This window comes from Cucumis sativus, chromosome 5 (genome assembly GCF_000004075.3).
Source record: "Cucumis sativus cultivar 9930 chromosome 5, Cucumber_9930_V3, whole genome shotgun sequence".
Classification (NCBI taxonomy): domain Eukaryota; kingdom Viridiplantae; phylum Streptophyta; class Magnoliopsida; order Cucurbitales; family Cucurbitaceae; genus Cucumis; species Cucumis sativus.
In genome coordinates, this window is record NC_026659.2 from 4232763 (window position 1) to 4293661 (window position 60899).

At 32.1% G+C, this 60899-nt stretch overlaps 6 protein-coding genes across 8 annotated transcripts; 2 read left to right on the forward strand and 4 right to left on the reverse strand.

Annotated features, from left to right (window-relative positions):
• Positions 1–2307: 2307 nt before the first annotated feature.
• Positions 2308–8472, reverse strand: LOC101222409 (zinc finger CCCH domain-containing protein 11). Its single transcript, XM_004143556.3, has 8 exons — positions 8082–8472; positions 7852–7936; positions 7595–7735; positions 7421–7509; positions 6414–6602; positions 6100–6230; positions 5914–6016; positions 2308–2732 (listed from the first exon to the last, which is right to left on the reverse strand). The coding sequence occupies exons 1-8, from the start codon at positions 8250–8252 to the stop codon at positions 2553–2555; spliced, it is 1089 nt and encodes a 362-aa protein (XP_004143604.1). The 5' UTR covers positions 8253–8472; the 3' UTR covers positions 2308–2552.
• A 2616-nt stretch (positions 8473–11088) lies between these two features.
• On the forward strand, positions 11089–12203 carry LOC101222172 (50S ribosomal protein L10, chloroplastic). The gene has a single exon (XM_004143555.3). It carries the CDS (start codon positions 11231–11233, stop codon positions 11936–11938), a length of 708 nt encoding a protein of 235 aa, XP_004143603.1. The 5' UTR covers positions 11089–11230; the 3' UTR covers positions 11939–12203.
• Positions 12204–16083: 3880 nt separating this feature from the next.
• On the forward strand, positions 16084–18962 carry LOC101221935 (probable adenylate kinase 6, chloroplastic). Of its 2 annotated transcripts, XM_011656618.2 has the most exons (4): positions 16084–16553; positions 17292–17432; positions 17826–18098; positions 18530–18962. In XM_011656618.2, exons 1-4 carry the CDS (start codon positions 16227–16229, stop codon positions 18671–18673), a joined length of 885 nt encoding a protein of 294 aa, XP_011654920.1. In that variant the 5' UTR covers positions 16084–16226; the 3' UTR covers positions 18674–18962. The 2 variants fall into 2 exon arrangements, with proteins under 2 accessions (XP_011654920.1, XP_031742253.1); XM_031886393.1 differs by lacking the exon at positions 17292–17432 and having other exon boundaries at positions 16094–16553.
• Positions 18963–21116: 2154 nt separating this feature from the next.
• On the reverse strand, positions 21117–25520 carry LOC101203884 (elongator complex protein 6). The gene is made up of 5 exons (XM_011656620.2): positions 25186–25520; positions 24458–24530; positions 22305–22510; positions 22013–22156; positions 21117–21455 (listed from the first exon to the last, which is right to left on the reverse strand). The coding sequence occupies exons 1-5, from the start codon at positions 25411–25413 to the stop codon at positions 21333–21335; spliced, it is 774 nt and encodes a 257-aa protein (XP_011654922.1). The 5' UTR covers positions 25414–25520; the 3' UTR covers positions 21117–21332.
• A 1168-nt stretch (positions 25521–26688) lies between these two features.
• LOC101221705 (probable serine/threonine-protein kinase PBL7) lies at positions 26689–31261 on the reverse strand. 2 transcript variants are annotated; one of them, XM_011656621.2, is made up of 5 exons: positions 31048–31261; positions 29980–30185; positions 28862–29051; positions 28353–28744; positions 26689–27530 (listed from the first exon to the last, which is right to left on the reverse strand). In XM_011656621.2, the coding sequence occupies exons 1-5, from the start codon at positions 31148–31150 to the stop codon at positions 27264–27266; spliced, it is 1158 nt and encodes a 385-aa protein (XP_011654923.1). In that variant the 5' UTR covers positions 31151–31261; the 3' UTR covers positions 26689–27263. The 2 variants fall into 2 exon arrangements, with proteins under 2 accessions (XP_011654923.1, XP_031741965.1); XM_031886105.1 differs by lacking the exon at positions 31048–31261 and adding an exon at positions 30318–30406.
• Positions 31262–38929: 7668 nt separating this feature from the next.
• On the reverse strand, positions 38930–53739 carry LOC101221465 (TBC1 domain family member 8B). Its single transcript, XM_004143552.3, has 18 exons — positions 53429–53739; positions 52642–52711; positions 51879–52502; positions 51608–51790; positions 51421–51534; positions 50916–50974; positions 50539–50605; positions 50359–50410; positions 50153–50245; positions 49868–49951; positions 49350–49759; positions 48582–48643; positions 47540–47609; positions 47068–47148; positions 46883–46984; positions 44090–44232; positions 43405–43522; positions 38930–39351 (listed from the first exon to the last, which is right to left on the reverse strand). The coding sequence occupies exons 1-18, from the start codon at positions 53479–53481 to the stop codon at positions 39226–39228; spliced, it is 2511 nt and encodes an 836-aa protein (XP_004143600.1). The 5' UTR covers positions 53482–53739; the 3' UTR covers positions 38930–39225.
• Positions 53740–60899: the final 7160 nt, after the last annotated feature.

Below are 60899 nucleotides of genomic sequence, written 5' to 3' on the forward strand. Positions count from 1 at the left end.
ACTTATAGATATATTTGACATTATTATATAGAAGGTTGTTAGAATGTTGTTCAGTAACAAAACAACAAATTTTTAGTTAGAATTTACCAAATACATGTATATGTAAAATTTGCCATATATGAATTATCGTATAATCAGAGGTACCAATAGATATTCCAACATGCGGCGATTAAAAAAAACCGTATATTTGAAAAGTAAGAAATAATATTATTCTTTATTGTAGCCACACTTTTTATCTTTCTTCTTAATTTTAACAACACTTTTACTTTTAACCTGGTGAACACGAGAAGCTAAGTCCATATTCGTAAATCATTATTTCTTAAAATTAAGTTACATTTTCTTCCCATTTGTTAAAATGTTTGGTGTATTTCTTGTATGGTATGGTTGAATTCTTAACAAAATTCCAAAACACAAAAGTAAAAGTTTAAAAGTTGTTTTCTAGTTTTCAAATTTTGACAACGGGTAAAAGTATATAACAAACATTATCTATGTAGTAAAAAATCTAGATTTCTAAAAAATTGATTGTTAGAAGATAGTATGAATTATGAATGTGTTTAAGTATTCATTAACACCTTTTAAGATATTCAAATAAGATTTATGTATAGTAAGAGACTTAAATTACAAGTCATTACTATGGTATCCTTGTACATAAACACTGTCATTGTTCCATATCACATAAATCATGAAATTTTGATTATAGAAATCAATAAACATGACTAAACAAAGTGAATTTAGTATGACCAAAACAGCTGGATCGTCCTAAACCTCAGCAAAAAAAAAAAGAGATCAAGTGCGACCTTTTCTATTCAACCAGCAAAACATATTAAGGCCTATTCGGCACAAGGAAAGAGCCCAACCCACCTGAGCTATGGATAATCCAACAAAGAGAAATTAGTATCACATACGTACAAACCATTTCTCACCATTTCTTATTCATTCTTTTAAGTCCTGTTTAGATGTTGCTTTTCATTTTTGTATTACAAAAAGAAAAAGTATTCTTACGTCACTATTATTACCAGTCTCCATTACATCATCATTAAACTCCCTTTTACAACTTTATAATTGCCCTTCAGATCCCTTTGTTTTCCCTTCTATCTTCTTCAATAATCTTCAACAATTCATCATTCCTTTTTTGCTTTTCTCTAGTTCTTATCCTCTTCTCCAAACAACCATTGTTGAAGCTTTCATTTCCACCATTGAAGTCACGATAATCATGGACAGTGTTCCAATTGTTCGAAGAAGAGGAGCTATCAAGGCCAAAATATTGAAAGAGGTTGTCAAGAAAGTTAAAAAGGGAGTTTTGTTCGTTTGTATCTATAAATTTACTCGTAACAAAATCTCTCATTTTCCTTCTCCTTCCCATTCGTAATCTTGCTTGATTTTTTTTTTCCTTTTTTTTTTCACATGTGAGTAGAGATTCGAACCCTCTTTTTTTTTTTATTTCTAGAGAGTTTCTTTTTTTACTTCAAAGTTCAAAGGATAACATTGTATCAATTGGGTTATACTCAATTTTTTTTTGTCTTGAGTAAAAGATTGATTAGTGACAGTGAATATAAGAAATATGAATCTTCCATTGTTTTTATTCTCCAGTTTGATTTAACTTTTAAAGTTATCTTATCTATTTGTGTCCTTTGATGGGACCTCCTTAATTTGTCTAGATTCATTAAGTGGGTTGATTATTACAATTACTTTCCTTTATTTTATTTTCTTAGAGTTCTACTAATGATACTTTACCAAAAAGGTATGGTCATGCGTGAAAAAGAAATAAAACATCCTAATTATTACTAAATTATAATAAATTAAATAATGAGATTGAAAAATTAGTAAGCTTAAGTTATGGCTAGTAGTATATTAAAAAAATTATGACTAAATTCAATAATTATTAAAAAGTAAATTTAATGGTACTTTTGCTATGTAATGAAAAATGGTAAATGTAGATTCATAAAACCATAACATATTTGGAGTTGTAACACTTCAAGCTGATAATTCAATTAATTTAATGCAAAAATCATCATAATATAACAACTGATGGGAATTCAAGAATTTTATTTTAATTGATTTTTAATAAAAGGTAATAAATTAGTTATCAATCTAAAGTTTAAACTGATAAAATGGTCGTATAAATTAATTTCTTCTTAAAAGTAAAACAAAGAAACTAAATTAATGTTTGATATATTACCCACTTGTATACGTTCGATACACCAAACCGTAGAAAAGATCATAAATTCTAATCCCCAAAAAAGCTGGTAAAATAAATTATCGTCGTGCTATGTTCTCGTTTGTTTAAAACAAAAGGAAAAAAAAAAGGAAAGAAAAATTAAGCAACATAAAAGGATTGAGTGCAACACTTCAATTTAGTGAAAGTTCCAAAAACAGATTAAGAGAGAGTGAAGAGAGAAAGCTCATGGGAGACAAAATTTGATATGAACCAAGAGTCACTCCAATTCCAAATAAGAGAACATAAAACTCCAATACATTATGTTCTTCAATTTCTTTTTCTCTTTTACCAAATATCAAACACATACTCTGCAACAGTGAACACTGTCTAATTCTCAAGAGGCCTCGATACCTGGCTCCCGAATCTGAATTGAAGTTCTAGACAAAGTTGCCTCAAGTTCGTTTAGCTCGTCAAGATCCAGTTCGTCATCATCGTCTTCATCCAAAAGATCGTCTTCAGAATCATCAACAGCATTTGTTGAGGTACTCGGTCCACCAGTTGAATTATCCTTGGCCTGAAATTGAATATGGTCATCAAAAGAATGTAAGTATCTTTTGAATCTTTCATGATTTGGACTGCTTAAAATAACAAATCAAATTGACATGGATTTTAAACTTAGGGTCAATTAAGTGCTTTAATTGGAACCAAAATCTTAATTAACAAAAAGAAAACACTTTAAGAAACCATTTATAGAAGAAATTATTTGAGAAGGTAATGTGTCCAGTAACTTGGCGTGCAAATGTTGATTATTAAAGGATCCAGATCCAAAAATTTTTTTTTTGATAAGAGACAAGTATATTCATATAACAAAACAGAACAGCCTAAGGGCGAGGGATGAGAGGGCCCTCCCCGGAAGAAGCTAAGGAACTAAGACATAATGGCCTTCCAATTGTTGAAAATCATAGAAAGGCTATAATTACAAAAGTGTTTGGTGTAATTCGTACTCCACCAAGAGGCTGTGTGTTGAACCACAGTCCAAAAAGAATCAAAAGAATTAAATCTATCGTCAAAGATTCCATTATGTGTAGCTATATTGTGTAGCTATATTGTGTAGCGGCCTCATTTAATAATTTTCTCAAGCTGGCTAATGATTTTAGACGATTGTATTTCTCATCATAGATCTTTTAATATTTTTAATGGTTTTCTCCTCCCTCACTTAATTTTCCTATTTGATCGACTTCTCCAGGCTATATTCTCGTTGATTAATTACCAAATTTGGCAGTCACAAACCCAAAGCATTATTTTCCTTTGGAGATTTAAAACTTCAAACAGCTTCCGCTTTCGTGTTGAGTCTGGCCTTTCTCACACTAAGAGTCGTTTGGCCCAACAACTTCTTAATTAAGCTGGTTTAAACAGCTTAACTTCAATACTAAATACTATTGAAGTTCGGACATTTATTAAAGATCAAAATCTTACAACTATACTGTACCCTGAAACACAAACTTCATAACTCCATTCTGTAGGCCAATAAGACCCCAGTAGCAAGGAGGATATATGAGAGCATCCTGGTCATGATTTGGCTCAATGAATAGGAAGGAATGAGATTATCAGTCTCTTCAGTTCAGAAAGACTTTCCTCTTTTCTTGGTTTCTTGGTTTAAGGTCATTTACACAAAAATCTCTCTAGCCTCGAACCAGGGGCATGCCTTTAGAAACCTTGAGTGCATGCTTTGTTTCCCAATGATTTACTTCACAAATAATTTTACCAGTGGTTAAGATGTAAATAGACATCCAGATCCTTAACTTATCCCAAATAGCATATTTATGATCTCAAGAAGGAAAGTTTATAAAGCTCTCCTTTAATTGATATATTTGAAGCTTCCGACTGAATGCTATATCAACAGAGTTCCTTTCTCAAGATCCTGAAGCATTGAACAAAGCCAACAGGTTTTTCCTCTACTATAAGAGAGTTGAACTTCCTCAATTGTAATAGCACCTATCGGCTGAATGAGGAAGATCGCAGCTGTCTAGCACCAAAATAATCGCAGAAGATCCAAGTTTTGCAAGGGTATCCGCACAACTGTTTTCTCATGAGAGAAATCTTAATATCTCTAAATTTGTGATATCACATCTTTGGAAGAATGAAAGAGAATCTGTCAAGATCCAAGAAGACATTGTTGAAAGAAGCTCCACCATTCATGCTGGTCTTCAAGCTTGTAAGGTTTTAAGGTGTACAATCAAACACATCTTCATGATTTAGTCAAATAAGGTTTTAGTGAGATTTCCTTACAATAGGATTACAACAGATTAGAACCTCCCAAGTATAAGGATATTAGCATTTGGACTGGAAGCCTAGAGATCATTGGGCCAATGGAAAAACTAAGGAGCTCAGCTTAATGAGAATGGCTATCAAAAAAATATCTCTGAAGAAAAGTCCCGTCGACAGAAAGATGGAGGTTGGCCAGCCTCACATAAAAAGTTTGTTTGTCAGAAAAGCTAAGCTGATGATAGCATTTGGAAGTTAAACAAACCAAGAAGTTTCACTAATAAACAATTGACAAGCAGTGAGACCCTATTTCAAGATCATTCTCCAATAAATTTTGGAAGTCCAAAGTACAGAAAGTGAAAAGCTATTTGTATATGGTCTATGGTCCATCTCTAGAAGAGCAGCCCTTGTTTTCAATAATTTGCCAAGCTGGTGAGTCCTTTGCAACCAAGATAATGAAAACCAAAACCATCTCCGCCTCTTATGCTACTTACCATCTTTCCTGAGAGAATATGGATGTTCTTCAAATTGAGCAACTTCAAAACTGTGAATTCACAAGAATTTTAATGATAAAGTTTATTCAACCACAAAGCTAAAGGCCTTCAAATCAATGGGCTTACGCTATCTGATTGAGGCAGTCTATGCTATGGAGAAATGAGATTTACACAATCTGTATGTGTTGGGTTAGGATTTTAATATGTTTTAAGCTTTAAAAGTCATGGAACCTCATAAAGGAAATCTTCTAATTGCTATATGTAATATTACACCAACTAGAGAGCCTTTTAGTCTCCTCACTTCGTCTCTTTGTGGCTAGAACTACTTGTCCTCCTTTTCTTATTCCTTTTTGGTGGACATTTTTTCTTGAACCACCCAAAAAAAAAATTGCAAACATGCAAATATCACTCGAGAAACATAAAAAAATATACACGAGATATTTCATAACGAATTCTAATTAACAATATATATTTCATTGAGAAAAAGACAAAGAAAGGAGCAACCAATTTAACTCTTCCTCAAAAAGAAAATAATATTGAGGTTCATCAAAATTCTGTAAGTTACTTCAGACTGATTGGAGCACATGGAATAACTCAATTTGTCCTCATGATTAGAATTTTTCATTGCTAAGGTACCAAAAGGTCTGAACAATAAAGAAATTATTTATTTCTTCAGATACCTCTACAACGGAATGTTTCATTAGCATATGGTAAACACTAACATTCACCACCCATCCTTATATTCAAACAAAGGGATAGACACATACAAGTAATACCCAGAAACTTCAATGTTCGACTGAAAAATTCTTCAGCCAGACTGTTAAAGTAAATTTGATTTGCAAGTTAACAACATAAACTAAAGACTTGGTACACAGTAACCATTCACAACATAAACTAAGGCACTATTCACATGGCATAACTCATGAATAGAATAGAAAATGACTCTGAAGAAATAAACAATTTGTAATCTTCTATAAAATTCACAAATTGGGTTACCTTTGATTCGTCAGCTTCAGGTTCTTCTTCTCGCTGATATTTTTCGTATGCCTCAGCATCGTCCACAAACAAGCTTGCATTTGCAAGAAACAACTCCCGACCACTGGAAAAAGAAAAGAAAAAAAACTTATATTACTATTAGTAACTGTATGCAAGTAATATCAACTATATGAATAATCTATAAACCTCATGCGATCATTCTTAGCTCTCTCTGCTTGTTGTGCAGCCAAACCAGCATTTCTTTCATCCATCTTTTTCTTCTTCCATTGAAAGAAAAGCTCCGGAGTTATGGGAGTAGTGGTCTTGACTTTTGCACGCTGGGATAAGCAAATAAACAGAGTAAGAAGATGTAGCGTGGAATTGAGACAACTCTCCCTCACTCTTCCACCCAAACAAAAAAAAAGGCTGCAAATTTCTTTTTAAGGCTTTCTTTATTTATTTGTATTAAAGCGTCAAAAGGAGAATCCAAGCCATCAGCAATTAGATTGAATCACCCTCACCTCATTCTCAATTTCTTCCTCTATGGCAATCTTTTGGCTCTCCTCTTCCAACAGTTCCTTCATTTGTGACTTTAAAACATATCCTGGAGGAAGAGCATGTCTATAGTGGCATTCTTTACCACCATTAGGACACACCCAGAACCAGCCATACTGCTTCTTTTCTACTGCTTCCAGAAAATACTTGCAGACCTGTACATTATTCATTTTAAACAGATCGTTATAATAGGATAATGAACATTATCTCAACATGGGATCTACTATTGCAAGCAAGACACAGATGTCCAAAAGACCATGTGAATTTTAGAAAGTTGCATGTCAATCCAATATAAACGACATAAATCAATTGCTGGGGATTAGAACATAATACATGCTTTGAAAACATAAGTTCACAAAAAATATTTCTAAAATTAAGTATTACCAATATGAGCCTTTTCTATTCACCAGCAAGCTTCACTTCTACAGTAACAAGCACATCAAGGTCAGTTCTTTCCAAACCAATCCCTTAGACCTTCAAATTATAAGTTGATCAAAAATCCCACGGCGTGCATACATTCAACAAGTACACGCCCAATTCTAAAAAAAACCCTAACTTTTAATTCGTGGAGTTTAGATATCATAACCTTCATGCCCAACAATTTAACCACAAGGAAATGCATCAAGTTCCAGTTAATAAATAAAACATGGCTGAAGCCAACGCCTTGGATATGCAAAGTGTAAGCCTGAATCTCAAATGAGAAAGCATTAAACATAAACCAAACACAAAAGTGAACAACGATGTTCTTTTTTCTACAAGACAATGATTTCGTATTATTCCTCAAGGCAATTCAAGGCGAAAAACTTTAGTGGGTTCATTTCTAGAAAAGGTGTAAGACTGATACTCCTTAGGATCCAACAAAGAGATGATAAAAAAAAAGGAATTGAATACTCGAGTTAATATGTCAGAACTAACAAGATTAGGCATTACAAATTAACGTAAAAAGACAATGAAAGAGACATTAGAAACATACAATTTCAGTCGGCTTGTTGAGGTTATACTCGTTCTTTTTTGACTCGACGACCTTCTCCAACGTCTCTTGATCCCAATCCTCCATCGTTTCTAAGGAAAAGTTTCAAGCTTAATAATAAGAAGCTGTGAAATTAAAGCATATGGCTTGTAGGAAACAAAATTGTTAATCACTCACCTTCATCACGCTTATCACTGTAAATATCAATCTTTTCACCCTTCCTCTGGACATTCAAATCATGTGAAAACTTGCATTTAAACCCTTTCGTACACTGTCCCACTTTAAAAAACTCACAAACTATCGACTTGGGATCAACACCTAACCAAACAACCAAAATCCAAAATCAAATATCACATCAGTAAAATGCAAAAGCTTCGAAACAAACAACAAATCTCAACCAAAACTAAAGACGATATATAATAAAGCGCACGTACCAACGGGTACTTTGGGCTGACTAACAGCAATCTTAAACAAGTCATTCAACTCCTTCTCTTTAGCTTTTTCTTCCTCCTTCTTTTTCTGCTCAATACCAAAATAAATCAATCAGCTTCTTCTCGTTCCAAATAGTAGGAAAAAAAAATTGAAATTGAACATTTATTCATAACGGTCCCCTCGATTGACCAGAATATTAAACTTGGACGAGAAATGGAGAAGAAACTCGGACCTTGGCAGCTACTTTAGTCGAGTCGACTTTTGGCTGGACGGATTGCTTGAGATTTTGAACATATTTCTGTACGTTTTTGCTCTTATTCTTGTTCTTGAGACCGAAAGTCTTGTCTTCAACAACCTTCTGCTTCTTCGCTAATTCGGATTTCGATTGCTGCTTCGGCGGCATGCTTATTTCGCATTCAAAGTCAATTGATAGCCAGAAATAAAACGAAAATCGAAGATAAAAACAGAAAATTCGCTTAAATTATGGACGATGTTAGATGATTAGGGTTTGTACGAACAAATTTATCAGAGCCTGTTCTTCTCTAACCTGAAGAACGGAGGATGGATGGGGAAGGCAGATTTCGCTTTGTTATGTTTAAATGACCATCGCGTCCTTCCCTCTTTGTTGGTTTTTTAGCTTTAAATTGGGCCGATCGAATGATGGCAACGATTATTGGGCTTTAAAAGCTGGCGATCTTGTCTTCATCTTAGTGACTTTTTGCAGATTTATGGGCCTCATATTGGGGCGCTTTGAAAGAAAAAAAAATCACATATATCACTAATTATTCGTTAATATTACATATTATTTATTACATTTGTAATATGAAAAAATATATATATGTGATGAACTTTTTTTTCTAAAAGATTCTGTGATTTGAAGCAATTTTTCCAATTAATTTGGGTTGGGATTTTCTTTTATTTTGGACAACTTGTCGTATTATAACTCAAAACGAGAGTTTTATCGATAGTTAACTCTTCAAAAACAAAAATTAATATCTTATTTTTTAGGTGGAACAAATAGATTGAAAATTTGATTACACATTTCTTGATCTCAATATATAAAATATAACGTTAATTGAGCTAATTTTTTTTTTCTGACAAAGTAACATCTCAACTAGTAATTATTTGGGTTTTGATCTTTTACTTTTTTGTAGTATAGTATGCTTATAGATAATACTTTATTTTTTTCACTATTTACTAGTTTTGAACTTTTTGTAAAAACCTTAAATATAGTTGTTTGAAATTTGACTATAGTTTAAATGTTTGGAAAAGTGAAAATGTAGATAACTAATAATAAACTTAAAGGAACTAAAATTGAAATTGTTATTATTGAGACTTCCTTTTTTTTTCTTTTTCTAATGTCAATTTCACTTTTTAGGAAAAGTAGATAACAAAACCAAATAATCTCATGGATGAAAATAGCATTTATAAGTTTATTTTTCTAGATGAAAATGACTATTATCAGTTATGAGTTGGAATCTTTTTTTTTTTCCGCATCAATGAGATAACCATCTTGCACGTGTTTTGATAATCCACTTAACCATGTAACAATTTGATACTAAATAAACTTGTAAGATGTCTAGAGAATCCATCGTGAATTAAACTTGTTTTCTTTAAGTTCTTTAGTTATATACATATATGATTTTTATTATTCACTATGTCAACTTATAATAGATAACGTGATTTTAAATGTTGATATTACATTTTCATTAGACTAAATTGTAGATAAACATAAATACAACTCAACATACATAAAAGTTGTACTATCAACCTCTGTTAGAGAAACGATTCACATCAATGAGAAAAAAAACAAATAAATAATATTCCTATCAACATTTGAGGTTCTATCTCATTCATCGAATAAAAAAAAATAGTTTGATTCAATCCATTGTATCATTTATTATTGTGTGTCAAGTTGTTTGCCATTAGTTCAATTAAATAATAAACCAATAGTATTAACTACGTCAATGTGAGCAAAACTAAGGGATAGTTAACTAATACTACTTTCTTGATAGTCGAAGATTAAGATCATCATATTCTTAGTTATCGTATTACTCTCGTCAAAGTTGATAGTTTAACTTCTACATATTTAGTACCTTATTAACCATAATACTGAAAAAATCTTGAAGTCAATTGGTAATGGATGAAAATATGAAAATCAAATAACTAAATCTACACTTCACCACTCTTAATTTTAAGTTTGTAAAGTTCTAAACATTATATCATTATTCCAATTTTCAGGTTTGTTTCATACCGACCCATAAACTTTAAAAATATTATGGTTATCAAGCTTTCAATCTTGACTAAATCATACCAGTAAAAGATGAGCATTTTTTCAAGTAGATATCATGTAAAAAAACAACAAAAGTACTACCAAAATGTTTTCTTTCCCTCACAGTTGTTGATATGATAAAATAAAATTTTTGAAGTTGATATCAAGACATAGACGTAAAAGTTCAAATGTTGAAATGAAATAGTTAAATTTGTTTGAAGACACAGCAAACTTGAAAAATTTACGAGGTTAGTTTAAACCCTTTTAAAGATTCATATATACTTTTTTGAATAAAATGTATAAATTGACACACTTAAATTAGAAATTGATTTTAAAGAATTAGAAACACTCATTTCATTCTTACAATTATTTGTATTTAAATTTAATTTAGATGATACGAAAATTGTATTTTAAAAATATAATATTAAGGTCTCGTTTGATAACCATTTAGTTTTTTGAAAATTTAGCTTATGAACACTATTTTTACCCAAAATACTTTATTCTATTATCTATTTGTATAGATAGAAATGAAAATGAACTATTCATAAATATATATGTAATTAAATAAGAACTATTTACAAATATAAATAAATAAATATATATATAATTAAATAAAAATTTGATAAATTTTAGGGTGTCTTGTAAATAGTTTCAATATTGACACTGTTTTAAAATATTTGAAAAAAGTAAAGTCTGTTTTTTTTTAATTTGTTTAAAGAAATAGTTCTAAAAATTTGTCTTTTATCTTTTAAATTTGTTTAAAAAAAGATGGAAGTCTGATCGAAAATGAGAAGAAAATTAAGTTAATTTTAAAAGAAAAGAAAAAGGGAAATAATTACTAAATTAATGTTAGGGTTTCAAAATCACTCTAAGGTGCATTTGTGATGATAAATTAATAGTTTTCATTTAAATTATGGAGTAAAGAAATGAGAGTAGAAGGAGATTTAAGAAAATTGGATCAATTTTATTGAATTCTCATTTCTATCCTTCCCGGCCATCGTCTTCACTCTTCAAACCCAAAGCAGTGATAAGATAAGCCCCAGACTGACCTCTGTCCTCTCTTCTTCTTCTTCTTCTTCTTCTTCCCCAAACCTCTCTGAATTTCCGCCATGGAAGCTTCTCTTATAACCTTTACATCCTTCACACCTCCTTCTTCCTCTTCTACTCAAATTCTAACCCTAAACCGACCCACAAACCCATTGTCCTTCTCTCTTCCCCGCCATTCCACCAATCAAACCCGCCATTATCGTGGTCTCAAGGTTTCCGCCGCCATTTCCCGCACTAAGAAAGAAGAAACCGTCGAAACAGTCAAACAACAGCTCGAAGACTGCTATCTATTGGCTGGAATCAAGTACAAAGGGTTCACCGTCAAGCAATTTCAAGAACTACGTCGATCTCTTCCCGAAACCTCAAAACTCATTGTCGCTAAAAACACGCTCGTTCTTAAAGCGATTGAAGGGACATCTTGGGAAGCTCTAAAGCCCTGTATGAAGGGCATGAATGTTTGGTTATTTGTTCATTCTGAGGAAATTCCGGCCGCGATTAAGCCTTACAGGGATTTCCAGAAGGAGAAGAAGCTCGAGGATAATGATTTCACTGGAGCGGTTTTCGAAGGGAAATATTATGGACCGGATGAATTCAAGGCGTTAGAGACAATGCCGTCGAGAGCGGAGGTTTATGCTAAAATGTTGGGTCTGTTGCAGGCTCCTGCATCAAGCTTGGTCGGAACGATACAGGCTCCGGCGAGGGAATTGTTGATGGTTTTGAAAGCATACGTGCAGAAATTGGAGGAGCAAGGCGGAGGCGGCGGGCAGTAATGTACATAGAAGAAGAGCTTCCATTGTTACTTGTAAGTTAATATGAAAACCCCCTTCTGAATTAGCTGCCCACAGCAAGTTGTATGATTGATTTATCTTTTTTTTTTTTTGGCCTCTTTGTGTTATCAATATAAAGTTGTTATGAGGAGAAATAGAAACTCTATAAGGAATGAGCATTGTAGAATCGGTGTAAAGTTGAAATTCATTGTAAGCTTTTGATTTTTCACAAGCCTAATGATTAATTTATAAGCTTTTTACTTGTGTCTGCTATAGGTTTTGAACATAGGGAAAATATTGATGTTGGGGTACCGTTGGATAACTGTTTGGTTTTTGAAAGTTGTGTTTGTTTTGTTTGAAGTTCTTTGTATTAGTTTTAATCTCTACTAAGAAAATAACCATTTGAAATCATAGTCAATCTCTACAGAAAAAAATAAGTTTATAAAAGCTTTTATATAGATACAGATGAAGAAGTAAAATTTTATTGATCAGAATCATGAGATGAAACTGGAAAAGGAGAAATCCTATCCTGTGGATAACAAAAAACTTCTCTAATTGGTGAAGGTAAGAAAGGCTTGATAGTCTTGTTTCTTATCTGTGAAAACACTATAGTTTGGCTCAAGCTATGTGGACCGAAGCAAAGCCCCCATGGAAAATTTAGCCTGACAGTCTTCTCCTTTTATAATGGATAACAATCGAGCAAGAGAAAGAATGTCCCTAAGGTGCAAAGGGAGGGCAATCTGCCAACCAAATTCACCAAGTATGAAATCCCAGAAAAACTTAGCTTGCTTGCTCCAGAAAATACAAATGTAAAAAGGGAAACTTTTAAAAGTAGCAAAATAAACCAAAATATTTGAGACTATAAAAAATCTAAGATTTTGCTATATGTTGTAAATATCTTCAACATTTTGTCATTTATAATAATTTTCCAATGTAAAAACTATGTTTTCTTTCAAAACTTTGGATTTTGAAAATAATTCTAAAAAGTAGATAATGAAACCATGAATGAAAAACCAAATGGTATCAAACAAAGCTAAGTTGTTTTGTTATATTTAAACAGCTCTTAATGTTGCATTGTGAAACTGTGTTCCAACTTGCTGTTGGACTTACCTGATTATGGTGCTTGGCTGCTAGCTTCTAGTGTTTGTCTATTTAATAGCTGTGCATTTCACTTGGCATAAAGTTGGCTTTGCTTTTTAGAGTAATGCTTTGGAGGTGAAACACTCTTTTTGTTTTTTTATAAGCATTTTGCAGTGTTATTGGAAATTCCAAATTCACTTTCTACTGTGTTACCAAACATCATGAGAATTTTGAGTTTTTCTAAGTAGCTAAAAATACACTATTCATTATTCCAAATATTCAAAACTAGGACTGATCATCAATCAGTCGGAGTTGGTTTTTCGACCGAACTGACTATGGTCGGTAGTAAATTATAAAACCGACATTGACTGTTGATGAGTAAATGTGAGTCAGTTTAACACTTTAAAATATTTTTTGGAATTTCTCAATTTGGAACTTTTTCAAACCGTCACCGAACGACATCAATTTGGTTGGTTGGCTCAGTTTTTCAATCTATCATGCTCGCTCCTATCAAAACGCATCTAAAAGCTGAGTTAAAACCTTTAACAAAGGTTTCAAAGAATTGCTGCAATAGCTTGAAAAGAGGCACTAAAATGCTGGTTAGAAAACAAAGTAAACTGTAGCTTCTCTGAGTCTATGAAGTGACTTAGCCACACATTCCCCAAATGGAAGTTGTTGACTTTGGTTCAATTTGTGTGATGAGTGACCATATTAGAGAAGCTTGATCAGCCACGCATGTGGGAAACAAGTTCTTTTAAAATTTCAGGACTCAACCTTAAAGCTGTCCTAACTTTCAACTATTTGTTCGCTTATTTTATTTGATTGATATTATGTAAGTTTGTTCGATAATGTTCTTCCATGTCGTACATTTTGTCACACATAAGTGAAGCCTTTATAGAATTTCTAGCATATATTTGTTGCTGTTGTACGCAGGGTTGATTTTAGCTTCGATCACTTTGACTAGCCTTTGCACTTCTGTGAAAATTTTGATAGGCCTACCTGGTTATTTTCTTTCCTATTGGTTTAGAATGGGCAATGTGACTTAAAACAATAGAATTTATGGTTTAGAATTCAAGGTTCAGTTGTTGTTCGAGCAGAGGGAAAAAAATCAGATGGTGTTTCCTAGACCCTGCTTATTTTATTTCCATCGTTCTCTCAAAACACTATCTATTGATATAAACCGAAAACCAATAGTTGGGCGTTGGTTCGATCCCAAGATTGATGCCAACTGAACGATGTATACCCCTAGTTTTTGAGTTAGTAGACTTCAAAGATGTTTGGCTGTTTTTGAGATGGTAGACTTCAAAGATGTTTGGCTCAGGGTAGACTTGTGTAGTTTAGACTCTAGAGTTAAAAAGAAACAAAGTTCTATAGTTGTAATTGTCCCACACGTACAAGTTACTGATGTGTTAATTAGTTGGGATTGTTTAAATTGATTCTTTGACTTCAAAGAATCGAGTAGATGTATTAAAAGTGGTATTTGTTAATTAGTTGGAATATGTTTAAATTGATTCTTTGACTTCAAAGAATTGAGTAGATTATTAAAAGTGGTAGGTAGACATACTTTTTTTTTTTTTTTTTAATGAATCTCAATAAATTTGAAATGCCATTTTTTAAAACCATATTCGAGGTTAAAAAACTTATGCAATTAAATTAAGCTCATGTTAACTTGAAGTGTCACTTTCATTGCTTAGTTATCGAAGCAGGTAAATTTTAGAATATGCTTAGTTATGGAAGCAGGTAAACTTTAGAATAATGTTCCTAGAGTGAATAAGATTAACAAAGAGAACATTTAACTTAATAACAAATGGAAACTTACCTTAATTTAAATTTTATAATAATAGGTTCAAGGGGAGTGAGATTATAGTTTGTTTTTAAAACGTTAAACTTTTAATAATTATTTGATTATTTTTATTTTAGTTTCTACTATTGTTTTCTTACTCGTGGTTTTTCTTATAGAAATTGTAAAAGATCATTACTGATATATAACAACAAATTCTTATTTTAGCATTTTAAAAAATGTCTCTTTTTTGTATCTATCAGTAATAAATTATGAAATTTTATAAATATTTTAGGTCATTTTGTTATGTTCATGAAACTCTTTAAAAAAACAGTCTTATTTCGTTTTTGGGTTTTTTTAAAATAAAAAAATATATAAACTATTTACATCTCATCACGCAAAAAACCACTACAAAATTTCATTCATTATGTTTGCCAATTTCCTTTTTCTTTTTACCTTTTATTGGCTAATAATCCATTTAAAAGAAAAATACAATATGATAATGTAATAAAATTTAAAAGTTTCCTAATTGATAACACATACTTTTATACCAATCAACTCTATTTTGTTAGTTTCCTAAGTTCAGTTATGGTGAAAAAAAAAAGAAGAAGAATTTGGTGTGGTTTTTTTATAATTTTATCTCAATTTCAAAAACTTTTTTTTTCCGAATAAGAATCAAACAAATTCTTACGTATCCATAAAAAAATAATTTCTTTAGAAGTTTACAAAAACGGATACTTAGTGCTACGCAGTACTCAAGTATTCCTTTCCATTACAAATAAAATAAAAACATTTAAACAATATTTAAAAAAATTTAAAATTTTATCACTTGGACATTAAATAGTATAAAAAAAAAAAGTAAAAAATGCTTTAGTAATCAAATAATATAGGTATGTTTTGTAGTAAATATCAACACATCATCTTACCTCTCATTCAATTATTTACTCTCTAACTTAACATGTGAGGTGGGACTGTGACTCTGACTGTGGGAGTAATGTAAGTATTTTATCTTTCTATAATATTTTTATATATTTTTTTTAAAAAAAACACTTTTACATTAATAACAAAACAAACAAAATTTGAGTTATAAAAGCACTTCTTTCCAAGCAAGCAAGCAAGCAAGCATTCCCTTGTGAGAGAAAGTAATGTTATTTAGGTAAATTTTGAATTTGATTAAAATGGTCTAAGTAATTTAGGTTCGAAGGACCACAAGAAAAAATAAAGTAGAATTGAGGGACCAAAATTAAAAAGGTAATTACACATTTGCATCGTGTGAAAATGGAGAGTGTAAGATTTTTGTTAATTGAAAAAGAAAGCCACCGTTCGGAAGAAGAAGGCTTTTCAAACCGAACTTGGTTTCCAAGCGCAAGGCCAAAGCACTCTTTTTTTCTCTTTTCTTTGTAAAAACTCCCAAATCTGCACCGTCCACTCATGGCGGTGCTCAACCGCTTTGCCGGAGCGAGGGCGCCGGCGAATTTCTATTCTTCCATGTTTAACTATTATGCTCTGTGGAAGGCCTTTTCTTCTTCTTCTTTGAGTTCTGAAGTTGACCTTAAATCGACTCTGCTCAGCCGCAGTTCATCTTCGCGGCCTGATCTTCCGATGGATAGGAATGTGCAGTGGGTTTTTCTGGGTTGTCCTGGTGTTGGGAAAGGGACTTATGCATCTCGACTTTCCAGTTTGCTTGGTGTTCCTCATATCGCCACCGGTGATCTCGTCCGTGAGGAGCTTTCCTCCTCTGGTCCTCTTGCTTCTCAGGTTTTTTTTTTTTTTTTTTTTTTTTTTTTTGAGAATTTTGTGAAGTGTTCTGTTCAATTTGATCTGAGTTTTGGCTGTTTTAAAGTGGATGTGTGCGTTTAGTTTCGTAATTTGAAAATCACTGAGAGATCGAATTGACTGTGATTTTATGAGATGAAACCCGTTTTTCATTAGAGAATTTTTCTTTGAAATAGTGATTCGTTTATTGAGTTGACAATTGTGATCATGAACGATGTTGTATCGAGCATTTCATTTGGTTATCTTGCTTTTGGAAACCAAAGGAATTCACGAGGGTTGCGAAGAATTGGGATTCTTCTTTCTCTTGGGTACTTTCTGATTCACTATCTGATTCAGAGTGGACCAAACCAAACGAACTTTTCAAGCGATCACGTACAGGAATTACACTGAAGTGATCTTTTGATATTTCTTGTAAATTCATGACGCACTTCTATGCATGTAAGAATCTTTTCGCCTACGTTGGCTTCTGTTTGTACATGCGTGAATCTGGATTTGGAGTATCATTTCTGTATGATTAGTTCAATGCTATATAACTCCTATGTTTTGGAAAATCCACATCTTAACTAATTAGAATGATTAAACGAAGTTCTTTAGAAGTGAATTTCTTCAGAAAGACTATGATAAGTTTGAAGGAGAAAATGTATTACCTTCGCTATGTAGCAATATGTTCTTGGTTGCCTTTTCCTTGAACCCTTTTATTCATACCTCAAAGTTTCGCAGCTTGCAGAGATTGTTAGTCAAGGAAAATTGGTTTCAGATGAAATTATATTTGATTTATTATCCAAACGTCTTCGAGCTAGTGAAGCTAAGGGTGAATCTGGCTTTATTCTTGATGGTTTCCCTCGGACTATTAGACAAGCGGTGAGATCTTTATTGTATAAAAAAAATCTTATTTGCTTCTTATCTGTTGAATGGTTGCTCAATTTCAAGTCTTGTTGGGGAAAAATCCCTCTCTTGATGTTCTTCTAGGGATCGGGATTATTGCAGTTCTCTTTTCGAATGGGTTGATATGGTCCTTGACTTTTTTTTGTAATAATTGTACAAGCAAATATGAAGGAGCTCTTTTTCCTAAAAGAAAAAATTAGTGGTTTGTATAATATGGAAATGCTTGTTTTGGGATGATACATCAATCTTTAATTTCCACTAATAAAATTCATTTCTTATTCTTGTGGCAAAAGTTGGTAAAGTTTATTTATATATTGGTTAGCCATTCATGCGGTTTGTATGCAGCTCATTTTTCCTTTTGTTTCTCAGGAAATATTAGAAGGGGTCACTGATATTGATTTGGTGGTTAATCTAAAACTGCGAGAAGAAGCACTGCTCGCAAAATGTCTTGGTCGGAGAATATGCAGCGAGTGTGGAGGAAATTACAACATTACATGTATTGACATCAAGGATAAGGAAGGCAGACCTGAATTGTACATGGCTCCCCTTCTTCCTCCCCCCAACTGTGCATCTAAACTTATCACACGATCTGATGATACTGAAGCAGTTGTGAAGGAACGACTCCGAATATACAAAGAAACGGTATGAGTTCACTACAAGAAGTTTACTTACCAATTTGGTTGCATGAATTAAATGATGCAAATCTTCTCTTAAAATTAAAGCAAGAGCTCTTTAATGGTCTTTTACAATTTTTTAAAAACGTTTATCATGGTGAAAACAAACTAATTTTCTCATGGAGGACAATATCATTCATGAAACTTCGTAGATAAGTTAAAGAAAATGGATGGTTCCTTCAATGCTTTCATTTTACATGGGCATTGCATTTTGTGTGCTGCGTAATCATGCGTGTGAAAGCTCTGTGCTAGTCAGGTCAGCAACTGACTTGTTACGTACAAACATGTCGACATCACATGGCTGATACCTGATATATATCCTGACTACATTGTTCATCTTCACAATTTATTTTTAGACTCCATTGATTCAATCATGCTTATTTAGACTAGTTCTTGCAGAGTCAACCTGTTGAGGATTTCTACCGTAAGCGAGGAAAGCTATTAGAGTTTGATCTTCCCGGAGGGATTCCCGAATCCTGGCCAAAGTTGCTTCAAGCACTTAATCTCGAGGACCTGAACCACAAACAATCAGCTGCAGCCTAAAGTATGGTTCTTTCTTGTATGGTAGTCAATATAACAAATATTCTTTTGCATTTGAAAGTAAGTGCACTCTTTTACTGCTTTTTATTAGCTCAAAGTTGGAGTAAATAAAATTGTAATAACTGGGAAGCGGGTACACTCTTGTATTAATAATAGCTTAGTGTTTTTCTTTTTAAACTAAAAACTAGAATTGTCAATAGATATTTTTTATAGAAAAATAGCCTAATGATGTAATCTCTTTCACAGATATTTTGATTTTGTTCTATTGAACGTCTGCTTAAAGTGATTAAAATTATAGTTTCAGTTTGATCATTCATATAATAATTAAATTTGTTAAAAAAAGTTAATTTTGATTATTTTTAGTTCATATAGTTATTGGAATTGTAATGCAAGTGAGGATGAAGTTTTACTAGTAAAAATCGGAAATTGGATGTAATGTGAGCGGTGGTTGGGGATTTTGAAAGTTAAAAAGGGTTTAGGAAAAAGGAAGAAAGAAAATTGAATCGAATTCTAAAATTAAAGACCAAAACGAGAAATGAATACTAATTTTGAAGGTGAACCACATTTGAGGTTGAATGTCAAAACTATCCATTAGGAATGAAACTAAAAATCAGTGGTCAACTTCAATACCCTCCTGCTCAATAATGAGATGGTTTTATTTTAAAGTTCATGCTCGTATGTTTTCAGAATTTTATGCTAAAAGGTTGAAATTTATGTTTTAAAATTGTTTAAAATTCTATTTTATTCAATAAAAATTGAGGAAAAGTTATCTTACCTAGAAACATAGGTTTGAATGTAGTGCGAGTATATAACTTAAACAGTTTATAGTATATAAAAAGGGTTGGGTATCCTGTTATGAGGATACTAAGTAAGGATGAGACCCAAGTTAGTATAAATAATGTGATTATGAATCATTTATGTGATATGAAAGTGAGAATATCTTAAGTAAAAAGTTCAGATGAAACTGTAACCATTAGATGGTTACTTTTACGTTATAACACCGTTTACTTTTATGTCATAACGAAGTTTAATGTATAAAACTGACTATTTCGATTATTGATGATCAAGCTAATTTAATCTTGATCACGAGCTAACGATAAACTTCTGTTTACATGAAATTATTAGTAGATCGCAGAGGTGAGGGCGACTCAACAACGTTGACCCAATAAGCTTTCCATTTTAGGATAAGACCAGGTGGATAGCTGGGGAAATAGGACGTAAGACGAAATTAACTCCTATTCGCTTTAGGGTTAATAGATAGGTTGCTTCCTTAATGTCTGAATTCAAGTCTGGAATAAGGTGCCCCATTCTCTCATTATTTGAGAGAGATTCGATTTATAGGTTTTTCAAACCAATTGTTCAATGGTGGATCGGTAGAACTTAAGAAATAAGATGTAATCTTGAGAGTATGGCGGTATTTTAGCCAAACTGAGATTATGAGCAACTTGCAAGGGACTAAGTTACTAATCATGATTATATCATATGAACACAAATATACTTATAGTGAGAAGAGTGCAACTACTGACACTTAATTAATGAATATTGATTAACTCGTTCTAAAACAGTTTAGCTAGTTAATCTCGAATCATTGAAGCCAATGATCTATAGATCTATTAGATTCTACTGTTACCTCATATGAAATAAACTTAGAACAATATGTTAGTTTGAATTAGAAAAAACTAAAAAAACTAAAAAACATATGTGATAGCATAGTTTGAATTAGAAAAAACAAAAAAAACTAAAAAACATATGTGATATAGCATTTAGTTTAGAGATAGAGTTTTATATTTAAATGTGATTTAAATATCAAGAATATGAATATGAATTCATATTTGAAACTAAGAATAGATGAAAATGGACAAAGTTGTAAAAAGTCAAAGAGTTAATTTGATTTTGAAAAGTTAAACTTTGACTGACATGTGTTTCGAGAATTGCATGGTTGAAAGGTCAAAATTAGTCCTAGAGGATGAAATGGTGAAAAACAAAAATTTTGATTTTTGGTTTGAAAAGTTAAAGTTTGACTAACACACAAAAACGATATATTTTTTAAATTATTTCAATTTTTTTTAAATTACTTGATGATTTTTTGCACTTTGCAAAAGAGTTCACCAAAAACGAAAAATCTCACATCTCTCTGGCATTATACTACATATCTCCCAATTTCCATCGCTCCCTCTCATAAATCCTTCGCCCTTCACATCCCACACTCTGAGTCTAAGTTTAGAGAATAGCGAGACTAGTGGGACAAGGAAGATTGGAAAGCATTGAAAGTACGAGTTTTCCTTAACCCTAATTTTATTTTAATTAGGGTAGTAGCAATGCATGTTAACTTTGTAATGATTTAGATACAATTAGAGTAAAATTGATCTCAGTTCCATCAACATTTTAAAAAAAGCACTCTTAACTTTTAGTAGATAGTAGATAATAAAACAAAAAAACCCAAACGTACAAATGAAAACAGCATTTGAATTTTTATCAATATAACCTCAAATAAAGAGAGGTAAGCAAGTCTCCAATGGTTTCATTAGAAACAATATGACCAAAGTACAAGGAATCTTTTTGTGTTGGTGAGAATCTTAATAGAGCGCCCTCAAAATCATTCTAATAAAAGCCAAAAGGTATAAATATCAAATCTTCCTACTTGTCTTGCCCTACACTATCCTTAAGCTCTGCTTCCAGAATAAAAAAACTCAGTACCATTTTCCTTGATGTAAAACTGGAAGTTCTGCACTCTGTTTCTTAACTTGTCTTGCAGGCCTTCAACGGGTTTGTTCAAAACTGTCAACTGCAGAGAAGCAAATGAAACATGACCAACATCGCCCAAACAAGTCGCAGCAGTAAATATAAATAAATTGGAGAAGTGTGTGATTAGCAGCTTGATGATGTAGTTGACATTGTACAAAAAGATATATGTAAGCAGTATATTATTTGTATCTTTACTCATAACGGTATGTACCACCTAAAGTTACATCTAGAAGAGTCAGATACAAACAAGCACAGTTGGGAAAAAAATTAATGAAAGTGGGGTCAAGAGAGCCTCTTATCTTTCCCTTGCTTGTAGCACAACACTCGTACGAAATTATTGACATATAGATAACTATACACCATACAATCACATTATTGAGAAAATAATGAAATCAACAGCGACAGCCCCACATATAGGGCCAGGAATCTGGAGGAAATTCTAGGTAATTAAAATCAGGAAGAGTTTTTTTTTTTGATACATTAGAGTTGTTGCATAATTCTCGACCAAGGAAGATGTAGAGGGGAATAATTCAAACGTAAATAGGTGTATAAAATGATATTGATAAACATGAAAGTTAAGAAAACAAGAAACTGTACCTGCCCATGAACGTCCTTTGCTATACCAGTGGCTAGTGGTCCTACTTTTATCAAAACGTCAGCAAGGTATTCCAACTGTAGACTCAGTGGCCTTTCGATGTCCATGTAAACATCTTCGTGATCAAGTGCAATTATGGAACAACCCTGTGGGAAGAGCAAAGTGTGAATACGAATATGACAACATTGACAAGGATATGTGAAGAATGAATACTGGAGAATGGAGATTGAATGTGACAACATTTAAAAGGATATGTGAAGAAGAGAAGAATTCAGTTAGCTCAAAGGGTCTTACAACTTCTGATAATAAAGTGTGGCAATAATGAAGGAAGTCTAAGACATGATTTGAAGAACCATTGGCAGCAACCTCCAAAAGAGATATATCATCAATCACAATGGTGACATGCTTTTTGTTCTCTTGAATTAAGGCATGAACAGCTCTCTGAATTTTGCAGTACAACCCAACAAGAACGCCTTCACCTGTTTCCTTTCCACTTCTATCTGGTAGCAGAAAATTTTGTATCATATGAAAGATTCAATTACCATGGAATACATAATGGAAAGTCAAGAACAAGCACCTTTTAAAGCCAATCATGGAACATAAGACAGAGAAATTCTGTAAATTATTTTGGGAAGGGCCTAAGTTGGAGAAATGGATACACAATGTTACATGGGATAATATGAATAAGCCCCCCCAACCTTGTGTTGGAGGCTTGGGCATTGCAAGTGTAAATAATAATAATAAAAAAAATAAAAACGAAGCTCAACTTGCTGGATGGATTAGAAGATTCACAAATGAAAGACAACCTCTAAAGGAAGGTTATTATGTGACTATGTCTAACTTCTAAGTATCATTTATCTGACCCTTGCTAGGGAATTATCCTCCAAAGCCCGTCAGCCATACATCTCCAGCTATCTAGCAAAATTAAAAACCTTTTGCAGGCAAAAAAATGGTGATGGCAAGGATTAAGGGTGATACAAAAAACAGAAAAACCAACAAACTAAAAAACCAAACTAATCCAAACCGATCCAATTGTTTGATTTGGTCTTTTAGTATCAAATTGGTCTTGGTTTGTATTTGGAGAAAACCAAAAAGCATTGGTTTGGATCAGATTTTGGTTGGAAAAATCAATGAAAACCAAACCGAACCAGTGGTATAAATATACTCTTAAAACTAATTTGTTCATTAGGTATCTTATTAGTATTTCAATCATCATGGTGCATACATATCTTTTGTTTAGAAAAAAAGACCAATTATTATGTAGCATGCATGTTTTTTTACTTAGAATAGTGCCAAAAGTTTAAAAATAAAAATGTCAAATAGCAATATTAAAAAAGAAAATAGACAAGATTAAGGGTTTAGGATACATCATTCTAGAACGAGCAATGCATTGATGCTAGCTCGTTGGCCGAATCCTTCCCCAATCTTTAGTCTTTACAGATGAACAAACAAGCCATATGGTTTCATTTCAGGAAGCTGGAATCAAACCTTCAAGACATGGACACTACATAGAAACTTAAAGGAAAATGAGATCAACGAATAGGCTTCCTTGCTATAATTGCTAAAACAAGCACTATTTCAAATGCTGTGGATAAATGGGTTTGGCCAATGGGACTATTCACTATTTACTCGGTGGGATCCCATAACCAACCTCTCCAAGAGAACCAAAACAGCGAGAAAGGCCCCTCCATAAATGGCTGTAGGATGGAAAGTACCCTAGAAGACCAAAGATTTTCCTTTGGGAGCTCAGCCAAAACAATATCGACACCAATGATATACTGCAGAAGAAGCTACCACATCAAAACTTATCCCCATTCGTCTGACTTTATAAGCTTGTTCCTTTTTTGGGTACTTTTGGTCCTTAATTTTGGAAGCATTTACAGCCAATCTCTGACAAAGCTAAGACCTATGATCTTTTTATTGATTTGGTTCTCTTTAAAGCTCTTGGTTGGAATCTGGAGAAAATGTACAAAGTCCTTCAAGAACTAATCTCACTAATCTTTTAGCTATGCGATTGGAAGTTTGTGCTTCCTCTTTTGTATTCATCAATGAAATTCTTTTTCCATCTCTAAAACAGGGAAAAAAACATAATAAATAGATTAAAAAAAGGTACATTTTTCTGTTTTAAATTGAAACTGGAAAAAACAAAAAACCCTAGCCATCCATATTTCATGGATATCCAGATATCCAAGCTCCGTGATGAGGAAGTATGCCGTGTCAATGAATTATGAAAATGAAATTCTTCACTGCAAATGTAGAAAGGGTGGGGGAAAGAACCTACTTCCCATCAATAGCTGGATGTGTAACCAACCATTTCCAAGCGTAACTAAATCATCTTCTATACAAGATGGAAATAAAACTACTTTCAAAGATGCAGAAAATAATGAAATGGGGAGGGGAAATAAGATTACAGGCTCAAATGAGGATCTTATACCTGGTTTTCTCACCTGAACAGCCCAGCGTAAGCATGTCAAAGAATACGAACCTACCGCTGTCCCTTTGAGCCGCTAAGTTACACCCCTAGTTAAGAAATAGTTCCGCATGAGTACATCTCATTCTGAACACTAAATTAAAGTAATTTTGACAGGATCTTAGCAAAACAGATAATAGATGAATGGGAAGAGTGATCCAAGACCAAGATTATTATTTTCAAATTTTTATCACTAAAATGCAAGTTAAGTCAAAATGTCCCTTTATATGCTTGTTAATCATTCCGGTTCCGTTAGATAACTTTTTGGTTTTAAAATTTGTTTATTTTCTTATCATTTCTTTACCATACATTTCTTATTCATAGCCAAATTTCAAAAACAAAAACAAGTTTTTAAAAACTACTCTGTTTTTTAATTTTGATTTTGAAAACATCCCTAAAAAAGAGGACAACAACACGAAGAAATCCATAGGCACAGGTAGAAGTAAGCTTAATTTTAAAAAATAAAAGAACAAACAGTTATCAAACTAGCCTTAAAAATTTCATAAACTACACTGCACTGAAAAGAATGTCCACTACAACCTTCTAATAAATCTCCACCACGGTTCCTCACCAACAACAAAATTCAAATGAGCAATAGAAACTCACACCAAAATCAAAATAACTTCATCACCCAATTCACCCAACAAATAACCAAAAATATAACCAATAAACATCCATACACATATAGAAAGGGCGAGAACGCACCAGCTTCCTGAGGATGCGGTCGTAATGGATGAAGGACTGAGAGAATGCAAGGAAGATGACGACATTGGAAGAGTGAGGAGAAGAAAAGGCGCGCTTGAGGAGGTGATGCAGAACAAAAGCACCGCTTGTTTCAACGCAATCCTCGACGAGCAACAGACGGCCGATCAGAGGGGTGGGATCATCAAAACCTATAGCTTCATCAAGCAAATTCGAAGTCATTCGGTCCATTATGGTTCGCGATTTTAGGGCGGCGACAGGTCGGAGCAGAGCGAGGAAGAAGGAAAGTAGCAAATTTCGTTTTGGTTCTAAAAGTTTCTAGTGGCTATTTTCTTTAATTGTAATTTAAAAATTAAACTTATATGGCTAAATTTTTTTAAAAAAATATGAACTCTTTTTATCCAAATATATCTAAAATATTCTTATGCTTAGTTTACTAAAATATTTTTACGATTAGTTTCGGATGAAAACGTAACACATAAAATAGCCAACTTTTAAAAGTAACTATAAACTTTAATAGATGCATATAAGACCTAGAAACTTATAAGTTAAATTGAAAAAGATCGTTTGAATCATTTTGATATAATTTTTTTAAAAAAAGAAACAAAATTTTGAGTTCTTTGATTGTGTTCATTTATTTTGAGTTTCGAATAATTATATATTCAAAATTTGAGGTTCCAAATAATTAAATATTAAATTATAAAAGGGCAAAAAAAGTAAAATGTTATATTTTCCTTTCTTAATTATAAAAATTCCCTTAAACTTTGTGCCATGCAGTGCCTACAACTTTATAAAAATGGTTTTAAAAAATATATTTATGGTTAGCGTTGGGTAGAAAATACTCCTAAACTAAATTTGATCTAATTTTTGTAGTACAAAAAAACTTAAATATATAATTTAATTTAAAACATAAAATTTCACACATCCCACAAAATTTTAAAATAAAAAGTTCTCCTAGTTAAATAAAAGAAAATATTTTCTTTAACTATTTAAAACGTAACTTCGTTAAAACATTTAAATCCTAAAATCTCTTAATCCTTCTATAATCTCTTAATCCTTCTATTATTTTATTTACTTTCATTTAAGTCAATATACATTAATAAAATGTGTAATTTTATTTATTTATTTATATTGAGAAAGAAAGAAAAAAAAGAAAAAAAGAAGCAATACTATAAGTAAAGTTTAGTGTGTATTAGACTAATATTGTTTTAATATGTTTTAATGGAGAAACTTATTTTAAATTTGGTGAGATTTAGTAGAATATTGTGTTTTAACTAAAAATTTAGTTTTATTTTGATTTTGTGAAAATAGTTTGAGGGAGTAGTGAAATTCATTTCGTCTAAGGAAGCCTTTATGGTTTCAAAAACACTAATAGAGCAGGTTCAAGCATCAAAACTCATTAGATAAGATGCCTCCCCAGCTCCGCTTATCTCTCGTTTGTTAAACTATAAACCTACTACAATTGTTGAACTATAAATAAAAAAGAATGCTATCACTAGGAGAAGCTTAAAGGTTCAAAATGCCTCGGCATTCATGGTGATATAAGAATGGTTGCAAGCTTTTGCAAATCAAAGTGTATACAAATGCACAAGTTGGATCGACAGCAATTCCAGGGAGGTAGAGGAGGGGGGAATTAACTGTACACCACGAAGTGTCGGTAAAACAGTAAATCGTTGTCTAAGGCTGTAACATTTCAGGTGAGTTGGGATAATCCTTTAAAGCAGAAACCTATTTCTATATAGATACAAAAACACCAAGCTCAATTGTACATAAAGAATCTTGTGCAAGAAGGAAATAGATGTAACAATTATAACAAAAGAATTAAAAGCTTTCTAAGTAGATCAAAACCTGGGACTGGGAGTAGAGGAGCTATCTGGTGTGCAAGTGCAGCTAGGAAGAGGAAGAGGCCAATAAACAGACACCACTAGGAATGCCTGGCTATTTGTTTGATATCCTCGGAGTGACATCGTAAATCAAGTTTCCAGCATGTAAATGTAGAGAACACTGACAAGGGGTTACGAAGATTGCAACGATCCAATGATTAGAATTTGGTTTCATGTTAGCTTCTTGTTTGAACAACTTCACAGTTCTCTTCTAGAAGATCTAGGTGTGGATGAGCTACTGCGAGCGCTTTGAACTGGCTGGGTTTCGGGGTCGTATTTTTGGGAAGCAAGGTATGTAAGAGCTGTGACAACATCAGCAATAAGTGGTCGCATATGAGGCTGTTCCTGAACACACATTGCAGCTACTGCAAGTGCTTGATACAAGCCTCTGACTGGGTATTGTCCTTGGAGCAATGGATCCGCCATCTGGGAAAATTTCCTTCGGTCTTTAAACAAGGGTTGTGCCTGAGATGAAGAAAGGTACAAAATTTCAGATTACAGATATACAAACCTTCCCATATTTACTACAGAACATATGAACAACTATAATGTCGCCAATCATATAATTTGGCGTAAGTTGTATTTGAAAATGCAGTACAATATACATCCACTTAGATTCAGCTCATGATATTCTAATAATTATATAACAAAATTATAGTCTTATAATGGAATTGATATAACAAAAGGTAATTCCTGATCCACAAAATTCATAATCTCTAAAAGAGTTAATTAGGAAGGTAACAGTAATAAACACTCAAGCAAATGACAGCAGACAAAATAATGGTTCAGCTTCTTGCAAGTTATGACCATCCAGAGTGTAGAGAAGTGTACAAATAAACATAGTTGCTCATGTCCATGGATCTGAACAACTGCAGCTATAAAAAAGCAGTCATCCAATTTTTTATATAATTTTTTCCCCTTTGTGATTGAAGAAGATGCATGAAGATGGGTGCACCTACATATCACTCTATAAACAATTTGACAATACAATGACTATTCTATTATGAATGAACATGAAATCAACAAGTATAAAACATATTTTCCTAGTCCATGCCCAGTAGAACAAATCAGTCTATGTTTCACTTCTGCTTGCTTTATCTCAATAAGAGTCACGCTGTGGTGTGTGTATGCATGAGTTGTAACTGCTCGTGGGTAAACATGCAATCTTACATCCGACAATTATCTTCATAGGAGGATGATCTTTAGAATGACACATTAAAGTAAAAAAGTAAAATTGGAAGGAATGAACTGGATAGTCATAGAGGAAAAGGAAGAGATGTTTTCTACCCATGCCACCAAATTATGTTCCCCTGCAGCTCTTGAATTGTCAATAGCTTTTCTCCCAGTAATAATTTCGAGTAGAACAACTCCAAAGCTATAAACGTCTGATTTTAAAGTGAGCTGGCCTGTCATTGCATACTCTGGAGCACAGTATCCATATGTTCCCATCACCCTCGTGGACACATGAGTGTTATCCCCCACGGGGCCTAATTTTGCCAAGCCAAAATCAGATAACTTAGGATGGTAATCTTCACCAAGCAGGATGTTAGAGCACTTCAGATCACGATATATAACTGGGGGATTAGCCTTGTCATGCAAATACTCTAAGCCCTTTGCAGCACCAGCAGCTATTTTCATTCTTGTATTCCAGTCAAGTCGTTTTTTATCGGGTGGGAGATCTGGCACAAGCATTGTATGATGATGTCATTACCTCAAAAAAGAAACAAGATTAAGAAGCATGCAGAAGAAAAATTACTAAAAAAATGAAGATGATGGACAACGTGGTAGATGCAAACCATGTAAATGGTCTTCCAACGACCCCAATGGCATGTATTCATAAACCAAAAGTCTTTGATCACCATCCGCGCAATAGCCAATTAAATTAACAAGATTTGGGTGATGGAGTAGGCTTAACATTAGTACTTCAACAAGGAATTCCCTGTTTCCTTGTAGCCCATTTCGATCAAGTTGCTTGATGGCAACTACCTGCATTCAACAGAGTTACGAAGATCAGAACCTTCCTGCACCACCAACCAAGCTTAAAAATGAATTTGAAGATTACTCCCAGTATATGCTGTCTGGAAATTAAAAAGTTGTGCAGCATTTCAAATAAAAACTTCCAAACCAGTGCAATAAATTAGATATATTGTTCATTTCCTCTACTCTTTAGATTTTTTTGTTGGTGCAATACGTGCAGGTGAGAGAGAGCACTCAATTCTACATCTTTATAATCAAGCAGCTATAGACAATACCAAAAATTTGTAACTCCACTTTTGTCAATATGCAATCACAATAAAAAAATCTTTTTGCTAGTGACTGCAGATTTCTGCAGACATTTCCTCAAAGTAAGTGCACTCAAGATAAAAAATTTAATTATTTCTCAGACCAAAGAATGGCTGAATGGTTTTGGTACAAATGTGCCACCAATAAAGCATTGATATAGAATGATTTAATATTCAGTATGAACTGTAATAAGATCAACAGAACAGGCAAGGGGTGAAAAGTTAGTGACTAGTGCTAATGCCAACTTAGCTATCATCATTATCAGTTACGAAGAGTACTGACGAATGCTAAACTTCTATCTTTTCTTGAATGACACCATTGATAGGAGTGAGATCAACTAAACTGGTAAAAAGCTTTAAACCAAAACTCATCCATTAGAATAAGATAGGTACGTTAAAACATTTAGGATTGCTTGATCTTGCATCATAGATGGGATAGATATCCAATGTTACAAGACTTCTTGGATGAAGAAATGAAGCAATAGAAGGTTAACCTACAAAAACAAACTTGACTTGAGAATGGGTAAGCTGTGTGAATGTGTCAAGTAATATGAGTCTAAGGTAGCAATGAACTCGACTGACAACCATTGTCATGTTTACTCCCATGAAGGGAAAAAATACCTAAAATCTACCTGATTTATGCTCTCCAATCGTCCTTTATAAACTTGACCAAAACCTCCTTCACCTAAAAGACAGTCAGCTCTAAAATACTTTGTTGCAGCTGCCAACTCTCGGAATGAGAAGGTAATTGTTTGTCCTGCAATTTGATCAGCACCTCCATCTTTCAGAGTATCGTTCTTCCCATTAAATGTTGCCTTTACCATCAATTTTTCTGCATCTGAAAAAATGGGTTCACAAAATAATATTCAATAAACAAGTTTTGCAAAGGAGTAAAATGAATTTTCGATAATTAAAATAAATAAGCATCATTGAAAAATAAATTAAAGCTAACATAGAATGATTTGCACACATTTAATAAGAAACAGTTGGAAACAACATCCACCAACAGCAGGAGCTTCATTCCAAGTCATACAAACAACACGGTTTTTCCCCTAAAAGAAAAAGTGTCATCTTCTATAACATAAGAGAAGAAAATCAAAATAGAGAGACCCATCAGTAGAATGGAATTGAATTAATTTTATAACAGAGTAAATAATCCAGGTATCATCATACACAGTACAGCAAAAACAACTGGAAATGGGAATTTTTTAGAACGGGTTCTTATAAAACATCTAACAAAGATGCCTCATAATTCACCGAAAAAAAAATTAAATCAGCGATTCACCATTAAGACACTAAAATGTCAAACCATTTCAAAAAGCCTTCAACAATCCTTAAAAGAAAAAAAGAAAAAGGAAAGGAGAAAAAAAAAAAAAAAAGACTCAAAGATCAAATCTATACACCCCCTAAAATTCCTGGAATCTGCAGACTACAACTCAATTCAAGCTAAAAACAAAACCCAATAGCTCATAAACAAAAACAAACCCGAAAACACAAAAGGGAAAGTTAAAACAGCTCCCATTTGAAATCCTCGCTAATCCCCAGAACCGGCAGTACCATTGGTACTGCCGATGGATTTTCTATACCCAAAGCCAGAGAGTTTAAACTTCGCAGTATACATTTGCATAAAACCTTCACTATAAACTCGAATTGAATGGAAACAAAAGCGATAAATTGTTGAACATTGTCCATAAATTTACCTGAAGTTGATGGGATCGGATCATCATCCTTCTTGTGTACTTGATGCTGCTGCTGCTGTTTTTCCTTCTTATTTGAAATTCCTGAACAAAGAAACCACCCCATGGCGTAATCTCTCTCTCTCTCTCTCTCTCTCGAACCTCACAGAGTATCACCGAAGCCCAAGAACTGAGCGAGGGAGAGAGAGAGAGAGGGAGAAAGAAGGTTAAATTTTCACTCTTCTCAGCATATATCTTTTACTTTCCTTTAAGGTTCTTTTTTGCAGAGACATCCTTTTACTTTACTAAATTTATGAAACATCCCCCATTGTTTTTCTTTTTTCCGTCTACTGCCCCAAATTTGTCGAAATTTGTACAACGTCGAGGACTGGTTTTAAAATTTTTTCTTTTTCTTTTTTTTCTAAAAGAAAACCTATGCTTTGAGACTTTTTAAATTTAATAAAATAAAACTATACGTTATGGATTTATTTAATTATTTGGATGACTTATAATGTACTATTTTTTATTCTTACCCATTCTTTAAGAGAATATTCTTAATATCAAATTTTCATCACAATCTCTTCATATTTTAAATTATTCGACGGTTTTACATTTCTATAATTTTGATATTGATGTAAAGAAGAGATGCCGATCATGCAAAAATAAAAACTAATATAAACATATAATGCTTTTTCAAAAATAGAAAAAATCGATAAATTACTTACACTCTATAAAAAATAAAAAATTTATTTATTTAGGAAATCATAAAAACACGAGTTTGTTTAATTAAATATTTTTCTTAGCTTTTGTTCGAAATTTTTCAAAAATATTCACTAAAATTGATATGTTAAGTTTGGAACTTCTCTTAATGTTATGTTTAATTAATATTTTATCTAAAATAGTGATTATGAATCTATGTATTTTATATGATAGTTTTTAATGTATATTTCTCTCATCCTTTGTAATATATATTTATATCAAAGGGTTATAGTATTTGTTCTTTTTTTAAAAAAAAAACCCTAAAAAGAAGTTCACATATTGTGTAATTTTATTTTATTTGATGTTTTAAAAATAATGTAAGACATGATTATTATGTAATTTTAAAATTTAATCAAATGAAACAAATTATTTATAAAATATAACCAAATTTTAGATTTTATTATGGTTATTGTATATATAAAATTTTATTATATTTAGTAAATCTTTTCACTAATTTATCATTTATAATAACTTTTTCTTTTGAAAAAAAATAGTTAAAATCTCACGGAACACTAACATATTATTTTGTAAATAAGTAATAATACTTATAAACTTAACTCTTAAAAACTAATTGATTACCAAACAATAAACGAGACTTGAAAAAATGTTGCTTACGTGAAAGTTTATGAATTAGAAAAATTACATTTTAAAAAATCATAGTATTGTTGTATGACTTATGGACGTGTTAGACGTAGCAACAAAGTCTATGATTCGAAATTTTTCTATTCCAATTATACTCGACATGAAATAAAATAAAATAAAATAGAAGAGTTGTGTATGAGATATTTTGTTCCTCTCAAATTCCTAATTATTTGAAAAATTGGAAGCACTCTCCAATGAAGAGATGATCATGGAGGTTTTGTCCATTTGCTTACTCTACAGTGATGAGAGAATCAACACAAAGAATTATTTGTACAATTATTATTCTCAAATTCATATCATCCTTTCATTTTTTATTATCTTTCAATTCAAATTTAGTTTTAGAATAATATCATTTTCTAAATTCCTTTGTTTATTTATAATTATTTAGGTTGTATTAAATAATTATTTTGTTTTTTTTGCTTCTTTTTTCTTTTAAATTAAGTCTACATGATATTATTTTTATCTTCAAATTTCTTCTTTTATTATCCAATTTTTACAAAGAGAAAAAAAAAAACAACTTTAACAACTTGTTTTTGTTTTTGAAATTTGATTAAGAATTCAACTGTTGTATAAGAAAGACGTAAAATCACTTTAAAAGGATGGAAAAGAAATAGGTTTAGCTTTCAAAGACCAGAGACCAAAAAATGAAGATCTTAATTAACTTTTTATTTACTCAACCCATGTAAATAACTCAACAATTCTATTCTGATTTTTATGTGTGACATAGTTTGATTCAGAAGACAACAAACTTGAGCTTTGAGAGATACTTTGTGAGACCTATCTCCTTTGTCTGACTACCATTGATTTCTCTTCGACCTTCTCTTTTTGATATTCTACTTTCGAGTGAAGAAAATTTAATTATCATTGTGATAAAAAAAAGACGGTTATTGTTGTGTATCAACTTAGACGTCCACATTTAGTTTTTTTTTTTTCCACCTAACAACGTCAAGTTCAATAACACTATGTCCCCATACAAACAATTGTTCCTCGTGTAAACAATGATCATCGTCATCTAGCTTCACAAAACATTCATCAAACACTTTAGACGTGGAATAGTACTAAGACAACTAGCGTCAACATAGTTTTGAGTCAATCCATTTTAAATGAACAATTCAATATCAAACCATAGTTTACAAATCATAGAATTCATTTCTTAGTTAAGACACAATTCCTTATACTTCTAAGATTATAATTAAGAAATTACGAGAAATCAAACATAATAATAACAATAAAAAATTCTATATATCAAAATTATTAACATACTATTCAAACCTTTAATCTAATTTTTAAAATAGTTTAAATTAAGTATTTTTAAGTTATCATATTAAATATTTTTAAAAAATAATAATTTTTTTTATTTTTATAAAAAGATGGAGAACTATAATTGTTGACATTAATAAAGTTATCTAAACCATATGTTCACAACCCATAACAAGTAATGCAAATGCCAAAGCTGTACTTTTGACTTTGATTTTTTTTTTAAATTATAAAAAAAGACTTTAATTTAATAATGACAATAATAATAATAATAATAATAATAATAATAATATACATTATTTTAAAAAATAAAAAATAAAGAGAGCATAATTAATATGTTTATTGAGGGTAAGGAGAATTATTGAAATTACCACTACACATATAGGATTGGATCTCAAAAGACATGTCATGCTCTCTTTCTTAGTTCATTATTTGAAAAAGACTAACAAATGGTGGCCACATACCCATTTGTTCTTTTTTTAACTAAATTACAAATTTTCATCATTCTTCCTTTCAACTTTATATGTTCAATCAATTGTTTTTATTTTAATTCAAACTTTTAACTTTAAAAAAAATGTCTAATAGATTTGTAAACTATCAATTTTTTTTCTTTTCTTGTACAAGTGCATCTCTTAGTTAGAGATAGATTGTTGATTTATTTAATTAGTATTTTTTAACTAAAAGATACTTACAAATTTATTCGAAACAAAGTTAGAATTTTAACGGGTTTATTAAACACAAGAATATATAAACTATGGATTTTGTTTGCAATAAATCTATAGTTGTTTAAGGTTCAATTCTGTGTATAATAGGTTTTTGATTTATTTGACGTTTTTTTTTTAAAGAGAATACTTGAAATGTTATTGGAAACAAAATTCAAATTTTAATAAATTTTATGTTTGATAGATTTGTTAATCTTTAAGTTTTTATAGGTAATAAAATAATCTCCATCATAATCATATGAAAATCGGATAAAAATTAAGCGTTTTTTTATTATTATGTAATGAGAATGATAACATAGACTTTTTCGTCCAGCTAGAATCATAAACTGTTCTCAATATAGAAAAATTGTTTTTGAAAAAAAAACAATAAAAAAATAAGACGTTTTATTCTCCAAGGTTTTTATGAAAGATCAGACTCTCAATTTTAATATAATCAAAACTTCGTGCAACATTCATTTGGTTTGAAAAGAAAAAAAAAATAGCTACCATCGACGTAACACTTATCTTGATTTACCTTATCTGATTATCAAAAAATAATTATATAGAAATGAAATCAAACCAAAACATTTTGCTAGTTTGCTTACATTATCTTCAACCAACAATACTAAAATCTTCCTAGCTTTTTTTAGTCTTCCACCTCCCAATTTTCTTCTACCTCCATTTTCTTCGTGTTGTTGTTGCATGTCGGTCGCCAATCATGTGTTTAAGTAAAAGGTAATGAGTTTGTCAAAAAGCTGAAATTTAAAAGGTCATTGGAGCGTCGAGTTGATAGATTTTCTCAAGAAATGTAGCTTTATTGGATCAATCAATTTTTGCATTAGCTAAATCTATATATATATATATATATATATATATATATATATTTACCATAAAAAGAGGCATTAGAGCAAGAGTATGAAACATGAATTTTGAGCATTGAATATGTGAATATTCTCTAAAAAGGATAAGAGAGATCAAGAAAAAGGAGACCAACGAGTACAAAGAAAAGAAAGAGAGTGAAATTCTAATCTAACGTTAATTTCGACATATTTCATTTGACTTCAATCATCGATACAAAACTCCTAAGTGTTCAATCATACATTTTATAAAAAAACGTTTTTTTATTTATATAACTAGAATAAAATGTCCAACGATGGATCTACATAAAAAATACATTGAACCTTACATTAATCGTATTTAATTAGTTTGTACTTTAGTGATTTACAAAATAGTGTATAAAAAAATGAACATAAAAAAGATGTAGCAGGTAGGACAAAAACCAAACCCCATATAACAAACAAGTTATTTGTTAGATTAGATTACCTAATCTCCAAATTTAATAATAAACCTAATCTAAACCCTAAGAAAACATTACTAATAAAGTAATATGATTTGGTAGGGTTGGAAGGAAGCTGGCCTTGGATATAGTCCTAAAATTGCCTATACAATAATACAAAATATATCACTTATTAATTAATATTCTTTAACTACACCACTTTACATTAAATTAATGCCTTATTAATTATTTTTCTCTTTAATAATACATATTTTAATTACAAACTATGTGTTTGACAGATCCTATACGTTATTATTACACACTCCTACCACATTTTATAGCTATACTAAATACAAAATTCAAAATTTGTGTTTCATGTAAAAAAAAATGAATATGTCAAAATAGATAACTTTTGAGTTCTTTATTAACCTATATTTATTTTATATTTGTTATCAACTTTGTTGTAATGTTTTTGAAAATCAAATTAAAATTTAAATTGAACTAAAAAGATTAATTATCCGTTTGAATTGAACTAAAAAAATATTTTTCAACAAATCTCATTTTTACTCGTTTCTAAAAATTATTTTAAATAGATTTAAAAATCTATTTCGAGGAAAATCTAAACAATTTACTTTTTTTCAAAATAACTTCTATTCTAAATTAAATACTTTATTATTTTCAAAAGTTGGTTTTACTTTTCAATTTTGGTTTATAATTCAACTTTTACTTTAAAAAAAATGAGAATAATGGTAAGAGGTTGAGAAAAAAAATTAATATTAAAAATTAGATAGTAAGTTAATAGGTAAATTTTAAAGTTTTTATTTTTCAACTAATTTAATATAATTTACACATCATCAAATAACTATTGTTCATGTTAGTACTTAACGGTCTAATAAGTATTATGTTAAGTTAAAGTTAATTTAAGGACACCGTTTAGAAGCGTGGAGGCTAAAATGTCTATTTTGAAATTTCAAATATTAAATAGATATAAAACTTAAATTTGAGAAACTAACCTTTTACGCTAAACTTCTTTTTAAAATACAAAATTGAAAGTTCGAAAATGGACAAAAACCATAAAGTTTGCAATAAAATGGTCCCAAAGTTGCGAACCAATTTACTATTGTACAAGAGATGGCCTTTAACTCAAGGTCGTCTATAGATTTATGGCATAGGCTATATTATTTATTAGCCACGCAAGCATCAAATGGCACAGCCAACTGTTGCCAAACCTCCACAATTAGGCAATGAACAGTGTCTCACATGTTCATTCAAAAGTTTAGTTCAAATCTATGATGAGAATATCTCAATTTATAAAATGAAAATACTTCGATATATTGGCGATATATTCGTAAAATCACATGTTCGACAAAGATATATATAAGAGAATGAAAACTTTTTTTTCCTTGAAATTTGACGATATTTCTTCGACGTATCATTTTGAGATAATATCTTTCGTAGGTCAAGAAAAATGGGAATATTTTATGGATATATGACATGTTCGAGTTTTTCTAATGTGTTACATTTGTCAATATTATTCTTATAATGGTTATAGTTATTCAAGTGATTATGGTTTATGCGGTTATAGCGATGGGTTCAACATATTGATCTATACACAAGGATGACTTTCTCGTAAATGTGATGAAACTTAGACTTAAAGTTAGAGCCTTGATATTATTTACATTATTGAGACCGTTCTGATTATTTGAATGAAACATGATTTGGTCCAAAGTATATTCTCGACCTATAGGTAGCATTTGGGGTTGACGATGAGAATCGTGGATGAAATACTTCCAATTATGTTACAATGACTTAGAAGCAATGTTGTTGTGATCAAATCAATTATATTGAGCTAGTATGTCATAGATCATCTTTCTATTATTGAATATTATACTTGACCTTCCCTTGTATCGACTTTATTCATAAAATGTTCAACTCATAATAATTTTGTGATTTTTCATTACCAATCATATTTGACTTCTAATTATTGATTTGTATGGTTAAAGTCATAGTTTATTACTTAAAATAAGTTTTTTCCCTAAAATTCCACTAAAAAAATTGTAATATTTTTTTAATGAATTTTTGTCTTGAAATATTCATCAATGTATACCTGTAAACTTGAGTTACCGTTACACATCAAAATACCTCCATCTCCATATTTATTATTTACAAATTTTCTAGTAAACATATTTTGCTACGTCCTCCATCTCCATCTCCATCTCCATCTCCATCTCTATCTCCATGTTTTTTTATTACACTATATATTTGTTCATAAATATTAGTAAACCCCATGCTATTCATGCTATTTGTTAAATTGATAAACCACAAATAAAGATACTATATAAACAAATTTCGTACTACTGTTTGAAGAAAGAAGAAAAGATGGATGAACGATTAAGAGAGTTTATGCCTTAGAGATCAATGAAATGTGCGTAACCATCTCTGTAAGCGGCAGCTGAATTCTTTCTTAATCTATGAACTAACTTTATGAGAAAATATATGTAATACTAGAAGATTTTTCAGTTCACCAATATTTTAAAAAAATAAGCAAAAATATTAATTAGTCTAAAATAGTAAAAAATTGAAATTAAATTTTGTTATTTTAATTTTGTTCATAAAGACGCATTAAATGTTGTTTCTATTTAATTTTTTGGTTTCAATATTTTTACATTTTTTACCTTTCTTTTTTACTTCCTGGATGTTCATGTCTATCGATTAGTCTAAAATAGTTAAAAATTAAAATTAAGTTTCACCATCACAAATAAAATTTAATTTAAAAAATCACTTTATACAAAAGGTGAAAAAATCTTTAAACCTAGGAGTCGAATGGAAACAAATTTTAATGACAAAATTCAACGTCTAAATGTGCAATGATGTGAGATTTAAAAAACAAATAAAAATTCAACTCAAAATTTAAGGAACAAAAATGTATTTTTTTTTCATAAAATTAATTAAAAAGACAAATTGTTAGTTCGAAATAAAAGAAAAAAGAGGAAATTCTCTAGTCCTAGAATTTTTTCCATTTTGGTATAAACTGACACCAACAAGAACTGAACCTAAGTTTCACTCTCACCCGCTAGCCTCCGAATTATGAGAGGGAGCATTCAATAGGTAAAGTAAAAGAGACATCAACAGAGCAGGCCTTTTATGTAAAGTTGGACAACAACATTATATTAATATTATAAAGTCGTGCAACTTAATTCGTTGATATCGACGCAAGTACGCCTATGGATTTTTGTCAAAAAAAAAGTATAGTTCAAATGACATTTGTACGTGCTAGCAACCAATGACACCATTTTGAAATGTAATACGCCTGGAATAGGCATTTGGAACGGCATAACAAGATTTTTCATACAAAGATTTTACAATTATTATCCCGTAATATAACCAAACAAACAAAGAATCAACCAAAAAATTGGTTCTACCTGATATATATATATTTCTATGCTAATAAACAAAGGTAAACAAATCTTATAAACTATAGTTTGAAGTGGTATATAATAGATACAGAAAATGCTGACTCCAAGATTCATGGTGTATTGAAATTTGTATATATACGAGTACCGAGTTTTACTCGTCGTGGAGGCCATTGGTTTGTTTCTGATCAGCGCCTGAATTTTGTGCCTCTTCTTCAGTAGTTTTTTTCTGGATTGAAGTTTCCTCATCGGTAGACTTGCTTCCTTCATTTGGGTTTCCCTGTGAGGGCACAAAGCAAGCGTTGAAATTAGATCATTAGGTTTGAAGGTAACTAAAGAATAATTGGTTTTCATCGCATTAAGTTGATACATACGAACATACATCTATTATACTAATGTACATTTACAGTTTTAAGTGAAATTGAATAAAATGGTAATTGAAAGAATCAATCAAATTGATAATCCAGCAATGAGACAGCTTGAGTTCAAAGAGCGAGGCCAAACTCCAACAACCTATGCAGAAATTTAATAATCTAAACAGGCAGAAATTTAATAATTTAAATAGACAGAAATTTTCAAGTATCAGACTATAAGGGATATTTATTTTGAGTGGGGTCTCAGTTGTGCACCCCATGACCTATATTTTGAATACGATGAAGTCTGTCAATAATAATAATAACAGTAGTAGTAGTAATAATACTAATAATACTGATAATAATAATAATCATAAGAGAAATAAAAATAATAGCAATAATAAAATACCCTACTGCAGCCAACTCACTGAAAAACTTGATGCCTAATTCACACAACAAAGTCAATATCAGAATGCTAACAAATACAAGAAAGAAAACTGGCGACGGTTAAATTAAGCCATTGAGAATGGTTCCGTTCGAAGAGCATACCAATGAAACTTCGACTCAATTGGCTGATGCTCAGAAATGGAAACCAGTAAAGCATCCTTTCCTCTTTTCTTTTAAAGGAAAAAGATTTCATTGAGAAAAAACGAAAAAATATATGAACATACAAAATAAGCCCAAAGAAAAGAGAGTTTTCTTAACAAAAAGAGGCTCCAACTATGCAAAATAATTTCCTATAGAATAGTTACAAAAGGTATTCAAAATTGGAGCCTAAAAAGCAACATAAAAACATACAAGGGACCAAATTTTCCAAGAATTCCTTTCCACTCTTCTCTAAATACTATACTATTCCGCTCATGGCTCACCCCACAAAACCCATAAAGTTGTCACACTCACCCAGCAAGCCATAAAAAATGGCCTTCCTCCCCCAGGAGGATTGAGCTACTCCTCAATCATAGCACTAACATCTCTATGACGAGCGTACATCATACCAAACAACTAGAGGAAAGAGTCCTAAACACCATCTCTTAAAAGGATTAAGATTATTGCTAAACATCCCTTTCTCAAAGAATTCAGTCATCATGTTTCTTTATACTGATGAAGTTTGAGTAGAAAGCCCGTATAATCCAGGCAAGCATTCTCAAACCGGTACAGTACAGTGCTTTGAAGTGCTGCCGACCATATCAAGACTTAAGTTCATAACTTCATAGTATATACCCTAGATAGTGCTAGTGATTCAGCCATATGGATTTAAAACATAGTTTGATGAATTAGGTGAGACAGGGTCAAGAGGGCAACTAAGAAAACCTTATTTCACGTACTTTTTTACGACTTTTAATCATTTGCATTTTATTTAGTGGATCATATGGTCGTATTCAATTTCCTTGATGTTTCATCACGTTGTGGAAAAGGTTTAAAAAGGCTCTTAACTTGGAAGAAAACTTTTTTTTCCTAAGAATGTTAGACATTGATTTGGTACAATCCAAATTATGTGAAATCTTGCTTTACGTCCTTTCCATCTTTAGGGTCTTGTTTTATATTATATTGTTTGTTATATCCAGTTTTGAGAAATTGTTGGAGGACCTTCGTGGAGAGTGTAAGAGAGTGGAGGCTCTCATCTCAATAATTGGAAGGTCGTGTCGGTGTCTAGGACTAGAACAAGTAGGAAAAGGGCTTAAAATAGGTAACTTGGCCCCACATAGATCCTTCATTCAATATTTCACGATAAGGATGCTTCTTTGGCAAGCCGTTTTTATGGCACCTTTGCAAGAACCAGGACCATTGATGAAGGTGTAAAGAGTGTTGGTTAGACGTTTGAAATATTATGTCTTAACTCCCAACTTCTATTTTGGTGCATTTTAGTATTCTCATGATTTCCACTTTTCCATACTTATCTGTTAAGTCATTAATGGAATGAAGAAGCTGACAAGGGGCTTTATCTGGAGCAGGTAGTAAGAGATCAAAGCAGACATTTGGCTAAATGGAGGAGTGGTCCCTCCTTCCCCTTCATTATGATGGCCTTGGGACTGGCTTCTTCAAGCAGAGAAACAAAATCTTCCTCAAGTGGTTGGGTTATGAAGATATGGAGATGTATTCAATAGGCCAAAGCATCGTGGAGAAGAGTATTCGCAATATTGCATCATTTTTGTTTCTTTCTTCCTTCTTTCCCCTCTAATTGGAGCAGCCTTCACAATCTTTTCTGTAACCACACCACTCACAGCTTCAACCTAGACTAGATCAACTTTTGTAATTTATGTGATTTGGGAAGGAGACACCTTGCTCCCTTTCCCTTTAGGTTTGTTCTATGGTTTTCTTAGGAATGTAGAATCCAACAATACATTAAATATAATCCAATGAGGTATGAATGTTATGGTCTTACCTCTTTGTATTGACAAAAGTGGGAAAAAAAACTGTGATATAAGAAGTTTATTTTTATTGGAGATTCTTGATTACATCGTATGATTTAATTTCTCTCCCCCTTTTATCCTGACTGTATATATACAGATCCTTTTTTCATATATACACTTTTAGGGTTTCTAACTCAATGGTAGAACACTCAGACTACCAAATGCAGCTATCTATTTTTACACACTTGTATGAAGTGCCAGATTCAAACATGCCTAGGGAACCACAAAGCAAAGAACGACCAAGCAAAGCTTGGGCATAGGCCATGGCACAACTTTACAGAGAATAGCACCTTCATTTTCAAGTGTTTTAACTTTGAAGTAGCAAATGACCTCAAGGATCCGTTAATGGGAGGACTTTTTGGATGTACAGCTCCCTAATCACAAAGTCTGATATTTACATCCTACAGAAATTTGCACTTTTTTGGAGGACGTTTGGAACCTTCCTCATCATAGATTGATTTTATTTTAATAGTCAAAAGATGTCTTTCATTGAGAAAAAATGAAAAAGTACAAGTATGACTTATGGAAAAGAGAAGCCTAACGATTGAGGGTTGGACATTAGAAGAGGTCTTTTTTACAAAGAGAATGGCAGCTGAGACACCCTTGCAGAGAACAAATTTTGTTCAATTATGAGTTCGTCAAGACAAGGAAGGTTGGTCTGTTCATCTCTCGGATCTATTCACCTAAATCAGCTTTCCTCAAGCTTACAGAGACCTCACCAAAGCTTGTCCCTAAGAAGATTAAGATGTTTCTATGGTCCCTTGCCTTCAGTTTGAGACCTCTAAAGAAGAATCGCCAGAGTGCATTTTCCTTCAATGTTGGTTTGCTAACAAGGCCAGGTCCTTCATTTTGAGTGCACTTTAGCATATCCTTAGCTCTAAGAATTGCCTAGATTCGTTGATGACTGGCTATCAGAAGCCCCCACAAGCTGGTGATTTAAGGGCAACGGGAATAAGATAGTATTTTTTAAAAATAATAATAAATAGTAAAGCTCTTAAATTATTTCTTAATAGTATATACTATACTATATAGTAAGAATCTTCATGTAGAACTCCCAGCACATAAAATTATTTTGTAATGCTAGATCAACCTTGACCAGAAGGCTCTTCATCTCTCATCCATAGTGAAGTATTTAATAATCAACATAGAATCCTTTTTTGTAAATATAAGCTGGCAGTGTGTGTTGGTGGTGGCCTGTGTTTCACTTTTCTCAACGAAAGCCATTTATGAGAGAGAAAATTTGTGAATGGAGTTCCAGAATTGCAAATTAACAATTCTACGTCCAAAAATTATTTACTTAATCTTAAAAGATAAGCATATTTCTAATATTTAATTGAACATTTAATACAAATATATCCTATTTATTCAGGATATAAATTTATGGATGAGATTAATTAAGAGGTCGTATTAAATATGGAAATATTATTAGAGAGAATTTTAATCAAATTGCACTTTTTACAAGTTCAGAACTTTGGAGTAAATCAAAAAAAGATACTTCAAGAAGCAAATATTAGAATGAGCAGAAAAAATAGATCTTTATATAAAAGTAAAAAGAAATTAGGCGGTAACCTTGTTTTTATCACGCCAGCCAAACCCAAATGGTCGACCAAGCAAACCTATTTTTCTTGAAGGGAAGTCTTGTGCAGACTCTTGACTGCTCCTTAAAGAAGACTCCGAAGGCAATGATCTGAGAAAAATAAAGCCTCGTTTAAACTTAATAATGCAAATTTGATTTACAGAAGAAACGTGAGTCAAAAATAAATAAGATAACAAGCTCGCCCCACAAATCTTAGTGCGTATTTTACAAAAGAACACTTGCTTTTCTGCCATGTTTTTCCTCTTATCATTCTCCTAACCCAAAATTATCATCACCAACTTGTGGAAAGTCTAAATGAGATATATTGATTTAATAATAATTCTGAAGTACACTTGACCACTCTACGAAGAGGAAATTTTGGCGAATCTATAAATTCTAAAACAAACTTACTAGAACTAAAATTTCCGCAAAAAGGAAGAATCCAAAGGCCCAAAATAGATTAGCAACTAAATATTCCAACTTAAACATACTATGGCCATATTTGGATTCACTTTGTGTGCTTAAAAAAGCGTTCCTGAGTGCAGAAAACAAGTATTTTTAAACATGAAAATCAATCTAAACAGGTCCTGAAAAGACTTCCCAATTCACTTTCATTAAATCTGAAGATGAAACCTGCACGGCTGAAGAAATGGATTTAAAAACAAGTTAATTACACACCTAGGAGACTGTACAGAGCGGGGAGATGGTTGTGCTTTGAGTTGGCCAGATTGGTACTGCAAAGTTGCCTCCAACATTGATTCTGCCATAACTGCTCTTTTCTCCATTTCACCAAGTGCGCTAGTAGCTTGTTCATACTTTTCCTGCACAAATAAAGTTGTTGTAGCATAAGATCAGCACCAGCAATTAATACAATTACTCATACCCAGAGTTGGCGACCTACATTTTTAAATTTTAAACAAATACTATTCGTAGTAGACATTATCTAAGTATAATAAAAAGATGACATTGGTAATACTATAACCTCAGGATGAATGCTTCTTTTTTCTTTTTTCTTTTTAACAAGAAACATTTCATTGATCGATGAAAAGGAGGCTTATGCCCTTAATTTGTCAAGGCTTGTATGTCATATAAGCAATTGGTTATAACCAAACAATAATCAAACCTATAGTTCATACTTCATGGCTTCTAAATGGAATTAAATCCTTCCGTGATTGTTCATTCTACTTTCTTTTTCTTGCGAGGAAAATATCCCTTGCAAGTGGTTAAAAATTTTCGAACTTTTTTAAAATAGAAATTTCCACAACTTTTGAACTTCATTTAGGTCTTAGAACTAAAACTATCCTCATTTTCATCAACATCCAAGATGAGGAAGTCATCCATGTGCCATCCCATTAGATTGTGTTGCAGGAGCTGTCCCAGACTTACCTGGAATTTCCCATGGGCTATAATCTTGGATCTGTTGCCTCTGAGTCTCAGGTACTGACAGAAGTTCTTGTAAACATGTGGAAGGCTGGAAAGCAGAAAGGAAACTTTATCTGGATGGTGGCTTAAAGACACGGCTAATGTGCTATGAATTAACCTGTCAAGGGTCATCCATTGGCTGACTTGGAAGAAAGAATCTTGGGAGTTTTCATATCATTGGAAACATCTCTATGAACTGGAATTCAAACATGCATGAAAATATCTTCATTTTTCCCCTTAATATACACTTCTCTAGTATTCTCTAAAGCCTTCAAATCAATAAACAACAATGTGTTTTCATGAGTATCTAGGTGAACTTACATGCGCCTCAATTGTTCTCACAATTGACCTACTGACCAATCGACAACCAAATGACCAATTGACCTACTGCATTTCTTGCCAATACAATTGATGGAATCCACAGAATGAACCTTCATATAATCCTCTCTGCAATAGTGCAAGAAAGGGGGATAGCTGCTCCTCCCTTTTCCATTTGCTTGTAAATTCTGAATGAGAATCCTCAACTCTTTCAAGAAACAATGTTATATGTGAAGCTTTGAAAGTGGTTTAAGAATGGGAGCAAAAGTAAAGTCCCCTAGTGAAGGTACTTTTGGGTAGGGAGAGGGCATGATAATTCAAGATATCTCCAAGGATAGGGCAGAATTTATGGAGATGGTCCATTTAAGCCACCAGGGTGATCAAATGACATCAGAGAATGTATGGACCTTCATCGTTACAGCTTTCCTTATCTATCACACTTTTGAAGACAGACAGATTTCACTCCATTTTTTTTTCTTTTAAAACAATCCATCTGACCTTACAATATTTCGGTGTCAAGAAAACTCGTAAGAAATTAATTCCTAGTAGGTGGCCACCGTACTCATGACCTTACCTCTTAGTTATTTAATGAGTTTGTCTTCTTTTTACCACTAGGCAACTCATGATGGTTATTTCACTCACTTCTTTGATCACCAACTGTAAACATATCTAACATGGTGGTAAATTCACCCCTTATTTTGTGATTACAACCTTACATCACTCATATCACAATGGAATAGAATTAAGTACTCCCACACAACATTCTTGCCCTTTTGTAATTTCATACTATCAATGAAATTCCGACTGAATGTTTCTCATTTAAAAATAAATAATGAACAAGGATACTAAATCTTATGAGATTTCTAACAGCCAGTGTTTTTTAAAGCTCAAGCCAAGGCGCAATAAAGCGCAACACTCTTACGGGGCTTAAGCGCAAGGCTCAAAAAAAAAGTGAGCTTTTATGTGAGGCGCACTATATATAAAAGTACTACATTAAGAAGAGAAACCATAGTTGAAGTGGAATATGAAAGGAAAAAAATGACCCCTAAACACCAGAAATTTTGCTTTTAGGCTTTGTAAATTTGATTGTTTTAGTTAATAAAAAAGAACCCTACTAATTATTACTATTTTTTAAAAATAATGGAAAATCCTAAAGGCACAAGGCTTTGTACCTTGGGTCTTCACAAAATGTACATCTTATTTTGTGAGCCTAGCTTTAACAAGGCGAGGAGCAAAACCAGGGCTGCGTCTAGGACACCTAAGAGGGATTTTTAAAAACACTGCTAAGGACAAAGTGATGTGAGTTTGCTCAGACACACCCAAGTATCTAAAAGCATACCCAAAAAAAATAATTAAAAGAGATTCAATTTTATGAATATTCTAGAGATAATAAAAAAGTTGAAGGTGATATTGCAAGGAAAAGATATCTACTTTTTTGGTTCTCCATTTGTAATCTCCTGAGTTGTCTTCTTTTATTTTTGGGCTCCTTTGTATCTATCTCATGGTTATTCCTCTAGATTTTTTTTGGATTATTTCATTCATCAATGTAATGTTTCTTATCCAAAAACACACACACACGCACACCACAAGGACAGAATCTTCTATTACAAAAATACACATTGGATAGGGACGATCTGCCTGATACTCAAAAGGACTGTCTTTTCCTTTTTTTTCCCTCTAAAAGAGAAATTAGAAAGATTGCATAAAATAAACCGATTAACAAAAGATAACCTGAAGCATTTGAGCTGCATATCTTTGTGCTGCAGAATCCTGCTCAGCAAATCTTCGAGCATCTTCAGTGAGTCTTTGCTCTTGTTCCACCCGCATCAAGACCTAAACCAAACCATAAATCATCATAAATGAAGACAGATAATCAAAACTACAGAGAGAGAGAGAAGAATTATAATGAAAGAAACCTGAAGCATTGCAGTTTCCTGTTCCTGTTTATCGGCAAGAGCCTGTTGAAGCTCAGCAGCCTCCTGTTCCAACTGCTCAACCTACACATCGATGCAGTTCCTCAAACAAATAGTTCTTTCAGCAATGTCTATCTTAAAGTAATGTTTGGGAATTTTCTCTGGATCATGATCATGCTCAAATAAAACCATTCTAAAATAAGTTTTTAGAAAATGTCTGTTTCCTTTTTACTTGGAGAACTAGTGGGAAATATGTAATTTGGACAAATGATTCAAGAGAAAACCAGCAGAACTGCGAAATTAGTGCTGTAACGAGTTATCCATAAGTAAATAGAAGTTAATGCCTATATTCATGAAAGAAGGTTGTTCACCAAAAAGGTTGAAGATTAATACAAAAATCTTCAGTCAACAGCATGAGATGCTTAACAAGGTGGAGAAAGAAAGGAACTCAAGTCTTAAGGTATTTTTAATATACCCTAGCACTCAATTGCCGACGATTATCCTGCTTAACCATCTCCATCAAAGCAGTCTCCAGCTCTTCTGCTCTGATAACAAATACAGGAAGGACATGAATCATTATAGAAATAAGTGATATAACAGAATGAGTGTAAGGGTGGCCAATATAACTGTAACCTATAGAAAACCTGTAAAACAGTATTCTGAACACCACTGCTCCATAAAGAACAAGATATCATTCTATTTACTTTCAGGATCTTTTTCATTTCTAAACTACCCTTGATCATTTGTGTTGATTCTGTTGAACACCTCTCATCTTAAGGATCATGAGGCAAGGCTTTTTCTTCATTAGTGAGCAATATTCACAAAGTAAAACTCAATTCTTTTAGTAACTAGAGCACTTGATGGAAGGACATCAAAGGTTCTCCACATGCAGATATATTTGGTAATGCATTTTTCTCAAACGGAGACAAGAAATTAATATTTGGTAATGCTTTACCATTTTATAGAAAGGAAGATAAAGATGTATAAAAGGTTGTGATCCATACAGCTTGAAGAGGGCTCTTCACTCACTTAGCTTCACACCTAGGTATGTCCACGTGTAGCAATGCACTTTTTTTCACCAATTTCTTTCCGTACATACACTCTCTCATTAATATCCAACACTTCTTCATCACTCCATCTTCTATTAACAAGATACTTTCTCTCAATAATTATTCTCTCTACATATTTCTTGCTTGTGTTATACTAGTAAGCATTCACGAGCAATGCATACTTCAGGGTCTTTTTCTATTTTACAGTTGACATTTTTATTCTAATTGAATTAACTTGAAAAGAAGAAGCTTGTGCTAAAGCCATGACATTGTTCGTTGTTGGTTTAGAAAAACTACGTATGACTTAAAACTAATAATCACCCATCACATAGAACAAATTTTCAATCATGTTTGCGTCATTACCACCATAAATCACCACGGAGCATCAAGCATTGCAATTGAATCATCAAGAAAGATGTGTGAACATAAACTAGCCACAAAAGCCTAAATTAAATAAAGAATATCTACCTTAAAATAGCAGATCGCTTCTCCTCCAACAATTTACACAACTCAACCTTCAACCACACTACCTGCATGTTGTTGGCAAAAGTTCAAACCACATATCAGTGTAAGCTTATCTGTGGAAATAAAATCATGGAAACCTTCTCAAATTACTGATTCTGCATATATATCTATATATATGATGGAATGAACACGTGGAATCAATCCTACAGAAAAATCCAGAACGTTTGACGAACCTCAGCAACTATCTAGCATATATTAGGTTTAGGCTTGATTTCCCTTTTCAGATTATGAGTTAAAAGCCTATATTTTCAACATCTCAATGAATAGAAATAAACAGTACTACAGTAACAATAATAAGTTGAGGAGTCTAAAAGCTGATTGCTTTACCTCTTCCAGTCACTAAACAAAATATGCAAGCATATTAAATTTTAAAATCCGATATCAAATGACCCACATGAAACAGAGTGTACCGGTGTAAGTAATCTTTTAACATAGAAAACCATCATGAAGTTAGAGGGATAGAATCGGATATATGGCTATTATCAATACTTTTTTGAATGAAAAGCAATTTGAAGTGACACTATTATTTTGAATACATCACCATATTCACGTGACACGACTAATTAAAAACCACTGTGCAGTGTAGTGAACATTGATCACTTGGATTACCAACTTTTTTTAAATATAGGATCACCAACTTAAAAACAATGTCATGAAATATTCCTTATAGCCCAGAGAAAAGGCTGAGAAGAAAAGAAAAAATACAAAGACCTGATCTTGAAGGTCGGGAACAGAATCAATCTCATCTTCCCCAGTCAATGAAATAACAATTTCATCAGCATTAGTGGACCCAGACTCTGAGCGCGACAAATCCCCATTTGCTTGTGAACTATTCTTCGTTTGAATTATCATTGATTTTGAATCATGCTTAAAACTATAAAGCTTAGAAGCTAAACCCTGAGAATCCTTCCAAGCCCGAAGCCCCTTAGATCTTTCCTCAATAGCAGTGACAACAGCTGGTCTGTGTTTAGTTCTCAGCTCCCTTAATCGAGTTTCATTAACATTTTGAAAACCCATACAAGCAGTCAATACAAGTTGGCTGCTATCAAATGTTGAGCCAGCAAGTGACTGCAGTAAAGTCACAGCATCTCCAGCGTCCTTTGTAGTAACCAACGCAGGGCCTACAAGTAACTGAGAACCAAATGAAATTTCACGAAGCATAACAATCTACAGTAGAGAAGAGTGCACTTTTTGTATGAACATATAAAGAAATTGCTTTCATCCAGTACCATATAGCTCCATCAGTGCAAGTGCTGTTCTGAAGAGCATAACACGGTTTCCTTCAAAAAGAAGAACATCCCAAACTCGAAGAACTGAAAACAACAGCAAGTTGAAGGCTAAGATGATAGGTGACTTCATGGAGTACCAACATGGTTGATAATGAAAATATAAGCAGCTATCAGCAAGACAGCAAGACAGTAAGATATTGCCCCACCAGGATGTCAGATATATTCAAGTGAAGAGTTCACCAGAAAAAAAGAAAATAATTAAAAAGATACAGCATAAAACCTGACCACTTTCCCATGGCAGCATATTCATAAATATGGATAGGAACCACGGTCCAGTAACCCATGCCACCTGCACTCCCAGGTAATCTAGATGATTGACTGCAGCAGAAAAAGGTTAAAAAATAAATAAAATTAAGCCCCGAGAAGAACCATAAACATAAATCACACTTCTTTGCATTACAAATCAATGAAAAATAAAAGGATATACAAACCCATTTTAGGAAATCTCTCACGCACCAACTCCTCAAATACAAGTTGATCCACCTAATAAAAGGAGGAACCATCAAATTCAATGTAAGAATTCAACCGGCTACAGATTGTAAATTTTGTAGAATAAAGATGAGGGAGAAAACAGATATAAACATAGCCACAAATTTAAATAGACAACATACTTGAGATTCAATCATTTCCTCGGAGTAATACCCATCAAAGTAGTCATCAATAATTCCCATTAACGTCCTAAAAGATTTAGACAAAAATGCAAGTAAATGCAAAATCAATTAGATTGTCATTTAGAGGGATGATATTACAATTTCCGAAAAGCTACAAGTGCAGCACAGTTTATGTATTATATTACTAAAGCAAAGAAAGAATTGCTAAATATACTGCCAAAATTTGCCCACAATTCAGCAGCAAAAAACACTCCGATATTGGTGTAGACCTACTTACTCACCCCACGCCACAAGACAATATAGAGACAACATAAAGAAGTTGAAGTAGCAGATTATGTCAGCCAAATAAAACATATCAAATAAGTATGAACACTTACCAGAAAGCATTTTCTTCAGGCATGAGAAGCAACAATAAGCCAGCAAAGAAATTCATGGCCTGAAGACAGATATAAATTAGAACCATCACAATGTAGCCCAGAGAGAAAGAACATGGAATCAAACATTGTGTATTGACAAAATTCCCAAAACATTTAAGCTGATGACTCCTCTAAAATTGTCTTTCCTATTTGCTTCTTTTAAATGAACACAGAATCAGTTCTTAAAAGTCTACTGTGAATTAGAATAGTAAAGATTATCTCACATTCTCAATGAGAGTCAGTATATCTATTATCTGGTACCTACTCTCTTTCCGACCCTTAAAAAATCATGTTAATTTGTTAATTTTTCAGCACAAACGATGCAATCTGAATATACAAACAAAAAAAGTGAGTATTATTAAGGGTTTAAAATGGCCATGAGTTCCACAGCCGTTTTGACCAGTGCTATACTGCTACGAAAATAAATTTCCAAAATCCCAATGAAATTCAGGTCTTACAGCATTACCTGACAATATCCAACAGAGGGATTATGTCGAGCATATGCAGTTAGCAAACGCCTTAATGCATTTCTACCATCTACATCCAAAGCAGGATGACCAGGAAAGGTGCGAGGCAAATCCTGCATTCAAAAGATGGACAGAATGAGGATTTCAAAAAAGTAAAGTGTAAAGATACTTAAAAGAGGGATTGACCTTTTCAATTTGCCCTTTCCATTTTTCAGTTGTACACATCGAGTCAGAGGATCCTTTGATGTTGCTGTCTGAATGAAAACTATGACTTTCTGTGTTGTTCTCGGAATTTGTATCTGAGGCTAGGAGATCTGTGTAATACTTTTCTACCCTCCTCACTCTAACCCCCACAAAAGCCTGCCAAAGCTGAAAAAAAAGAAGCAATTGAGAATTTGAGTTGACTAAAAAACCTGTTGCTACTTGAAACAATGTAAGATTGAGAGAGAATTGCTACCTCGCCCCGAAGAGCCATTGGCACTCCACCTCTCACAAGGACCTCCAGCTCCTCCCTCCATGGACACGAAGATTCAACAGGCAACAAAAATGCTGGAATACCCACAACAGGGCCATTGACATTGTCACTTGAAGGAGCCTCCTGTGCTGGATCCGACTTCTCCACATCATAAAACTCATCCTCAGATTCCTCCTCAGACACTCCACGAGGTGATTTAGCCTCTTCTATAGCAGAGAGCAACTTTCTGGTTCCGGTGTCATGATTATGATTTGATAAATCTTTCTTTTTCTTTACACGAACACTCATCATATCTTCAATTGCTCGAAGTGATGGTCTGATTTCAGTCCATATCTGGATCTTGTGAGTTTTTGCATCTTTTTCTGATCCATCTTCATTTTTCAAGCCATTTGCATTCTGAGAGACATTATTGTCATCAAAACCTGAATCCTGGCTGTTTAGATCTTCTCTTTTACCATCCTCGTCTATACTAGAATCTATCTCTTCCTTGACAACTTCTACATGCGGTGCCTTTTTATCTGATAACTCATTAATAAGTGGCTGAGCAGACTCTGCTTGACGTTCCAGGAATGAATTCCATCTTTCCGATCTCTCCTCCTCTTCCTCCTAATAAGTTTACATGCACATTTGAATGAGCCCGATACAGTATGCATTTTTGTGACAAATTTTAAAATATAAACAGAAAAAATCCTTTGAGTTCTCAATTTATACATTTCCAGTAGAACAATTGTAAGTGGAATAGAACCTTGTAGATATTGGCATACTCTCGGTATCTTTGTACATGCTGGGGTCTCACAGCAAATCCGTATGCATCCCTGTGTCAATATTAACCAATTTTTCAATGCACAAAAAACGTCAGTACATTCGATAAAAGAAACACCAAACAACCAATTTCCTGATGAATTTACAAAATTGAAACAATTCCAAACTGAGGCTAGCATAAAATAGAAGCAGATACCGCAAAGGTGAACTTCCAAGACTAACCCAGTCTAAGTTACCTGCCATCATCCTCCAACGACGGGCAATTTAGACTAGACAATAACATATTTTGATTTCTGAATGCTGAATTTCACTTTCCATAGCGTTCGATACTAACAAATCAAACTTTCACTTTTCAATTACACGCCTACGTATATTGAATCCCGATACAGACATTAATTACCAAACCAATCCCACTGTTCGAAGCACAACTACTCAAACAAAAGACAGAAGGCACACATTTCTTCACAACTCAAAAGAAAAAAAAAACACAAGCCAAATTTCAAAACCAACCAAAACTAATGCTCGTCAAATCAAACCATAAGGCCAGCTAACCCGATACGATCGGAATATCCGACGGTAGTAACTAACAACATAAACGCGTGTAATGCTGTCAGGGCAACCGAAATCCGTTAGATCAGACATATACGATCTAGGAAAAACCCTACGAACAGATAACTCGACAGATTGATTGTTTGATTCCCTTGGTTTCGGAACACGTGGAGAAACAAGAACCGATACAAGATTTTACAAGAATGAATGAAAGACATTACCTCTTGTGATCAAAAGTGACAATATTATTCGAGGCTTTGCTGGCAGCCCTCATTGGTGAAGATTGAAGTACAGAGAGAGCTTCCCGCGTGGAGAGATCTCGGATTTCGCTTGATTTTCTGCAACTGAATTCAGAGATGGAGAGGGGGAATCGGTGAAGTTGAAGCGAGTGTGTGTGTATGAGAGAGAGAGAAAGAGAGAGTGAGGCACATGGAAATGGGCGAGATTAGCGTTACGCCATTAGCGGAGGTGGCTATGGTAACTTAGCACAGAGTCCAAGATAATGAAGACCAAAACGAAGGCAGAGGCTAATGCAAATGAGAATTATATAACTGCTTGTGGTTTTTTTAATTTAGTTTTTGGATCTCTTTGATTTTTGTGTCCTTTTTGGTAATTTCGCAGTGGCTGGCTGGGACATGGGATGGGAAAAAGATAAAAAGTGCCTTACAGTTATTTTCTTTTGATTTGGACACGTCAGCACGTGAATATTCGGATTCGGGTCGTTCAAGGCATTGGATCGTTCGACCGCACCGCCGACAATTCTCAATTACTCTAATTTAAATTTAATATCTTTTTATTCAATTTAAACCAAATATTATTGGTTAAATATTAGAAGCATTTTTAAAACCCTCTCCAAAAGTAACAAAATAGAAAATTTGTGATAATATTATCTATCTCACACCATTTTTTAAATTATAAAAATAGCAAATTGAAAACCGAATAATCATCTCATATGTCTAATTACTTTTCATATTTACGATATACAAAAATATATATTATGAATAACTTTTTTTTAAATATTTCTTTCATTTCATCCGATGCAATTTTTTATTTTTAAATATAACAAAAGAACTAAAATATTTACAAAAATATAAGTTTCATACTCTATTCATTAATAGACTTTTGCTATTGAGTGTGTAGTTTTTTTTTAATGTAAATACAACTTAAGTGTGAATTTGAACTCAAATACCTCTGGTCGTTGGAAGCATACAAACTCTTAGTTAAACTAAGTTCATGTATTCTTCGTAAAACCTTTTTAAATAATTAAATAAATTGTTAAGTTGTTTTCGAAACTATTTGGTAATTGATATTTTGTTTTTTTCTTTAACTGAGCTTAAAAACAATCGTTCACGTGATAATGACAAAGTAAATTTAATTAATGGAAATGAATTTGATTTTATTAATTTGTAATATAAGTGTTATTGTCTCTAATTTTGTATTATATGATGCTTTCTCTCAAATACATAAATTTAAATCTTTAAACTTGTTGATCTCCTTGGATGATCAACCTTTGGACTTGACAATCTTTATCGACCTTCAGACTCGTTGATTTTCTTCCAGGGTTGGTATTTGGGCTTTTGATCCTTTCTAGAATCGATTTTCAATTTGTAGATAGGGAAGAAACAATCAATTTGTTGAAGTCTTCAAATATTCGAGAAGTTCAATCTTCAATTTGTAGATGACAACGAGTCAATCAATTTGTCCAAGTCTTCAAATAATCTTTGTGAATATCAATCATCAGCTTGAAGACTAGGAAAATTCGATTAATTTTTTGAAGAATAAACAATTTATTCGAAGAGATGCTCAGTTTTGAAGATTACTCTCGTAGAATTCTATAAATTTTGATTTCTAAATCTCTATCCGAACCAATCAAACATATGATGACCTATTCCAAATATAGTTTTTAGAAGCCTTATATGAACTTTTCCAAATTTTATTTAAGTCCTTTCAGTTTTGAACTTGAACTTAAATTAATAGATTTTATAATAAATTTTTATTTAAGTTTGACCTAAATTATTTTAATAAACTCGAGATAACCCAGCTTCAGGCCCAGCACCATATGACATAATTTGATCGAACAAAATAGACACGTCAATATGTGATTGACTGAAATTTTATATTCAACAACAATATGTTCATATATTGTTAATTTTATAGAAATTTTCATAAATCATAAATCATTGGTTACAATTACACTTTAGAGCTTTCCATCTAAGCAATTATACATTATAGTTAGTTAACCGTTGCAATTAGCCCTTTGTTTTAAAATAAATAATTGTCTTCCTCTTCATCTTTCTCTCCCCCTTCTTTAATGAGAATCTTAGTAACATAAAGCCATGTTTATTAACACAATCATCTCCTCCGCTACATTTCCATGTTTTCCGAACCTCAATCATTTCTATCACTAAATTAATTAATTAAAACAAAACGGGTAATTAAGAATATTCTTTACTAAAAAGGATAGAGACAAATACAATTACCGAATACCTATATACGATCATAACATATATACGATATGTCGACTATTCTTTAATTTTAAATTTTAAATTTTTAAAAATATCTTTATACTCGTGTTAAAAGGTTCATAGTTCTTGTGCTTTTTCATACTATCTTATACTTTCAGTCACCGACAAATTTAGTAAAAGTTCAGAAACTCAAGTCTCCATCAGCATTATATTATTTATATAATATATATAAAAATTAAATGAAAATTGCATTATATGACAAAAAAAAATAGAAAAAAGCAGCTCACAACACATATTTTTTTTTTTATATTGCAAATTTGGCAAATTTTAAATTTTATATTTTTGCAATTTTGGAATATGTAGGTGACATAGACTCGGTTATCAATTTTTTTTTTTTCGTTGCTATTTTTGCAAACTCTCCAAAATTAAATAATATCAATACTAGTAGTTGGTTCGATGAAAAAACTAAGATACAACCGTTTAAGCTTCACTTTTATTTTCTTCAAATTATTTTTACTGAATAGTAAATCTTTGGTGAATAAAAGTTATAGATCTATCATTTATTCAAGTTATTTTAATTATCTCAAATTATACGATTTAAGTTGTTAAAAAATTTATTAACATGTTACCACATTTGTGATAATTTTTTTTGGATTGATTAAACTGTCATGAAAATGTTATGGTGGCAAGTAATAAAATGAACAATGATTTAGGGGAATAAATTGTAATTAAATCTCTATAGCTTGATTGAATATTGAATTAAAACACAATGAAACATTTAATAATAAATGACATATTTTAGATGAGTTGTTGGTGCACTTTCAATTCAAAAACTAAAAATAGGTGGATTATGGGTTCATAGAAGTTTAGTAATAAAAACCTATATAGTTGTTTTATTCACAACTTTTTCGCCTCTTACATGGTCAAAATGTACGTGTATTAATTAGTCGAATTAAGTTAGAAACTGATATTCTCAAAATTTAAGTTTATCATATCTCGTTTTCTCTTTAGTATGTTATACTTTTGACGATTCTTAAAAATATTTTAGTTTGGACTAGGTCTATGTAAATGTATTTTAGATTTTGTTTCTTTTCATGTATCTCATCTAATTATTTGAATAATTTATCACGTGACAAATAGTTTTTATATATTTTATTTTTAGTTTTATTTTTCTATTTAAAGGGTTGGATGTAGCTGAACTATTTAGATTTTAATGAGCCATCGAGTATAAATGATCATGTATTTTTGTTTGTTTGCTTAATTAGTATAGTGTGTTCCTACTTTTATTACAGTATTTTTTTAGGCAACACATGCACATGGCAATATGTGTACGTTTTAAGTTTAGAATTTAATGGATTGAATATTGGGTAGGCAAAGAATTAAATCTATAACCTCAAATTTGGAAATACAAAATTTAAATCCGATCGAATTTATATTCGTTTTGACAATCTTGTTGAAAATTTTAACAAACCTATACACATTTCAAGAGTATCTTTCTACCAAGTTTCCACCGTTGATGTAGAAGTAAAAGGTGTAGAAAGAAGGGTTTTCATCGAAGGGTATTTAGCTTTCATTCCTCTTTCTTCTCCTGCAACTAATAAAATAAGTTCAGTTATTCTAACCTCAAAAACTCAGTCGATCAGCTTCGCCCCTCATTTTAAGGCTATCTCTATCTGTCGAGCCTCTGTAAGTGTTTGTTGTGCTAACTAGATGTTGTATTCCCAATTTTCAATTCCTAAATGTTGAATTTGTATAGGATTGATCATGATGTACCATATATGTTTATCTATGTGACGTAATATTTATAATTTTATCTAATAAAATAATTTCCCAAAAATGACATTTGAGGAAGTCACTCAATTAACTATTATTATTAGACTAATTTTCATAAATATAAAATAACATCAAAATACTTACTATTCGTGTAACAAAATAAAAATGTTCATGAACTCCTCAATTTTATTAAATATTTCAGGTTTGTCTTTGTCGCCTTTGAATTTCGTGTGACTCCAATTTCTTCCTTCTTCCTTTCCCTTTCCCTTTCTTTTCTTTTTCTTTTTCTTTACAATTTTTCTTTTATATTTATTTTATATCATGATTTTTGTTTAATTTCAATCAATCATCAATCTTACATTACTTGTTTATAGTGTTATTTAGTTCAAGTCAAGGTACACGATCTTAAAAAAAAACTAGTACACGATTATTTTGATTTACGTACACAATCGTCTACCAAATCTAAACGATATTAGTACAAGATCGTTTACCAAACATAAAATATCTTGGTACACAATATTAAACCAATATCATCTAGATTTGGTACACGGTCATGCATTATTTTCTACACGATTGTATATCATAATCGTTTAGAAGAAGAATTAGACATGCATAGGGCCAATTAATCACATGTTGACTAAAACATTTTTTATATTTTTCATCGTGGTCATGTAAACTTTTTCGAAATTATTTTACACCATTTAAATATCGGAAAATTGCATAAAATAACCAAAATATTTAGAAAAAAACTGTTCATGACACCAATTATTTGCATATTGCGAATATGACACAAACAACTATCAGACTGTAATTATAAGATTATCATATGATAATCACTTATAAATTTGTTACTTTTGTAAATTTAAAAAATATCGTGACACATACTCTGTTATCATACATTTTTTTTAAAAAAGAGAAAGCGGTTGAATATTTGACAACTTTCTTATATTTTAAAAAAATCCCTTATTATTACTCCTTCGGAACGCGCTTGTAACCAAACAAAAAGAATTAAATTCAAAAATCAAAGCAATTGGGGTTAGGTATTTTTCATGAAAAATAAAATAAAATATATATACATAATCGGTGGGTTTTCATTATTCTCGTGAATGGGATTATGCCGAGACGGAAAGTAATTAAATCGAAACATAAGTGAAATGACTTTAATAACCTTGAGAGAAAAAAATAAAAAATATAAAACATCTCCGTGAGGAATTTTTCGGGGTGACGTTGAAATTGTACCAAGGAGTACAGTATGGTGTTTTTCTGCTTTAGCCAATCATTTTATTATTTATGATAATGGCCCTCATGGTATCCATAATTACAAATGAACCTTACGGTTTGAGTTGTAATTATTCGTTGATTTGTGGTCATATTGTAAAAGAACAAAATTTACTATTCGCTCATTTGTTTTTCTCGTCGTTGCATTATCAGAACTTCACTTTGGCTCTGCGCATTTGTCCCCCCACATTACATGTGGGACTTAGGGAGGTTATTATATATATGTGTGTGAATTTTCGTACGCATCACTTCTAAACAAATAAATTGGATAACTACAATGAATAGTAATTGTAGGAACTATTATAATCAAGTGTATAGCAAAGTCGATGTAAAACTGATAGAAATAGTATTTTTTCGTTTTATATTTTAAAAGTAGCACCGTTTTAGAAATCTGGTAATTTTGTTTTCTTCGAGGTCAATATCGGTTGAGATAGACTCGAGATTCTTTCTTATATTTTAAAAAACTCTTTGAAGAAAATTTTTCGGTCTCTCTCGAATGACTGCATCATCGAGATATTGCATTTTTTAAAATTAAGAATGTAAAAATTGAGACAAAGAAGCAAAATAATGTAACTTTAGATATTATAATAATTTTTGCTTACAAACTTTGGTTCAGTGAGAGCATGAGCAATAACAAACTTAAAGAAATGGAGATTGTGTGACGCTTTACACAGTCGTTTGATGATGTCATCTTGCTTGCTATTGGAGGAAGCTATGAAGTGGAGCTCTTGTTCAAGAAATTTCACATTATTGTCCTAAGATGGTCTCTGGCTAAAGAACATAAGCATGATGTAATATGATCTTGGGTTAAGGTTGCGCTGAGAGGTCCTCGAGTTTTTCTTAATCCATTTTTAGTTGTCTCATGGAAAAATTATGGAATTTCTTGAACAAGCTTGTCATTGATTCCACTTTGAGATGGGTGACTTGTTTTTCTTAATCCATTAATAACACCCAAGCTTTTCATTAATTACGTCGTTCCATCTTTTCCTCTATCAACATTTAATAAATAGGAACTCGTCGATCCCTACAATTCAACTAATTTTTTAATATACTACCTACAATACAATTGTATATTAGTTTAAAGTTCAATTTTTAGTCCTAGAAGAAAAATATATACTTGAATTTCTTAAACAAAAGCTCCCATTCATGGCTTCTTCCATACACATGAAAAACGACATTAAACGATCTTGTAAAGTATCGGAAAACCCCATTTCTTTAAGGTTGTTATTGCTAATGCTCTCAACAAACAAAAGTTTGCAAGCCAAAATTATTCTAATATCCAAAGTTACATTGTTTGGCTTCCTTGTCTTTTATTTTCAAATTAAAAAAAAGTGCACATCTCATAGACACACTCAATCGAGAGAGACCAAAAAATTTATTTCAAATAGTTTTTTAAAATTTGAGAGGAATCTCGGGATCGATCCCGACCATGACTGACCTCGAGAAAAACAACATTACGAGTTTTCTATGCTACTTTTGAAATATAAAACAAAAAGTGTGCTATTTCTAAAAAAATTCAAAGTCTATTAGTTAAGGACTATAAGCATTTGTTTGCATGAAATTCTGTAAATGATAGACTTTTCTATCATAGATAGATTATAACAAATTTTGTTATATTTCTAAGTTTTTTAAAATGTTACTGTAATGCTAATGTTTAGAATTTAATTGTCGAATAAAAAGATGTTATAAGCATATAGACATTCGCTCTATGTTAATGCTACTCCGAGAGTTCCATAGACTGGTTCTATCCTTATATATATATATTTTTTTTTTTGGACAAATCAACATTGTTATTTGGTTTTTCCTGCCCGCACAGATCAGTTTTGATAGTTATCCTTGCAGGCATTTCTATAGTTGATTCTTTTGATAGTTGGGCAATATATTTGTCACTCGGTTAGGATGTGATTGATCTCTCTACCATTCCTAAGGATAAAATGGAATAATTTGGTAGTTTCATGTAAGAGGGAGAAAAAAAAGGTACAAATTGATTTCTTTCTTAGTTTAAGAGTGAGATAGTGTGAATTTGTGATGCATCTTAAAATTTTCAATTTGGATAATTAACATGTTCTTTTCGAGACGAATTCTTGATTGGATCCAAGTTTATTTTTATTGGACGGAACGAATTTTGATAGACAACTTGGGGTTCATAAAAAAAATCAATTGACTATGAGATAGA

What these genes read in the sequence shown, in the direction of transcription:
- LOC101221705 (XM_011656621.2), bottom strand. Translation starts at nt 31,150, where the DNA reads ATGGGGTGGTTTCTTTGTTCAGGAATTTCAAATAAGAAGGAAAAACAG. An exon ending in GTTGGAAGACCATTTACATG is followed by an intron (nt 28,745 to 28,861) that starts GTTTGCATCTAC and finishes TGCTTGTGCCAG; the next exon opens with ATCTCCCACCCGATAAAAAA. An exon ending in AACATAATTTGGTGGCATGG is followed by an intron (nt 27,531 to 28,352) that starts GTAGAAAACATC and finishes TCTTCATCTCAG; the next exon opens with GCACAACCCTTGTTTAAAGA.
- LOC101222172 (XM_004143555.3), top strand. Translation starts at nt 11,231, where the DNA reads ATGGAAGCTTCTCTTATAACCTTTACATCCTTCACACCTCCTTCTTCC.
- LOC101221935 (XM_011656618.2), top strand. Translation starts at nt 16,227, where the DNA reads ATGGCGGTGCTCAACCGCTTTGCCGGAGCGAGGGCGCCGGCGAATTTC. An exon ending in CTGGTCCTCTTGCTTCTCAG is followed by an intron (nt 16,554 to 17,291) that starts GTTTTTTTTTTT and finishes AAAGTTTCGCAG; the next exon opens with CTTGCAGAGATTGTTAGTCA. An exon ending in CTCGGACTATTAGACAAGCG is followed by an intron (nt 17,433 to 17,825) that starts GTGAGATCTTTA and finishes TTTGTTTCTCAG; the next exon opens with GAAATATTAGAAGGGGTCAC.
- LOC101203884 (XM_011656620.2), bottom strand. Translation starts at nt 25,413, where the DNA reads ATGGACCGAATGACTTCGAATTTGCTTGATGAAGCTATAGGTTTTGAT. An exon ending in ACCGCATCCTCAGGAAGCTG is followed by an intron (nt 24,531 to 25,185) that starts GTGCGTTCTCGC and finishes TTTCTTAACTAG; the next exon opens with GGGTGTAACTTAGCGGCTCA. An exon ending in ACACTTTATTATCAGAAGTT is followed by an intron (nt 22,157 to 22,304) that starts GTAAGACCCTTT and finishes CTCTTCCCACAG; the next exon opens with GGTTGTTCCATAATTGCACT.
- LOC101221465 (XM_004143552.3), bottom strand. Translation starts at nt 53,481, where the DNA reads ATGAGGGCTGCCAGCAAAGCCTCGAATAATATTGTCACTTTTGATCAC. An exon ending in CAATGGCTCTTCGGGGCGAG is followed by an intron (nt 51,791 to 51,878) that starts GTAGCAATTCTC and finishes CTTTTTTTTCAG; the next exon opens with CTTTGGCAGGCTTTTGTGGG. An exon ending in TGCACTGATGGAGCTATATG is followed by an intron (nt 49,760 to 49,867) that starts GTACTGGATGAA and finishes AGTTACTTGTAG; the next exon opens with GCCCTGCGTTGGTTACTACA.
- LOC101222409 (XM_004143556.3), bottom strand. Translation starts at nt 8,252, where the DNA reads ATGCCGCCGAAGCAGCAATCGAAATCCGAATTAGCGAAGAAGCAGAAG. An exon ending in CGACTAAAGTAGCTGCCAAG is followed by an intron (nt 7,937 to 8,081) that starts GTCCGAGTTTCT and finishes GGTATTGAGCAG; the next exon opens with AAAAAGAAGGAGGAAGAAAA. An exon ending in GCTAAGAATGATCGCATGAG is followed by an intron (nt 6,017 to 6,099) that starts GTTTATAGATTA and finishes TTCTTTTTCCAG; the next exon opens with TGGTCGGGAGTTGTTTCTTG.